We start from the raw sequence: 72,089 nt of genomic DNA, 5'->3' as shown, positions 1-72,089 counted from the left end.
ACTTTCTTTACTATCCTATCGGCAAGACTACCTCTAAGTTACTTTCTTTATCATCCCATCGACAAGACTACCTCTAAGTTACTTTCTTTACTATCCCGTCGACAAGACTACCTCCAAGTTACTTTCTTTATCATCCCATCGACAAGACTACCTCTAAGTTACTTTCTTTATCATCCCATCGACAAGACTACCTCCAAGTTACTTTCTTTATCATCCCATCGACAAGACTACCTCCAAGTTACTTTCTTTATCATCCCATCGACAAGACTACCTCTAAGATACTTTCTTTACTATCCCATCGACAAGACTACCTCTAAGTTACTTTCTTTATCATCCCATCGACAAGACTACCTCCAAGTTACTTTCTTTATCATCCCATCGACAAGACTACCTCCAAGTTACTTTCTTTATCATCCCATCGACAAGACTACCTCTAAGTTACTTTCTTTATCATCCCATCGACAAGACTACCTCCAAGTTACTTTCTTTATCATCCCATCGACAAGACTACCTCCAAGTTACTTTCTTTATCATCCCATCGACAAGACTACCTCCAAGTTACTTTCTTTACTATCCCATCGACAAGACTACCTCCAAGTTACTTTCTTTATCATCCCATCGACAAGACTACCTCCAAGTTACTTTCTTTATCATCCCATCGACAAGACTACCTCTAAGATACTTTCTTTACTATCCCATCGACAAGACTACCTCTAAGTTACTTTCTTTATCATCCCATCGACAAGACTACCTCCAAGTTACTTTCTTTATCATCCCATCGACAAGACTACCTCCAAGTTACTTTCTTTATCATCCCATCGACAAGACTACCTCTAAGTTACTTTCTTTATCATCCCATCGACAAGACTACCTCCAAGTTACTTTCTTTATCATCCCATCGACAAGACTACCTCCAAGTTACTTTCTTTATCATCCCATCGACAAGACTACCTCCAAGTTACTTTCTTTAATATCCCATCGACAAGACTACCTCCAAGTTACTTTCTTTATCATCCCATCGACAAGACTACCTCCAAGTTACTTTCTTTATCATCCCATCGACAAGACTACCTCCAAGTTACTTTCTTTATCATCCCATCGACAAGACTACCTCCAAGTTACTTTCTTTATCATCCCATCGACAAGACTACCTCCAAGTTACTTTCTTTATCATCCCATCGACAAGACTACCTCCAAGTTACTTTCTTTATCATCCCATCGACAAGACTACCTCCAAGTTACTTTCTTTATCATCCCATCGACAAGACTACCTCCAAGTTACTTTCTTTATCATCCCATCGACAAGACTACCTCCAAGTTACTTTCTTTATCATCCCATCGACAAGACTACCTCTAAGTTACTTTCTTTATCATCCCATCGACAAGACTACCTCCAAGTTACTTTCTTTATCATCCCATCGACAAGACTACCTCCAAGTTACTTTCTTTATCATCCCATCGACAAGACTACCTCTAATTTACTTTCTTTATCATCCCATCGACAAGACTACCTCTAAGTTACTTTCTTTATCATCCCATCGACAAGACTACCTCTAAGTTACTTTCTTTATCATCCCATCGACAAGACTACCTCCAAGTTACTTTCTTTATCATCCCATCGACAAGACTACCTCTAATTTACTTTCTTTATCATCCCATCGACAAGACTACCTCTAAGTTACTTTCTTTACTATCCCATCGACAAGACTACCTCTAAGTTACTTTCTTTACTATCCCATCGACAAGACTACCTCTAAGTTACTTTCTTTATCATCCTATCGACAATAGTTGTACCTTCTCCTAAAATTACTTGTACAATATACACATGTGTGTTTTACTATAGAAACTACTACTTCCGTTGGGCGCTCAGCAACTTAGGGGTGGGACGAATGGTTCGATTGCTGCCAGTTATAATGTGACTAGGTGGGGTGTCCTGCTGGATGTCTTCACTATCCAGAGTATACTTCAGTGTGGTGGCACTATAAAGTCGGCAACACTTCCGCGCCGTTACGAACACACATGTACACTGTACCACAGCCTCCCAAAACACACATGCATTCACCACACGCATGCCTCACGCAAACAGGGTAGGCCGTCATTAAATCGTTAAACATTATAAAAAAAATGTTATTTTCTCGCCCCTGTTTTCCATTTACACAACTAATTGTCTCCGTGTGTATTTAGTATCATATCTTCCAGTGCGACATGTCGTCATCAGTCATTACATTTCAATTCCATTTATTCCCCCGTTTTATATTTACCAACAATATTCACGAATTGATACGTGAAGACATTCCCGGAGTCTCATCGCATCTCTCATTACAACTGTTGTTCCTGGAGAGCACTCTGCTGATGTGATTTGTTGCGCGTGAGGTCATTCCACTACGGCCTTACCTCAAGGGATCCTGTCTCTTTTACATTATATGCATTTTCGGAAAGTCATTAAATAACTGTAAGCAATAAACAATAAAATTTCAGGCTTGGAATGCTGTGCCCGGACCATTTTATATAATTAGAATTGATCATGATGAGACGTAGTAACAGTAAAGTCACATATCGGTAATGTTTACTGTCCTTACTTGTGTAGTCCCATGTTTACTAGTGATTATCCGACATCCGCTGTTAGTCCTAATGTGAAATTACATTGTTTACCCATTACTGAATCATTAAACATTCTTTAATACATGTTTTCAAATGCTAATGGTCAGCTGTATATCATTATTCTGTATAATCCATGCCCTGGGAAGTATCATGTTGAGAAATAAGGTCACTGTAATATTGTCCGCCATGTTGGAAAAAGGTTGTCGTAATTTTAGATTTTTACATTGAGGCGATACTTGACAGTTCCGAAGGTTATACATGTTTACACTGAAATGAATAATAATACACGACAGTTCCGAAGGTTAAACGAGGTTACCATCCACTGACAGCTCAATGATTGAAACCATTCTAACAGGCAACTCTTGCTCACAGGCTATTGAAGTATAAGGTCCCTAAGTCAGACAAACCCGTGACCTTTGTCTGTATGGCAAGGTCATGCGTTATCGTGTGTTGAGGAGTCGATGGACACGTTTTAGACAGTGTCATCGTATTTCGCTCATGTCCGAGTTTCCTATGCACAGAGAATACCACAGGTCATCCACGTCCAAACACCAATTTTATCAATCTAAAGGAAATCTAGCAATGAAAACACTATTGACTAAGGCATGTCTAGTTGATGTAGTTATGTTATGCAGACGTGACGCCAGACATTTAATCGTTTACGTCACGAGCAATCTCCATAGGGATTGTGAAGGGGCTCAGGCAGAAATCCAAATTTGAATGTTATTTGGTTTTGAGTTCCATTAAAATTGTTGATCCTTGTAAGATTTTAAAGAATGTTGTCGTTTAGTACAAAAGGGACACAATCTTCAATTACATATTAGAAGCCTCCACATGACTCATATTGAGCAGCAAAAGACTCGTGATAAGGGATCTGACCCTTCACTCCAGTGATGGTTCTCGGCAAGTTCAGCTGAAGATCACCCCACTTTCAAGTGTTTAAATCCAAACAGTGTTGTATTTCCACAAGCGGAAGACAGAGTGGAATACATGTATACAAAATATGATGATCCATATATTGATTTATTACATAACGCATTACATACGAAAATTATTTTCATATCCTGCGGTTTACAAACTTGAAAATCATAATGTAGCATTTTTGAGATTTAGGGATTTTATGCAAAGTGATTTAACACGGCCGTGTCCAACTAAACAAAACCAGAAACAGTCTGTCTTCTAACTGACACGATGACAGTGCGTACACTAGTATATGCATGACAGGGTGAAATCGTACAACTTTTGAAAATATTGCAAATCCACCAAATATGAGTACATGTAGCAGAGGGACCATCAACAGGTGCTTAAAAATTAACAACATGTTATAGTAAAAGTATACATTCAAAAGACCTAAGGATTTTTAAAGGACATTAAAATGGTAATTTTAAAACAATAATGTACATTTCAAAGTGTTTTTAGCAATAGAGGAGATTCTCCAAATTTCACATTTTTAAAAGCTTTGTTTCACATTTTTGAACCAAGATCATATCTGAAGGCATTAAACAAGTATCAATGTTTGGAATCCCGAGAAATAAAAAAGCAGGAAAGCAAGAGTAGGAATTATGGCAGGATTTTGTTTGTGTCTCGTATTACAATGTCGTCTACATACCAAGTATCTCAGAAGTAGTGTATCTACTGGTGGGTAGACAGTCTCCGAGGACACACCTCACCAATGTAGCTGGTGGTGGGTAGACTGTCCCCGAGGACACACCTCACCGATGTATCTACTGGTGGGTAGACTGTCCCCGAGGACACACCTCACCAATGTATCTACTGGTGGGTAGACTGTCTCCGAGGACACACCACACAAATGTATCTACTGGTGGGTAGACAGTCCCCGAGGACACACCTCACCAATGTATCTACTGGTGGGTAGACTGTCTCCGAGGACACACCTCACCAATGTATCTACTGGTGGGTAGACTGTCCCCGAGGACACACCTCACCAATGTATCTACTGGTGGGTAGACTGTCTCCGAGGACACACCACACAAATGTATCTACTGGTGGGTAGACAGTCCCCGAGGACACACCTCACCAATGTATCTACTGGTGGGTAGACTGTCTCCGAGGACACACCTCACCAATGTATCTACTGGTGGGTAGACTGTCCCCGAGGACACACCACACCAATGTATCTACTGGTGGGTAGACTGTCTCCGAGGACACACCTCACCAATGTATCTACTGGTGGGTAGACTGTCTCCGAGGACACACCTCACCAATGTATCTACTGGTGGGTAGACTGTCCCCGAGGACACACCTCACCAATGTATCTACTGGTGGGTAGACTGTCCCCGAGGACACACCACACCAATGTATCTACTGGTGGGTAGACTGTCCCCGAGGACACACCTCACCAATGTATCTACTGGTGGGTAGACTGTCCCCGAGGACACACCTCACCAATGTATCTACTGGTGGGTAGACTGTCTCCGAGGACACACCTCACCAATGTATCTACTGGTGGGTAGACTGTCCCCGAGGACACACGTCACCAATGTATCTACTGGTGGGTAGACTGTCCCCGAGGACATACCTCACCAATGTATCTACTGGTGGGTAGACTGTCCCCGAGGACATACCTCACCAATGTATCTACTGGTGGGTAGACTGTCCCCGAGGACACACCTCACCAATGTATCTACTGGTGGGTAGACTGTCCCCGAGGACGCACCTCACCAATGTATCTACTGGTGGGTAGACTGTCCCCGAGGACGCACCTCACCAATGTATCTACTGGTGGGTAGACTGTCCCCGAGGACACACCTCACCAATGTATCTACTGGTGGGTAGACTGTCCCCGAGGACACACCTCACCAATGTATCTACTGGTGGGTAGACTGTCCCCGAGGACACACCTCACCAATGTATCTACTGGTGGGTAGACTGTCCCCGAGGACACACCTCACCAATGTATCTACTGGTGGGTACACTGTCCCCGAGGACACACCTCACCAATGTAGCTGGTGGTGTGTAGACTGTCCCCGAGGACACACCTCACCAATGTATCTACTGGTGGGTAGACTGTCCCCGAGGACACACCTCACCAATGTATCTACTGGTGGGTAGACTGTCTCCGAGGACACACCTCACCAATGTATCTACTGGTGGGTAGACTGTCCCCGAGGACACACCTCACCAATGTATCTACTGGTGGGTAGACTGTCCCCGAGGACACACCTCACCAATGTATCTACTGGTGGGTAGACTGTCCCCGAGGACACACCTCACCAATGTATCTACCGGTGGGTAGACTGTCCCCGAGGACACACCTCACCAATGTATCTACCGGTGGGTAGACTGTCCCCGAGGACACACCTCACCAATGTATCTACTGGTGGGTAGACTGTCCCCGAGGACACACCTCACCAATGTATCTACTGGTGGGTAGACTGTCTCCGAGGACACACCTCACCAATGTATCTACTGGTGGGTAGACTGTCCCCGAGGACACACCTCACCAATGTATCTACTGGTGGGTAGACTGTCCCCGAGGACACACCTTCACCAATGTATCTACTGGTGGGTAGACTGTCCCCGAGGACACACCTCACCAATGTATCTACTGGTGGGTAGACTGTCCCCGAGGACACACCTCACCAATGTATCTACTGGTGGGTAGACTGTCTCCGAGGATACACCTCACCAATGTATCTACCGGTGGGTAGACTGTCCCCGAGGACACACCTTCACCAATGTATCTACTGATGGGTAGACTGTCCCCGAGGACACACCTCACCAATGTAGCTGGTGGTGGGTAGACTGTCCCCGAGGACACACCTCACCAATGTATCTACTGGTGGGTAGACTGTCCCCGAGGACACACCTCACCAATGTATCTACTGGTGGGTAGACTGTCCCCGAGGACACACCTCACCAATGTATCTACATGGTGGTAGACTGTCCCCGAGGACACACCTCACCAATGTAGCTGGTGGTGGGTAGACTGTCCCCGAGGACACACCTCACCAATGTATCTACTGGTGGGTAGACTGTCCCCGAGGACACACCTCACCAATGTATCTACTGGTGGGTAGACTGTCCCCGAGGACACACCTCACCAATGTATCTACTGGTGGGTAGACTGTCCCCGAGGACACACCTCACCAATGTAGCTGGTGGTTGGTAGACTGTCCCCGAGGACACACCTCACCAATGTATCTACTGGTGGGTAGACTGTCCCCGAGGACACACCTCACCAATGTATCTACTGGTGGGTAGACTGTCCCCGAAGACACGCCTCACCAATGTATCTACTGGTGGGTAGACTGTCCCCGAGGACACACCTCACCAATGTATCTACTGGTGGGTAGACTGTCCCCGAGGACACATCTCACCAATGTATCTACTGGTGGGTAGACTGTCTCCGAGGACACACCTCACCAATGTATCTACTGGTGGGTAGACTGTCCCCGAGGACACACCTCACCAATGTATCTACTGGTGGGTAGACTGTCCCCGAGGACACACCTCACCAATGTATCTACTGGTGGGTAGACTGTCCCCGAGGACACACCTCACCAATGTATCTACTGGTGGGTAGACTGTCCCCGAAGACACGCCTCACCAATGTATCTACTGGTGGGTAGACTGTCCCCGAGGACACACCTCACCAATGTATCTACTGGTGGGTAGACTGTCCCCGAGGACACACCTCACCAATGTATCTACTGGTGGGTAGACTGTCCCCGAGGACACACCTCACCAATGTATCTACTGGTGGGTAGACTGTCCCCGAGGACACACCTCACCAATGTATCTACTGGTGGGTAGACTGTCCCCGAGGACACACCTCACCAATGTAGCTGGTGGTGTGTAGACTGTCCCCGAGGACACACCGCACCAATGTATCTACTGGTGGGTAGACTGTCCCCGAGGACACACCTCACCAATGTATCTACTGGTGGGTAGACTGTCCCCGAGGACACACCTCACCAATGTATCTACTGGTGGGTAGACTGTCCCTGAGGACACACCTCACCAATGTAGCTGGTGGTGGGTAGACTGTCCCCGAGGACACACCGCACCAATGTATCTACTGGTGGGTAGACTGTCCCCGAGGACACACCTCACCAATGTATCTACTGGTGGGTAGACTGTCCCCGAGGACACACCTCACCAATGTATCTACTGGTGGGTAGACTGTCCCCGAGGACACACCTCACCAATGTATCTACTGGTGGGTAGACTGTCCCCGAGGACACACCTCACCAATGTAGCTGGTGGTGTGTAGACTGTCCCCGAGGACACACCGCACCAATGTATCTACTGGTGGGTAGACTGTCCCCGAGGACACACCTCACCAATGTATCTACTGGTGGGTAGACTGTCCCCGAGGACACACCTCACCAATGTATCTACTGGTGGGTAGACTGTCCCCGAGGACACACCTCACCAATGTATCTACTGGTGGGTAGACTGTCTCCGAGGATACACCTCACCAATGTATCTACCGGTGGGTAGACTGTCCCCGAGGACACACTTCACCAATGTATCTACTGATGGGTAGACTGTCCCCGAGGACACACCTCACCAATGTAGCTGGTGGTGGGTAGACTGTCCCCGAGGACACACCTCACCAATGTATCTACTGGTGGGTAGACTGTCCCCGAGGACACACCTCACCAATGTATCTACTGGTGGGTAGACTGTCCCCGAGGACACACCTCACCAATGTATCTACAGGTGGTAGACTGTCCCCGAGGACACACCTCACCAATGTAGCTGGTGGTGGGTAGACTGTCCCCGAGGACACACCTCACCAATGTATCTACTGGTGGGTAGACTGTCCCCGAGGACACACCTCACCAATGTATCTACTGGTGGGTAGACTGTCCCCGAGGACACACCTCACCAATGTATCTACTGGTGGGTAGACTGTCCCCGAGGACACACCTCACCAATGTAGCTACTGGTGGTTGGTAGACTGTCCCCGAGGACACACCTCACCAATGTATCTACTGGTGGGTAGACTGTCCCCGAGGACACACCTCACCAATGTATCTACTGGTGGGTAGACTGTCCCCGAAGACACACCTCACCAATGTATCTACTGGTGGGTAGACTGTCCCCGAGGACACACCTCACCAATGTATCTACTGGTGGGTAGACTGTCCCCGAGGACACATCTCACCAATGTATCTACTGGTGGGTAGACTGTCTCCGAGGACACACCTCACCAATGTATCTACTGGTGGGTAGACTGTCCCCGAGGACACACCTCACCAATGTATCTACTGGTGGGTAGACTGTCCCCGAGGACACACCTCACCAATGTATCTACTGGTGGGTAGACTGTCCCCGAGGACACACCTCACCAATGTATCTACTGGTGGGTAGACTGTCCCCGAAGACACGCCTCACCAATGTATCTACTGGTGGGTAGACTGTCCCCGAGGACACACCTCACCAATGTATCTACTGGTGGGTAGACTGTCCCCGAGGACACACCTCACCAATGTATCTACTGGTGGGTAGACTGTCCCCGAGGACACACCTCACCAATGTATCTACTGGTGGGTAGACTGTCCCCGAGGACACACCTCACCAATGTATCTACTGGTGGGTAGACTGTCCCCGAGGACACACCTCACCAATGTATCTACTGGTGGTGTGACTGTCCCCGAGGACACACCGCACCAATGTATCTACTGGTGGGTAGACTGTCCCCGAGGACACACCTCACCAATGTATCTACTGGTGGGTAGACTGTCCCCGAGGACACACCTCACCAATGTATCTACTGGTGGGTAGACTGTCCCTGAGGACACACCTCACCAATGTAGCTGGTGGTGGGTAGACTGTCCCCGAGGACACACCGCACCAATGTATCTACTGGTGGGTAGACTGTCCCCGAGGACACACCTCACCAATGTATCTACTGGTGGGTAGACTGTCCCCGAGGACACACCTCACCAATGTATCTACTGGTGGGTAGACTGTCCCCGAGGACACACCTCACCAATGTATCTACTGGTGGGTAGACTGTCCCCGAGGACACACCTCACCAATGTAGCTGGTGGTGTGTAGACTGTCCCCGAGGACACACCGCACCAATGTATCTACTGGTGTGTAGACTGTCCCCGAGGACACACCTCACCAATGTATCTACTGGTGGGTAGACTGTCCCCGAGGACACACCTCACCAATGTATCTACTGGTGGGTAGACTGTCCCCGAGGACACACCTCACCAATGTATCTACTGGTGGGTAGACTGTCCCCGAGGACACACCACACCAATGTATCTACTGGTGGGTAGACAGTCCCCGAGGACACACCTCACCAATGTATCTACTGGTGGGTAGACTGTCCCCGAGGACACACCTCACCAATGTATCTACTGGTGGGTATACTGTCCCCGAGGACACACCTCACCAATGTATCTTCTGGTGGGTAGACTGTCCCCGAGGACACACCTCACCAATGTATCTACTGGTGGGTAGACTGTCCCCGAGGACACACCTCACCAATGTATCTACTGGTGGGTAGACTGTCCCCGAGGACACACCGCACCAATGTATCTACTGGTGGGTAGACTGTCCCCGAGGACACACCTCACCAATGTATCTACTGGTGGGTAGACTGTCTCCGAGGATACACCTCACCAATGTATCTACTGGTGGGTAGACTGTCCCCGAGGACACACCTCACCAATGTATCTACTGGTGGGTAGACTGTCCCCGAGGACACACCTCACCAATGTATCTACTGGTGGGTAGACAGTCCCCGAGGACACACCTCACCAATGTATCTACTGGTGGGTAGACTGTCCCCGAGGACACACCTCACCAATGTATCTACTGGTGGGTAGACAGTCCCCGAGGACACACCTCACCAATGTATCTACTGGTGGTGGGTAGACTGTCCCCGAGGACACACCTCACCAATGTATCTACTGGTGGGTAGACTGTCCCCGAGGACACACCTCACCAATGTATCTACTGGTGGGTAGACTGTCCCCGAGGACACACCTCACCAATGTATCTACTGGTGGGTAGACTGTCCCCGAGGACACACCTCACCAATGTATCTACTGGTGGGTAGACTGTCCCCGAAGACACACCTCACCAATGTATCTACTGGTGGGTAGACTGTCCCCGAGGACACACCTCACCAATGTATCTACTGGTGGGTAGACTGTCCCCGAAGACACACCTCACCAATGTATCTACTGGTGGGTAGACTGTCCCCGAGGACACATCTCACCAATGTATCTACTGGTGTGTAGACTGTCCCCGAGGACACACCACACCAATGTATCTACTGGTGGGTAGACTGTCCCCGAGGACACACCTCACCAATGTATCTACTGGTGGGTAGACTGTCCCCGAGGACACACCTCACCAATGTATCTACTGGTGGGTAGACTGTCCCCGAGGACACACCTCACCAATGTATCTACTGGTGGGTAGACTGTCCCCGAGGACACACCTCACCAATGTATCTACTGGTGGGTAGACTGTCCCCGAGGACACACCTCACCAATGTATCTACTGGTGGGTATACTGTCCCCGAGGACACACCTCACCAATGTATCTACTGGTGGGTAGACTGTCCCTGAGGACACACCTCACCAATGTAGCTGGTGGTGGGTAGACTGTCCCCGAGGACACACCGCACCAATGTATCTACTGGTGGGTAGACTGTCCCCGAGGACACACCACACCAATGTATCTACTGGTGGGTAGACTGTCCCCGAGGACACACCTCACCAATGTATCTACTGGTGGGTAGACAGTCCCCGAGGACACACCTCACCAATGTATCTACTGGTGGGTAGACTGTCCCCGAGGACACACCTCACCAATGTATCTACTGGTGGGTAGACTGTCCCCGAGGACACACCTCACCAATGTATCTACTGGTGGGTAGACTGTCCCCGAGGACACACCTCACCAATGTATCTACAGGTGGGTAGACTGTCCCCGAGGACACACCTCACCAATGTATCTACTGATGGGTAGACTGTCCCCGAGGACACACCTCACCAATGTATCTACAGGTGGGTAGACTGTCCCCGAGGACACACCTCACCAATGTAGCTGGTGGTGGGTAGACAGTCCCCGAGGACACACCTCACCAATGTATCTACTGGTGGGTAGACAGTCCCCGAGGACACACCTCACCAATGTATCTACAGGTGGGTAGACTGTCCCCGAGGACACACCTCACCAATGTATCTACTGATGGGTAGACTGTCCCCGAGGACACACCTCACCAATGTATCTACAGGTGGGTAGACTGTCCCCGAGGACACACCTCACCAATGTATCTACTGATGGGTAGACTGTCCCCGAGGACACACCTCACCAATGTATCTACTGGTGGGTAGACTGTCCCCGAGGACACACCTCACCAATGTATCTACTGGTGGGTAGACTGTCCCCGAGGACACACCTCACCAATGTAGCTGGTGGTGTGTAGACTGTCCCCGAGGACACACCTCACCAATGTATCTACTGGTGGGTAGACAGTCCCCAAGGACACATCTCACCAATGTAGCTGGTGGTGGGTAGACTGTCCCTGAGGACACACCTCACCAATGTATCTGGTGGGTAGACTGTCCCCGAGGACACACCTCACCAATGTATCTGGTGGGTAGACTGTCCCCGAGGACACACCTCACCAATGTAGCTGGTGGTGGGTAGACTGTCCCCGAGGACACACCTCACCAATGTAGCTGGTGGTTGGTAGACGGACCCCGAGGACACACCTCACCAATGTAGCTGGTGGTTGGTAGACTGTCCCTGAGGACACACCTCACCAATGTAGCTGGTGGTTGGTAGACTGTCCCCGAGGACACACCTCACCAATGTAGCTGGTGGTTGGTAGACTGTCCCCGAGGACACACCTCACCAATGTAGCTGGTGGTTGGTAGACTGACCCCGAGGACACACCTCACCAATGTAGCTGGTGGTTGGTAGACGGACCCTGAGGACACACCTAACCAATGTAGCTGGTGGTTGGTAGACGGACTCTGAGGACACACCTCACCAATGTAGCTGGTGGTTGGTAGACGGACCCTGAGGATACTCCTCACCAGTTAATTTACATCAGAGGCAGCCTATCTACTGGTGGCTAGCTGTTAAGCCCTTATGAGCTCTCTTAGAAGAATTCCATGTATGAGCTCCTTGATATTTAAAAGACTTTTTGAAGGTATTTCTATTATGAGATGGTAAGTAAAGTATCGTGTACATGAAAAATAGACTGACTGTATGACATCCTTTTGCTGAAAGGCAGCCCTCTAAGTAATTTAAACATGCCATTAGCTTGAGTTAAAAAGTCACAATTTAAAATAATTCTGACTGCTCTCTTCTGAAGGCGGTCCAATTTAACAATATTCTTTTTTGTAATGTTGCCCCAGACAGTAGCACAGTAGTCAATATGAGGATTGATGAAAACAGTTAAAACACGTAGTACAGGAGGTTTGGCTTCAAAATGGTCTTTTTCATTTGAACAATTTGACATGATATTTTTCTACATACATGTACATTTGCGAACTGGTAACCCAAGACGTACAATGACCAACTGATACTCCCAACAGCTTTTCATGTTTCACATTTTCAATATTTAAATTGTTGATGACGACAGATAGTTCCCCTTTTAATTCACATTTCCTCTGTGAGGTAGAAACAAGCATAGCTTTGGTTTTGTCAGTATTAATACGCATTTTGTTAAACATTCTGCAAATGAATGGAATATAATTTCAATATCCTTATTTATTACTTTTGACTATATATATGTTTATCAAAGCGGTGGGAAAGATGAGCATGATCCATTGGATTTACTTTCGGGGTAGGTCGGTTCTGGGAGGTCTCAACTAAAAAGACGAAACAGCTGTATGGTGTCCCTGACATCACCGTACAGTCATAGCGGGACGAAACAGCTGTATGGTGTCCCTAACATCACCGTACAGTCATAGCGGGACGAAACAGCTGTATGGCGTCCCTAACATCACCGTACAGTCATAACAGGACGAAACAGATGTATGGTGTCCCTAACATCACCGTACTGTCCTAGAGGGACGAAACAGATGTATGATGTCCCTAACATCACCGTACAGTCATAACAGGACGAACCAGATGTATGGTGTCCCTAACATCACCGTACTGTCCTAGCGGGACGAAACAGATGTATGTTGTCCCTAACATCACTGTACAGTCATAACAGGACGAACAGATGTATGGTGTCCCTAACATCACTGTTCAGTCCTAGCGGGACGAAACAGCTGTATGGTGTCCCTAACATCACTGTTCAGTCCTAGCGGGACGAAACAGATGTATGGTGTCCCTAACATCACTGTACAGTCCTAGCGGGACGAAACAGATGTATGGTGTCCCTAACATCACTGTATAGTCCTAGCGGGACGAAACAGATGTATGTTGTCCCTAACAACACTGTTCAGTCCTAACAGGACGAAGCAGCTGTATGGTGTCCCTAACATCACCGTACAGTCCTAGCGGGACGAAACAGCTGTATGGCGTCCCTAACATCACCGTACAGTCCTAGCGGGACGAAACAGCTGTATGGTGCTGTATAATTCATTTTGGCTCTACTTTATCTAATTGTCAAGTTATTTTGAGATGTGTTAATATCTTGTGTGTACTATTCTCAAAATACAGTTATCAACTCATAAAGTTAAAACTGAATATCAAACAAGTCTATTTTTGGCCATGCGGTAAACCTATCGTGTCCGTGCTTTGCAGTTGGATAATATACAATGTATCAAGTCGAACTCCGATTTATACATAGTATACAATTATAGTCTTTGGTCGATGTCGATACCTGGATTTATTAACCCAAGAAAAGATAATATTAACCGAGGACGTAGTTATTTAAGCATTGAACGGCTTTCAGTTGGCATTCATATTGACTATGAACCATGTTTTCAGCATATGTGCATGATGTTTCATGTAATGTATATGTATAAAGAGGTAAAGACTATGCTTTACATACAAATTAATTGCAGAGAACAGAACCGCACGTAACACATTATAAACTGATAGATGTGGCAAATGGAGAACACCTCCTTCTCGGTAAGGGAAACAATCATATCATAATCATTCTTATAAAAGGTGATAGAAAACAGTCGCGAAAGCCTCCCGTTAAGGGGCCAAAGGTAATTTTCATAAAAAAGTTTATGATAAAAGTCTTTCAGGAGACAGGGAGAATTATCATCAAGGACTTTATGCTAAAAAATCGTTCAAGGGACGGAGGGAATTATGATAACGGAGGTTATTATGATAACGGAGGTTATGATAAACAGTCTTTCAGGGGAACGGAAGGAATCACATTAACGGTATTAATGATAAAAAGTCTTTCATGGGACAAAATGAATCATTATAACGGAGATTATGATGAAAAGTCTTTTAGGGGACAGAAGGAATTTTTAAAACATAATTTACCTTAAAATACTTTCAGGGAGGGAGGGAATTACATGTATCATAACATAATCTACGATAAAAGCCTTCAGGGGCCAGAGGGAATTTTATAATAGATTTTACGATTGAAGCGTTGAAATTGAAGACGAATTTAATAATGATTTAGGATTTTGTGAACTATGAAATAAAATAGTGTGATATTGTTTACTGTGATTTCGATAGCATTTGTTCCTAGATTACATCAATCTACCAACGGTTTTTGCTTTACGGTTAAATAATACGGATTCTATTTTCACTTTTGGATCAGTAACCCCATAGACAGAATAATAGCTGACAGATGAATTTCAAAAAGCTAAAATATTATATGTATTCATGTGATTTAAGGTATAATGAGAGCTCTGCTTTTGACGGTATAAATATTAACTGTTTTAACAAGTAAAAGACTCTAAGCTCACCTCACATTTTAAAACACTATGTCACAAAATAGTTAAGCTTAAGACTAAAAATTGATATTATGATTAAAGTTTTTCGTTTTTGATCAATCAGAGCGAAGCTTTGTATTCACCGCATTGAAACTTGCCGATTTTGCCAATCGAAGCGAAGATAGGTCAATGGGTTATTTTGCTGTATTTCTGAATATTCATACTAGTTTTTGACGAAAATACTCACTTGACGTTAGCTTTCTCAATGCACAGATTCTCCGATAACGCTTAAATTGCGTTGATCAGTCCTTTCAAAATAGCGCCGTCAAGTTGGCGTAGAGTAACATAACAAAGAGACGACGTCATGAATATAATGTTGTTGATTCCCGCACTTTACGACACTGTAAATGTGTTTCAATGTTTTTCGGCATAGCCGTATAATATTCTTTTGGCCCCGGATATGACGCGACAGGTGGCGTTACTGGTCAAGATGAAGTATGTGATTGGTCAATGTAGCGGTAGATGCAAAATGCTGATATGCAGTTAAAAACGAAACAAAGTTAAGATTGAATGCAAGCTGAATACGTGGATGTATCTATTCAAATGACGCATTAATAAAATCATATTCCTGATTCAAATGCAGTCTTATTATCACCAAAATGATTCAAACTGATATAATTTTTTTTATCCGTGCTGAAACTGCGCATTTATTAATTAGTTCGTTAATTTATTTCAGCAGCAGTTTTACATTATAACCACTAGCATTAAAACTATGCCGTTTATCTTTTTTAAAGATATTTCTTGTTAATTTTGTTTTAATCTATACCACATAGGTGTGATTTAAAGAAGAATGTCTTGAAATATGTCAGGCTCATTGGATTATTTACTATTACTCCCCAGGAGATACTGATTTTGATGGAACAGGTCGTTATATGGCTGTCCACTTATAGGGAGAAACTTTTCTTTTGTTGCTACTGCATGTTGTTACTAGTACGTGTTGTTACTAGTACATGTTGTTACTGGTACATGTTGTTACTGGTACATGTTGTTACTGGTACATGTTGTTACTGGTACATGTGTTGTTACTGGTACATGTTGTTACTGGTACATGTTGTTACTAGTACATTTTGTTACTGGTACATGTTGTTACTAGTACATGTTGTTACTGGTACATGTTGTTACTGGTACATGTTGTTACTGGTACATGTTGTTACTGGTACATGTTGTTACTGGTACATGTTGTTACTAGTACATGTTGTTACTGGTACGTGTTGTTACTAGTACATGTTGTTACTGGTACATGTTGTTACTGGTACATGTTGTTACTGGTACATGTTGTTACTGGTACATGTTGTTACTGGTACATGTTGTTACTAGTACATGTTGTTACTGGTACATGTTGTTACTGGTACATTTTGTAACTGGTACATGTTGTTACTGGTACATGTTGTTACTAGTACATGTTGTTACTGGTACATATTGTTACTGGTACATGTTGTTACTAGTACATGTTGTTACTGGTACATTTTGTTACTAGTACATGTTGTAACTGGTACATGTTGTTACTAGTACATTTTGTTACTGGTACATGTTGTTACTAGTATATGTTGTTACTGGTACATGTTGTTACTGGTACATGTTGTTACTGGTACATGTTGTTACTAGTACATGTTGTTACTAGTACATGTTGTTACTGGTACAAGTTGTTACTGGTACATGTTGTTACTAGTACATGTTGTTAGTGGTACATGTTGTTACTGGTACATGTTGTTACTGGTACATGTTGTTACCGGTACATGTTGTTACTGGTACAAGTTGTTACTGGTACATGTTGTTACTAGTACATGTTGTTACTGGTACATGTTGTTACTGGTACATGTTGTTACTGGTACATGTTGTTACTGGTACACGCTGTTACTTGTACATTTTGTAACTGGTACATGTTGTTACTGGTACATGTTGTTACTGGTACATGTTGTTACTGGTACGTGTTGTTACTGGTACAAGTTGTTACTGCTACATGTTGTTACTGGTACATGTTGTTACTGGTACATGTTTCTGGTACATTGTTACATAATGTGTGTTACTGGTACATGTTGTTACTACATGTTGTTACTGTCAAATGTTGTTACTGGTACATGTTGTTACTGGTACATGTTGTTACCGGTACATGTTGTTACTGGTACATGTTGTTACTAGTACATGTTGTTACTCTGAAATGTTGTTACCGGTACATGTTGTTACTGGTACATGTTGTAACTGGTACATGTTGTAACTGGTACATGTTGTTACTGGTACATGTTGTTATTAGTACATGTTGTTACTGGTACATGTTGTTATTGTACATGTGTTACTGGTACATGTTGTTACTAGTACATGTTGTTACTGTACATGTTGTTACTGTACATGTTGTACTGGTACATGTTGTTACTGGTAAAATGTTGTTACTGGTACATGTTGTTACTGGTACAGTTGTACTAGTTTTACTGGTACATGTTGTTACTGGTACAAGTTGTTACTGGTACATGTTGTTACTGGTACATGTTGTTACTAGTACATGTTGTTATTGGTACATGTTGTTACTAGTACATGCTGTTACTAGTACATGTTGTAACTAGTACATGTTGTTACTAGTACATGTTGTAACTAGTACATGTTGTTACTGGTACATGTTGTTACTGGTACAAGTTGTTACTGGTACATGTTGTTACTGGTACATGTTGTTACTAGTACATGTTGTTATTGGTACATGTTGTTACTGGTACATGTTGTTACTGGTACATGTTGTTACTAGTACATGTTGTTACTGGTACATGTTGTTACTGGTACATGTTGTTACTAGTACATGCTGTTACTAGTACATGTTGTTACTGGTACATGTTGTTACTGGTACATGTTGTTACTGGTACATGTTGTTACTAGTACATGTTGTTATTGGTACATGTTGTTACTGGTACAAGTTGTTACTGGTACATGTTGTTACTGGTACATGTTGTTACTGGTACATGCTGTTACTAGTACATGCTGTTACTAGTACATGTTGTAACTAGTACATGTTGTTACTGGTACATTTTGTTACTAGTACATGTTGTAACTAGTACATGTTGTAACTAGTACATGTTGTTACTGGTACATGTTGTTACCGGTACATGTTGTTACTGGTACAAGTTGTTACTGGTACATGTTGTTACTGGTACATGTTGTTACTGGTACATGTTGTTACTGGTACATGTTGTTACTGGTACATGTTGTTACTAGTACATGTTGTTACTGGTACATGTTGTTACTGGTACATGTTGTTACTGGTACACACTGTTAATATATACGAATCATATTCGGTAGACATGAAGATCACACAGACCAAAATAAAAATGTTATTTTGACCTTATGAGATATTGAAAAAAAATCTCTTGTATGTTTTTCTATAGACTCATACACTCCTTAACCGACGTTCTTTCTATGCATGATTATAAAAGTCCTCACTTTCATGGGTGATGACTAAGTTGTAGACTAACGACAAAAAACCAAGTTGGCCCATAATGACTAATATTAGTGTAGGGTGGAGTAACCACCCCTCAAGTACAGCCTCCGGTTGATGGTAGATAATCCAATTAAAACTAACTCGTGAAACGCGCTTTAATAAATCCCAGTAATAAGTTCAAATTCTGGTATCGATAAATACTAGCATGAACATTGTGACGTAAAACAATCTAGAAATACAATATAAAGGACAATAGACTATAGTTAGGTATATTTACATACCGTAAACTACTGGTGAAATGGATTCAGAATTTATCCAGTTCGTAACAATAACAAATTTATTGGAATTTGACGTTAGTGACTGTCTATTTGGTTACACTGATTACGACTACTCAGATTGACTTTGGTGTATACGTTTCGCACCAGCAAATCTTTCATTTTCGAAATATAGTTATAACTAATTCCGTATGTAGATATGCCGTTGGCAGGTGCGCGAATGTGTTTCCCTGACTATCAAGATTTTATCTGAATCCTCACGTCAATCATCATCACTCGTTGTTGTTACGTTTGTGAAAGTTGATGTTAGAAGAAAATCGGTGATGCTGTCGAATGACAGCACATGACCCAAGTCTAATCCTCTCACACTGGACAGCTCAGAAAGACTCCATGAAAATATTCCTCTGGGAATCTGTTCCGAGACACAAAGTCTTTGTATCCCCTGGGTATCATGACTACGCGATGGATTGACCCTGTTTCATATGCCTTCCCAAATCCGCAAGAGACGCCAGGGACTGACTTTGCTTTATCGGTTCTACAATTGTAGACAATAATGCTTATTTTGCACGTCTACTGTTTTTATAGGGCACATGAGAACGCTAGAAATGGTGATGATTTTGTCAGTTTCACAGTTGCTTTTAATTCGTAAAATCTCCATTACGCGACACACAGTCCCATTCCCTTTGGCGGGTCGGGGTGACGATAAAAACTCTTTATATTTACTTAGGTTGTCAGGAAACCATGCATTGTTAAGTACGTGGATCTATGTGTTGTCATCACTCAGGAAAGTTAGCCATATGCCGGACAATGGCTCGTTTCTTTGACAACACGAGAGCATGTTCGGAAATCTTTCTGTAGGAACGTTAAAATTGTCTCCAGCTCTCGCGCAGTGCCCTTTAAACGTTTTGGTATTCCTCTCTCAGACATTAACATGAATTATATTAAATACCAAACTTTGTTATGTGAATATAAAGAAAAGTCGACAGTAGGGTAAATGGAACAGGGTGCCTCCTGTGTATAAAACGGAGTAAATTTCAAAGGAGGACCAATAGATTCATGATATATCATTTGATCAGATCAGATGGTTTCGTCTTGTAAGGCTGCCCTCCTGTGTTTAAAATTTATAATTTACATAAAAAAACCACAAATAAATTTTATAGATAATTATGAGAATTAACTCTCTTAAATGATTTTTTTAAATACCTGTACTCGAATTATTACACATTTTCATTCTATACATTAAATTTCCCCCCACTTCATCCCTCTCAATTGCCCACTCGAAGTCGATAAAGGTGACGGGTCACCAGACATATATTGTTACTGACCACGCCACGTTATTAATTTCGCCACAGACGAAATCTTTTTTTTTTTACTCATCAAACGGTGATATGACAATCCTGATTAAATATTTTGTCTGCTGTACACTAGATTTAATATTGTTTGAAATCGAATGAAAATGTCACCAATCAACTTGATACCCCCTGTAATTCCTTTTACCTGAACACAGGGTGCCGTTATTACAGGTGCGTCATATATCGGAGCACGGAGATGTCACGCGATACTCCAAGGAACACGTTACTCTCGAGGTAAACCGGCCAAAAGCAATCGGGAACAATAAATATGGCTTTGATTAGAAATGGGTTTTATATAAATCAGCGATATTAAGTGGCTCACTGGGGAGTCGCTGTCTTTCCTTCAGATAGAGGTATCATTTTCTAACCGGGTATACGAGACGGGATTGCTTTGTTCTGATAAAAAATATCAATAACGTAGATACAACAGGGAAAATATTCTGATCGCCACAGTGATATATAGTCATATAAAATGAGGATTGTCTCTTCCCGACCAGCCAGACAAATGTTTATGTTGTTTTCCCAACAGATTCGACATGACCACCAAAGCGGCGACATGGTCGTCTAGACCTTACGAAACTAAAAAAATGATACGTCTTGAAACTGGTTCTTAGAATATAAGCAAGTAAAAAGAGAAAGAGTGAAAACGGCAAATTGTGATGTCGTAGGCGTGTCAGGAATACGATTCGCGACGCCATGACAATATGAAACATACCGACGTCATTATATTTGAAATGCAAAAGCTAATCTGTTCTTGACGACGAACAAGCTGTTTCAATTAAGTAGAAAACGACTACTACAGTGTCAACCACAGTTCAATAATTCGTAGCTTGATATTTCCAGACATCACGAAAGAAGTAAAACATAATTTAAACCCGAACGAAATATCGTGTAGACACGAAACAGAATTTAAACCCGAACGAAAGATCGTGTATACACGAAACAGAGGAGAAACCCGAACGAAATATCGTGTAGAAACAAAACAGAAGAGAAACCCGAACGAAATATCGTGTAGACACAAAACAAGAGAAACCTGAACGAAATATCGTGTAGACACAAAACAGAAAAGAAACCTGAACGAAATATCGTGTATACACAAAACAGAAGAGAAACCCGAACGAAATATCGTGTAGACACAAAACAGAAAAGAAACCCGAACGAAATATTGTGTATACACAAAACAGAAGAGAAACCCGAACGAAATATCGTGTATACACAAAAGAAAGAGAAACCTGAACGAAAGATCGTGTAGACACAAAACAGAAAAGAAACCTGGACGAAAGATTGGGTATAAACAAAACAGAAGAGAAACCTGAACAAAAGCTCAAACAGTGATCTAACACTCCCTCCTGTAATGTCGAATGACTGTCAAACCTTGATCTATCACTCCCTCCTGTAAAGTCGAATGACTGTCAAACTGAGATATATCACTCCCTCGAGTAATGTCGAATGACTGTCAAACTGAGATATATCACTCCCTCCTGTAATGTCGAATGACTGTCAAACCTTGATCTACCACTCCCTCCTGTAATGTCGAATGACTGTCAAACCTTGATCTATCACTCCCTCCTGTAAAGTCGAATGACTGTCAAACTGAGATATATCACTCCCTCCTGTAATGTCGAATGACTGTCAAACTGAGATATACCACTCCCTCCTGTAAAGTCGAATGACTGTCAAACCTTGATCTACCACTCCCTCCTGTAATGTCGAATGACTGTCAAACTGAGATCTATCACTCCCTCCTGTAATGTCGAATGACTGTCAAACCTGAGATCTATCACTCCCTCCTGTAATGTCGAATGACTGTCAAACTGAGATCTATCACTCCCTCCTGTAAAGTCGAATGACTGTCAAACCTTGATCTACCACTCCCTCCTGTAATGTCGAATGACTGTCAAACTGAGATATACCACTCCCTCCTGTAATGTCGAATGACTGTCAAACTGAGATATATCACTCCCTCCTGTAATGTCGAATGACTGTCAAACCTTGATCTATCACTCCCTCCTGTAATGTCGAATGACTGTCAAACTGAGATATATCACTCCCTCCTGTAATGTCGAATGACTGTCAAACTGAGATATATCACTCCCTCCTGTAATGTCGAATGACTGTCAAACTGAGATATATCACTCCCTCCTGTAATGTCGAATGACTGTCAAACCTTGATCTACCACTCCCTCCTGTAATGTCGAATGACTGTCAAACCTTGATCTATCATTCCCTCCTGTAATGTCGAATGACTGTCAAACCTTGATCTACCACTCCCTCCTGTAAAGCCGAATGACTGTCAAACTGAGATATATCACTCCCTCCTGTAATGTCGAATGACTGTCAAACCTTGATCTATCACTCCCTCGTGTAATGTCGAATGACTGTCAAACTGAGATATATCACTCCCTCCTGTAATGTCGAATGACTGTCAAACCTTGATCTATCACTCCCTCCTGTAATGTCGAATGACTGTCAAACTGAGATCTATCCACTCCCTCCTGTAATGTCGAATGACTGTCAAACCTTGATATATCACTCCCTCCTGTAATGTCGAATGACTGTCAAACCTTGATCTATCACTCCCTCCTGTAATGTCGAATGACTGTCAAACTGTGATCTATCACTCCCTCCTGTAATGTCGAATGACTGTCAAACTGAGATATATCACTCCCTCCTGTAATGTCGAATGACTGTCAAACTGAGATCTATCACTCCCTCCTGTAAATGTCGAATGACTGTCAAACCTTGATCTACCACTCCCTCCTGTAATGTCGAATGACTGTCAAACTGAGATATATCACTCCCTCGTGTAATGTCGAATGACTGTCAAACCTCGATCTAGCACTCCCTCCTGTAAATGTCGAATGACTGTCAAACTGAGATATATCACTCCCTCCTGTAATGTCGAATGACTGTCAAACTGAGATCTATCACTCCCTCCTGTAATGTCGAATGACTGTCAAACTGAGATCTACCACTCCCTCCTGTAATGTCGAATGACTGTCAAACTGAGATATATCACTCCCTCCTATAATGTCGAATGACTGTCAAACTGAGATTTATCACTCCCTCCTGTAATGTCGAATGACTGTCAAACTGAGATATATCACTCCCTCCTGTAAAGTCGAATGACTGTCAAACCTTGATCTACCACTCCCTCCTGTAAAGTCGAATGACTGTCAAACCTCGATCTAGCACTCCCTCCTGTAATGTCGAATGACTGTCAAACTGAGATATATCACTCCCTCCTGTAATGTCGAATGACTGTCAAACTGTGATCTATCACTCCCTCCTGTAATGTCGAATGACTGTCAAACTGAGATATATCACTCCCTCCTGTAATGTCGAATGACTGTCAAACTGTGATCTAGCACTCCCTCCTGTAATGTCGAATGACTGTCAAACTGTGATCTATCACTCCCTCCTGTAATGTCGAATGACTGTCAAACTGAGATCTATCACTCCCTCCTGTAATGTCGAATGACTGTCAAACTGAGATCTACCACTCCCTCCTGTAATGTCGAATGACTGTCAAACTGAGATCTATCACTCCCTCCTGTAAAGTCGAATGACTGTCAAACCTTGATCTATCACTCCCTCCTGTAATGCCGAATGACTGTCAAACCTTGATCTATCACTCCCTCCTGTAATGCCGAATGACTGTCAAACCTTGATCTACCACTCCCTCCTGTAAAGTCGAATGACTGTCAAACCTTGATCTACCACTCCCTCCTGTAATGTCGAATGACTGTCAAACTGAGATATATCACTCCCTCCTGTAAAGTCGAATGACTGTCAAACTGAGATATATCACTCCCTCCTGTAATGTCGAATGACTGTCAAACTGAGATATATCACTCCCTCCTGTAATGTCGAATGACTGTCAAACTGAGATATATCACTCCCTCCTGTAATGTCGAATGACTGTCAAACTGAGATATATCACTCCCTCCTGTAAAGTCGAATGACTGTCAAACCTCGATCTAGCACTCCCTCCTGTAATGTCGAATGACTGTCAAACCTCGATCTAGCACTCCCTCCTGTAATGTCGAATGACTGTCAAACTGAGATCTACCACTCCCTCCTGTAATGTCGAATGACTGTCAAACCTTGATCTACCACTCCCTCCTGTAATGTCGAATGACTGTCAAACTGAGATATATCACTCCCTCCTGTAATGCCGAATGACTGTCAAACCTTGATCTACCACTCCCTCCTGTAATGTCGAATGACTGTCAAACCTTGATCTACCACTCCCTCCTGTAATGTCGAATGACTGTCAAACTGAGATATATCACTCCCTCCTATAATGTCGAATGACTGTCAAACCTTGATCTATCACTCCCTCCTGTAATGTCGAATGACTGTCAAACCTTGATCTACCACTCCCTCCTGTAAAGTCGGATGACTGTCAAACCTTGATCTACCACTCCCTCCTGTAATGTCGAATGACTGTCAAACCTTGATCTACCACTCCCTCCTGTAATGTCGAATGACTGTCAAACTGAGATCTACCACTCCCTCGTGTAATGTCGAATGACTGTCAAACCTTGATCTATCACTCCCTCGTGTAATGTCGAATGACTGTCAAACCTTGATCTAGCACTCCCTCCTGTAATGTCGAATGACTGTCAAACTGAGATCTACCACTCCCTCCTGTAATGTCGAATGACTGTCAAACCTTGATCTATCACACCCTCGTGTAATGTCGAATGACTGTCAAACCGCCATCTATCACTCCCTCCTGTATATCTAAACCTTGTGTTATTTTCCAGTCAGTAGTCGGCATTTGTCACATGAACCGTAACAATTCCTTAAATATCGAATCAACGGGACATGTAAACACTGTATGTATGGGAAGAAGGGGTGTTCCTATCTAGCAATAGAAAATTACGAAAATTTACCATTGGGAAATTGAAATCGTCCTGCTTATCAGACAGCTTACATGTACCTGGAAGCTGAACCTGTTGGCTACGTTGTAAGTAATGGTTAAGGAATCAGCTATGTTGAAGAGTTCATAGTACTTTCGATTCCAAGTCCTACCGGGTATGCCCGATCAACATGGTACGATATATCGTTAGAAGTCACTAATACAAATTGCCCAATGTATGTTTACATTGAGCTATAGTATACACACTAAGGGTGTCGTTCTTCTTAAAATGTTTATTAGGTAACTGTTGATGGAAGAAAAGAATACGATCATAAAACATCAACACAAGGTTGTACTACAATCGTTTATGTCAATTCTCTCCTATATTTGAGGATTTAAAACCTGTATTATAACTGACACAACTCTCGATATCTAACCTTAAGCTGTTTTTAAAATTGAATAACAAAAGTTACATATCGTCCTTCCGATTCGGATTGCTCACCAGGGCATTTTCTTCAAGAAAAGAAATCAATTTTCCAGCTTCAGGTACTATGTCGAAAGAACAATGAAAGCTATTTGGAAGCCGACTAGTCACGTTACAGCATATGGAAGATATCATATAACGTTTCAACTATATTTATGTTTTTTAATTTCCTATATTTTCAACGGAGAACAAAGCAAACGATGGACTATAAAATGGTTTGCGTGGCATATGAATTATTGTTTTATGTCTTCTGCTCTGATAATAAACACCGACTTATCACGGTACCACTATGACCACAGGCACGGATTTCCAACCCAGAGGTCCTTATCATAAAATACTTATAAATACACGGCCTGTGGAGTAGGATGATTTGGATGGTACAGCCGCCCCAACAGGACCAGTGATATGTACACTACTGATACATGCTGGATAAACGTATATAATTGTATTAACATTTAATTAAACGCCGATGGAACTCACAGTACCGGTATCAACGTAGGCAAGTCGGTTACATTCTGTTATTTACAATAAGTATGCAACCGATTAGCTTGTAATTAATGTTAAAATTAAATATCGTATGATTTAAAATTCATAAGTGATGTGTCTATACCCCGAGAGTTATGACATTTCTGTAAACCACTGTAATCCCTGTCATAACCAAACGTCATCCTGATTATCGTTATAGCGTATTCAAGTTATGAAGCAGATCACAAATTGAAGACTATTCCGTCATTTTAAAATCTTTTATACCCAAGAATGCTTGAATATTATTATTAAAAAGTCCTGTTGTTGGCATTTTCTTAACAGTGGTGGATTCGATGTATCTCCTCAGATCTAACCAACTTTAAGTTAGGAGACCTAATAAAAATCATCCTATTATGTTAGTTAGGAGGCCTTATAAGGGTTGTGTACTTGTAACTCCTCCAATATAGATTTTCTCTCTTGTAAGGTATGCTAAAAAGTATATAAACAGTGCAATACATACCGGAATGATAGTTTCTCGAATTTCGAATAAACCAAAATAGTTTTTATAGATTCCTTTTATGTACTGGAGCAATGCTCTTGTTTTAATTCATATAGTCAACACGTTAGTTTTCCTCGCTACACAAAACATTGGTTACAGAAGTTTTCTATTTGGAAATAGATGCTTCGAGTTATCGCCCCTTATATATTCTGTTGCACACGCGATTTTTGGATTCTTGCTGTTACAGGCAATGTTTGGTAAATATTTCAATATACCTACGTAGTTGTAACAAATGGTACTGGATAAGATCTGTTAAAAATGCTACTGATTCTAAAGTAAGTTAAAAGATCCCCGAAAACACTTGGGACTTCTAGGGCGCAATATTTCGAGACTGCATCACAATTTCTTTAGCTCTGAGAATAGCGAACGTTGTAACGCTATAACGCACCGGAACGCAGTCATTTAACATCCATAAAACTTCAAAGTCCCTGTCGGTTTCTAGAAGATGCACGAAAATGGATAAGACATTTATAGCTTTTGATATAAAAATGCTGAAGGAGTTCGGAGTCATGAGAGCGACAGGTGACTGTGTTAACACGAAATGGCTGCCACGCCATATAATCAGGCGACAGTTTAACGTTAATGTGTTTTGTTGGCAATTCATTAGATCCAGCCTGCGAGAAAGTGATCTGTGACCAGCTTATGCTTTTGAATGTTATAATTAAAAGCAGCATTTTTTTTTTATTTCATGATGATAAATAGTTACAGGGCATTATATCCGGACAAAGTACCGTGACACAGTCGTCTCCTGTTTTCGAACCCATGTATTTTGGAACGGGGGCTCCCGATTTCAAACTATATATAGGCATACATTATCAATAGAACTGCTTTATTAAAAAAAGTAAAAATGTCTCCTAAGGCGTATATAGAGAACTCTTCGTCGGCTTGAGCTCGTTCTATCTCCTCATGGGAATTGCAAGAAGTTGGCAAGTATTCTGTACAAGAGCTGTATTATGTTACCAAACTTTCCCCAGAGTTGTCCTCTCGTCTTGTTTCGAGATTGCTCCGAGAGTTATGTATACGAGTGTAAAACCTGTACGGAATGGTAGGTGGCACGCGGTATATGGTGGAAGGACGAAATGTACCAAGTAGGGGGATGTTTTCCTAAAATCTTGTTCCCGAATACTTGCAATCCTATTGTATGTTCTCGTTGCTGATGTTCTTGCAGCCTCCCAAAACACACATACACACTCGCCACACGCATGCATGTCGCACGCACGGGAGGCCGTCCTTAAATGACCTTAGCTGTTAATAGGACGTTAAACAAAATAAACCAAACCAAACCAAACCTCTCTTGTTGAATCCAATGTCGCTACAAGAGTCTTGTATTGTTAATGAATTTGTAATAGTAACTACATGTTTACTTCCAACATTAGTTTTCCATGATTCCCGGAGCCTTGGGTTCGTTTCCGTAACCTGCTGCCTAGATTGTCCTTTACTGCCAGTTTGCCAGGGTTGGGTGGTATGGTTTGCGTATGTGTCTAATTTAATCCCTTAGCGTTAGGTTTTAGTGTTTCTCTCCAGTCAATTTCGATATCCAAGGTATTGATACGTACACGACTTCTGTATGTTCGACACATTTTTTCGAAACGATTTAAATTGGGCATGTCATTTCCTTTTATCTGAACCGCTCCCTTTATTTTGTATGAAACCTGTATTTCAAGTGATATGATGATGATGATTTTTGTGCCAGTTTATCTTAGGATTTTCCACATTGCTGCCGTATGGGAGTATCTCTTAACCATAAAAAAAACAAGAGGAAATACCGTCAATATAACGAAATCACAATTCTAAGTCATAATCGGTAGTCTAGATTATCACGGAGACCCTTGAAAAGGTACGAGAGAGAATAGGACCAGGTGTTCCGGAAGAGTTTGTAAGTATCAGAGTGGCATTCACATTCATCAACGCGCAATTATTCTTTTGTTTAGTTAATTTGACCTGAAAATGTGTATTGTGTAACCTGCAAATATGTCTTAGGAAGCAATCTTGGCAGAGTGCTTTAATAGTGTATTCCACACACTGTTTATTGATCAAGCTGTCATCCAGTAAATCAAATCAATATTACATGGTTTTTTTCCATGCCTAACACAAAAGAATACTTCCAACTAAAATAATGATTTCATCTTTAAAACTTTCCAAGGGTAACCTTTCGAAACCCGTGATATAAATTGAAGCAGCAAGCATTTGAATATCTAATCAGACATGTTTGTTTGGTTTGGTTTGTTTTGTTTAACGTCCGATTAACAGCCAGGTCTTTTAAGGACGTGCCAGGTTTTGGAGGTGGAGGAAAGCCGGAGCGCCCGGGGAAAAACCACCGGCCTACGTTCAGTACCTGACAACTGCCCCACGTTGGTTTCGAACTCGTAACCCAGAGGTGGAGGGCTAGTGATAGAGTGTCGAGACACCTTAACCACTCGGCCACCGCGGACATGTAAGCACCATGAGCTAGGTACGTATACGTAGCAGGGATATCACTACGTAGAAATCGGAAATTCACTATCGGGTCTATTTAGGGTATAATAGACATCATCTATAAATCTTTTGTCATTTATAGACAACACAAACCAAACACTCTAAAGAATTTAAGAAGATATGATATATTTGGTAACGACTAGACATATTCACGCGGTATTTTCGCGTATAACGGTAAGAATGGCGTGAGGTTTAACGACACACTGATTGCCGACCGAGAAATACTATTCTTTCCTTATTTACTACCCGTACCTAAACGAATTGCTTTTGGTCTTCGAATTGTATTTTCCTGAAGTTTGTCCTCTCTCTCTCTCTCTCTCTCTCTCTCTCTCTCTCTCTCTCTCTCTCTCTCTCTCTCTCTCTCTCTCTCTCTCTCTCTCTCTCTCTCTCTCATATATATCCGACACATCCTCAAGATAAACATCACAAAGTATAAATCTTAATCTTAAATGGAAACAATACAGACGTCTCCGTCTTAGATACGGGGTTGGTTCTTCCTCAATTGTCCATCCCCAAAAGGAGGGACTTATTGACATTGCCAGGTAAGAAACGGGATGTTTCTTTTTGAACAAACGACTTTTGCGAAATGCTGTATACCAAACCATTCTGATCGTATTCGTCTCTAGAAAATGTTTTAGTCTACAAAGTTGGACAATATCTGCCTTTTCTATTACCTTATCAGAACTCTTTCTAATGACCTATCGTTAATAGCATCAACATAACTGTCGTGAGTTCAGATTAGACAGGCAAAATTTATAGGAATACTCTGGACAATATAAAATTAGACCACCTAAGTAAAGCGCATTGAAATGAAGGCTCACTGGATCAAAGATACACAGGTGTATATGTTGTTCACTTAAAATCTCTACTGGGATCGCAATTGCATTGCTTCATCAGACCTATTTTCGCCGATTTTAAAATGACACAAATATTTCACACTGTTTGGCTAATAAAACTCAAGCGTCTTTTGACGCAATCAAGGTCGCGCGGACATTTGGAAACCGATATAGCAAGACCTGAATAGAATGTTTATACGGTAAATTGAGGAGAACGATTTCCATAAAGACATAAGTAGATACTTTTTTTTAAATAAAAAAAGTCATATGAGGTAACTGTTATGTCCATTTAACATAGTGTACGGGTAGAAACGCCTCTTCGTGATTTTTGAACAACAAAATGTTTTTTTAGGCCAATAACAACCATCAAACTGGGGATCCGTGGCTTTTTTCCACAGAGGAAAGCCATCCATTAAGATGATTAAGTGTCCTATTGGCAGTACTAGTTCTACCCAGCAGAGAGTGTAACGGTATAGTTACGGAATTTGATTAAGAACATTCGAAAGTTAACCGTTTTCTATATCGATTACGTTTTGCTTTGTTATAAAATCATTTTCTTCGACAAGAAGACATTAGACTATATCGGGATAATTACATTCGTTTTAATTAGGTAATTTGATGATGTTTCAGTGTTTTAATGTGATAGGACAAATGTTACACAATGATTACACATTTTTACGAGGAAGCTTAAAATGTCCGACGAAATGACAAACAAACGATCGGAGACTGCCGTAGGAATGGTGTGTTCCTAGATCAAGCGGGCCCAGAATTCGCGTGACGAATACATGCAATATAAGGTAACGCCACAAATTAATAGAAGAAAGCGCGTTTTAATATTTCCATATATTCATCATTCTCGATCGAAGGACCGTCAAGACGTATCATTACTGTCTTCTATAGCGTGTTATTATCACATCACACGTGACAAGTTCCCCATACACTAAGGGCTTCCCGTGTTCCTCTACAAACTGGGGTACTGGATCAGGCATTGATTTTTGACCGTGATCATTCCATGGCTCGCTGGCTTAAATTAAATAGTTCGGATGAATTTCAATATAAAAATGGTATGATTGATAATGAGTTATGACAATCGAAGTCTGAGGAACACACAGGGTACACTTGTTTTGTGATTAACGATCGATGTTATGGTAATGGTAGTCGCTTTGTATGGTAGATAACACCTAATAATGCATAACTACACATTGGGAACAAAAGTAGATAGCCGATGAGATATTTTCATATGTATTTCAGCCCACCATTAGCACATATTGAGTGATTCGTCCGTGGCCAGACGTCCCTCGTTTGTCACCCGTCCGTAAACAATCATCGCTATCGTTTTTCTTGAGAATTACTGGAAGAGGTTTTCTGGAACTTCATATATAGGTCCCCCTTGATCCCTAGTTGTGTCTTTTTGATCTTGAGTCAGGTAAAAAACAAACAAACAAAATGTCTGCCCGGCGGCCATTTTTAATGTGGCAGTTTCAGTTTTCTTGTGTATACTCCCCTTGATCCCCCTGTTTAATTTTAAGCCTTATGGGCTAAACTTAATGGCAGACAAGTAGCCATCTTTGATTATGGCAGTTGATGGTTGTTATCACCATTTCTTGAGAAACACAGGAAGGACCTTTCTCAAACTTCACATATACGTTGTCCTTACTACCGAGTTTTTTCCCCAATAACTTTGGAGTCTAATCGGGAAACAAAATGGTCGATAGGCAGCCATTTTGTATTATGGCAGTTTTAGTTTGTTATCTCTTTTTTCGAGAGGTACTTGAAGGATAATTCTCAAGCTTGATATATAGTTCCAACTAGGTCCCTAGTTGTGCCAGTTCGGGTTCGAGACAGATCAGGAACACAAAATGGCCGACAGGTAGCCATCTTGGATTTTGAAATTTTAAGTTCGTCACAGATTTTTTTGAGAAGTACTTGAAAGATTTTTCTCAAACTATATATGTAGATCTTTGCAAGTCCCTTGTTATGTCCATTATAATTTGAAACCGATCACAGAGGCAAAACGACTGACAAGCGGCCATATTGGAATTTAGTGATGCTATTTATTATTTTTCAGAAAGTTCTTGATTGATTTTTTTCTCGTATTACATGATTAAGAGGAAAAGAGGAAATATGAGAAAAGTAGAGAAAACAGATTAACAGTGTTGGTGGCCAAGATTTCACTGGGATGTTTTGTCAATATATAAAAACAATACGATTGCCGGATCAACTAATAGTATGGTTATGTTAGGTTTGTTTTGTTTTACGCCCTATTAACAGCCAGGGTCAATTAAGGACGTGCCAGGTTTGGGAGGTGGAGGGAGGCTGGAGTTCCCGTAGGATCCGAAAAAGGAATTTTATATACAATATCAATCTAATTAAAATTAAACTTGTAATTTCCGCTCCTCTACGATTGCAGTGTGTCGTGGAGTATCGCCTAATTACAAACGTACAGATGACAGTGACTACACTACTTGTCGTCTGTTTGTAAACATCGGTTGACTGTAAACATGACTTCTAGGTTTGAAGACATAAGCGATGACGGTCTTTTAAATCTCATAGAGAACAGAGACCCAGCTAATACCAAGAACATCATCAAGGGTTCTGTGAGTTATCAAAATTTGAATTTCAGACTGGACTAGTGGTTTTTGTTGTGATTTATTTACCTCAATGGTCAGATAACAAAACAGTTGTTTCATGCTTCATCAGTCAACAGTCAAAACTGTTCAGAAATCAAGTGATATCCATTCCATGTGCATTTCGTTAAAGTTGATATACTGATGTATGATAGGCCAAACATGCATATTTAAGGGGTGGGAGGTGGGGGGTGGGGGGATGTGACGTATTATGTAATTACTAGTTAAATAGTGTTTAACAAAAAGGGTACTTCTCGCTGATGAGCGAAACCTTGAAATTTAAATATTACCCTTACTGAACTACACCTCATTCCTCCCGCTTATCTAGTCCAAGGGGACAAAAATGAACAATTTGAATAGTTTCCAAATCTCCATGAAATTTTCCTTTGCATATTAAACAGGATAAAAGTTAAGTCATTACCAACAGCTGAAGCCAGGGATAAACGAAGAAAACAAAGACATTTCTTTAGTCTCGACATTTTATAAAACATGTAAAAGTATATAAGTTTTCTGCCCGTGTTTCCATAGTTTTGAATAACAATGCGCACGTGTACAGTCAAAAAGTCTGAGTCCTCAGCCAATTTGTGTATATTAAGGCTTTTAAAGGATTTCTAGACATTGTCTTCAACAAAATCTATCAGTGAGCTCACGTCCCGATTGGATAGTTCTATAATTGAAAGTTATGCTAAATTTTCAAGAATAAGACAAAGCTTACACGACGAGAATAAATACAGCATATATATACCTAACATTGTAAACAAAAAGCCAAGTATCTATCTGACATGGCATCGTACGCTTTGCATTTCACGAACTTCACCAGGCATTTAAATCCAATATCCAGGCAAATGACATGTCTTTTATTTCGTTTCTTATTTTTTTCCAACAAATCACATGAACTACGGTACTTCATAAGTATGTCAAAATTGACACAAAACGGTTTCTAAAATGGTTTCGATTATTTGATGTGATACAGTGTCGCCTCACACAAAAAAGATGGAGCTTTAGTAAGCAATTCAACATTTATTTTTTATGTATAGCTCCACAACATTAGAATATTTCAAGTAAATTCTAACTGAAATGCAAATAAGAGATTTTTATTTTCTTCAACGATTTAAAAAGAAGACTTATTAGGTAGCTCGACTAGCCAATCAAAAGCAGTCCCGTCTAAACAATGACGTTAATTTTGATGTGATAAAAGTATAATATGAAATCAACAGAAATGTTAATTATGGCGAAGAGCGTGATGATTTCAATTTCACTGATGTACAGACCACACTTGCTCATTGTCAGGTAGCACACCACACCGTTCTACATTGTCGGTGACACACCACACCGTTCCGGGGCCGCGGTGGCCGAGTGGTTCAGGTGTCCCGGCACTTTATCACTAGCCCTCCACCTCTGGGTTGCGAGTTCGAAACCTACGTGGGGCAGTTGCCGGGTACTGAGCGTATAGGCCGGTGGTTTTTCTCCGGGTAATCTGGTTTTCTTCCACCTTTAAAACCTGGAACGTCCTTAAATGACCCTGGCTGTTAATAGGACGTTAAACAAAAACAAACCAAAACAAACCGAACCCCACCGTTCCACATTGTCGGATGACACACCACACCGTTCCACATTGTCGGATGACACACCACACCGTTCCACATTGTCGGATGACACACCCCACCGTTCCACATTGTCGGATGACACACCACACCGTTCCACATTGTCGGATGACACACCACACCGTTCCACATTGTCGGATGACACACCACACCGTTCTACATTGTCGGATGACACACCACACCGTTCCACATTGTCGGATGACACACCCCACCGTTCCACATTGTCGGATGACACACCACACCGTTCCACGGATGACACACCACACCGTTCCACATTGTCGGATGACACACCACACCGTTCTACATTGTCGGATGACACACCCCACCGTTCCACATTGTCGGATGACACACCACACCGTTCCACATTGTCGGATGACACACCACACCGTTCCACATTGTCGGATGACACACCACACCGTTCTACATTGTCGGATGTCAATTATTCTCATAATTAGAAATTACCTGGCCTAGACATACATGTAGCTGACGTCGTCAATGAGGCAGAATTACAAAACTAAACTGGATATCTGTCAAAAGTTTGAATGTGAAAAGACAAAACCGTTGATATTGATATGCTGATGTCAAAATTTGACACATTTATTTATGTAGAAACTTAGTTTTTCAACTGTAACCAAATAACATGTTATACATGTGACAAAAGAAAAATTTCTAATAAAAATAAAGATAAGATGCCATCACTGTATCCTAGAATTATTGTATAGATAGAATTGTAACAAAATGCTTAGTTTCGAGCAATAATAAACTTTGCTAAGAATTTGTAATGCTAATGAATGGTCCCTGTAGCCTTATAGTTAATTTTGATGGAGTATTCGACATTATAAGCCAGTATTTTGACCTGCGGAAAAAAGCAAACAAAGACCCAGATAATGTATATGTAGGGTTTCCTTGATTATTAAGCACACAAAGTGTGTTTCAGGCAGGAACTGTAACAGTGTATGCAGACAGAGATACCCTATATGTTGATGATAACACAGTGTACTGCTGTCTCAGAGTGTGGTTAGAATATCGGGGTCAATAAATACACAATAGTGTTGAGGTTTGAGTTAAGCTGTAAAACAGCTACTCTTTTTGAATAATGAACCTGATGACCGATTTGAATTATTCTGATTGATAAGGATAATACAGTACTCTAAAAACTTGATGTCATGCCATTGAATTACTTGAATATTTCAAGCAATATTTGTATTTAATCCAAACAATTTGAAAAAAGTAATATTTTTTACAAAATAGTAAATAAAAAAAAATTGGTGAACTATTCTTGTTGCTTAAATTGCTAACAAATAGCACATTTAGATATGATGAGAACTATTTCTGTCAACCTTTATGTACAATAAAACATGAAGTTAAGTTCAACAAGCCATTAAAAGATGGTATGACTATCCTAAACGAAATTGTCAAGTTTTAAAACTTGAGATAAAAATGTATGTTCTATTGTATATGTGTAAATTATGTTATAATCTGATACGTGAAAAATATCCGACACAACTTCCCGCGATTATGTCAAGAAAGCAGGAAAGGGAGTTTTACCATCATTCACCGGTCATCGTTGTAAAATGTCCTTAACTAAATTTTATGAGTTCCGATTGGAAATACATTATATATGAGACAGGTGCGCCAACATTGTATATGGGACAGGTGCGCCAACATTGTATATGAGACAGGTGCGCCAACATTGTATATGAGACAAGTGCGCCAACATTGTATATGAGACAGGTGCGCCAACATTGTATATGAGACAGGTGCGCCAACATTGTATATGAGACAGGTACGCTAACATTGTATATGAGACAGGTGCGCTAACATTGTATATGGGATAGGTGCGCCAACATTGTATATGGGACAGGTGCGCCAACATTGTATGTGAGACAGGTGCACCAACATTGTATATGGGACAGGTGCACCAACATTGTATATGGGACAGGTGCGCTAACATTGTATATGGGACAGGTGCGCCAACATTGTATATGAGACAGGTGCGCCCACATTGTATATGAGACAGGTGCGCCAACATTGTATATGAGACAGGTGCGCCCACATTGTATATGAGACAGGTGCGCCAACATTGTATATGAGACAGGTGCGCCAACATTGTATATGAGACAGGTGCGCCCACATTGTATATGAGACAGGTGCGCCAACATTGTATATGAGACAGGTGCGCCCACATTGTATATGAGACCGGTGCGCCAACATTGTATATGGGACAGGTGCGCCCACATTGTATATGAGACAGGTGCGCTAACATTGTATATGAGACAGGTGCGCCCACATTGTATATGAGACAGGTGCGCCCACATTGTATATGAGACAGGTACGCTAACATTGTATATGAGACAGGTGCGCCCACAGGAAAAGGATCTAACCTTCTAGGCCTAAAAATCACTTACCTATGAGCACATTGTGGCAACCCATCAGGTCCCTGTGCTAGCACAGTTATTAAAGATAGTCACGTGAATGTATGTAGATGGTGATTATTAATAAATCCTAAATATAGAAAATGAAATAAAGGATTTGATCAGCTGTTTAAACAGTAGATGTTCACGTACCTTGATAATTTTGTTTCGTTGTCTGCTAATTCACGTTCATGTTACTAGCAGTAATTGCGTAACATGTGGCAATGATATCCCAAACATGGCGAAAGAGAAAGCACGAACAGTATTTTTATTAGAGAAAAAACAGATGAATGAATCATTATTGTTGTTTTTTGTTTAAGACGGAGAGCTGTTACACTGACAAAAACGAAATATTGCACTTTTCTAGTCCTGTAGCGGTCCAAATGACGCATGTTGTGTATTTCAACACGTTTGACAATTGGACAATCGTCCATAATTCAAATAGATGGTTCTTGATCAATAAATAATCGTTGCAAATTAACACGAAGAGATTAGGCGTGATAAACAGTGTTTTGCTGTGGCAGTCACCCGAGTTGTTCCCATTAAATGAATGATGTGTATCTGTAGGAACAGTTTCCCGAAATATGATTACGACAGCAGACTTTCCGATATGACAAAGTACAGTACGACGGAGTGTTGTAAGATAGTGTCCTGTTACTAAACCCAGACCAACACAAACTCATCCCGTCCCCGGTTGATCACGGAAACTTCCAGTCTCCAGCACGCGGTCAATCAAAGGAAATTCAATCATCTGTCTAGATGATTTGAAGTATGCAGCTTCAACTTCCCTCTACAATGTACCCCTGACTGACTAGTCTTTGGTGTGTACCCCTTACTGACTAGTCTCTGGTGTGTAACACTGACTGGCTAGTCTCTGGTGTGTATCCCTATCTGGCTAGTCTTTGGTGTGTACCCCTAACTGGCTAGTCTCTCGTGTGTACCCCTAACTGGCTAGTCTCTCGTGTGTACCCCTAACTGGCTAGTCTCTCGTGTGTACCCCTAACTGGCTAGTCTCATCGTGTGTACCCCTAACGGATTAGTCTCTGGTGTGTACCCCTAACTGACTAGTCTCTGGTGTGTACCCCTAACTGACTAGTCTCTCGTGTGTACCCCTGACTGGCAAGTCTCTGGTGTGTACCCCTAACTGACTAGTCTCTGGTGTGTACCCCTGACTGACAAGTCTCTGGTGTGTACCCCTGACTGGCAAGTCCCTGGTGTGTACCCCTAACTGACTAGTCTCTGGTGTGTACCCCTGACTGACAAGTCTCTGGTGTGTACCGCTGACTGGCTAGTCTATGGTGTGTATCCCTATCTGGCTAGTCTTTGGTGTGTACCCCTAACTGGCTAGTCTTTGGTGTGTACCCCTAACTGGCTAGTCTCTCGTGTGTACCCCTAACTGGCTAGTCTCTCGTGTGTACCCCTAACTGGCTAGTCTCTCGTGTGTACCCCTAACGGATTAGTCTCTGGTGTGTACCCCTAACTGACTAGTCTCTGGTGTGTACCCCTGACTGACAAGTCTCTGGTGTGTACACCCTGACTGGCAAGTCTCTGGTGTGTACCCCTAACTGACTAGTCTCTGGTGTGTACCCCTGACTGACAAGTCTCTGGTGTGTACCACTGACTGGCTAGTCTCTGGTGTGTATCCCTATCTGGCTAGTCTTTGGTGTGTACCCCTAACTGGCTAGTCTTTGGTGTGTACCCCTAACTGGCTAGTCTCTCGTGTGTACCCCTAACTGGCTAGCCTCTCGTGTGTACCCCTAACTGGCTAGTCTCTCGTGTGTACCCCTAACTGGCTAGTCTCTCGTGTGTACCCTAACGGATTAGTCTCTGGTGTGTACCCCTAACTGACTAGTCTCTGGTGTGTACCCCTAACTGACTAGTCTCTCGTGTGTACCCCTGACTGGCAAGTCTCTGGTGTGTACCCCTAACTGACTAGTCTCTGGTGTGTACCCCTGACTGACAAGTCTCTGGTGTGTACCCCTGACTGGCAAGTCTCTGGTGTGTACCCCTAACTGACTAGTCTCTGGTGTGTACCCCTGACTGACAAGGCTCTGGTGTGTACCCCTGACTGACAAGTCTCTGGTGTGTACCCCTGACTGGCAAGTCTCTGGTGTGTACCCCTAACTGACTAGTCTCTGGTGTGTACCCCTGACTGACAAGTCTCTGGTGTGTACCCCTAACTGACTAGTCTCTGGTGTGTACCCCTAACTGACTAGTCTCTCGTGTGTACCCCTGACTGACTAGTCTCTCGTGTGTACACCTGACTGACTAGTCTATCGTGTGTACCCCTGACTGATTAGTGTATCGTGTGTACCCCTGACTGACTAGTCTCTCGTGTGTATCCCTGACTGACTAGTCTCTGGTGTGTACCCCTGACTGACTAGTCTCTCGTGTGTACACCTGACTGACTAGTCTATCATGTGTACCCCTGACTGACTAGTCTCTCGTGTGTATCCCTGACTGACTAGTCTCTGGTGTGTACCCCTAACTGGTTAGTCTCTCGTGTGTACCCCTGACTGACTAGTCTCTGGTGTGTACCCCGAACTGACTACTCTCTGGTGTGTACCCCTAACTGTCTAGTCTCTGGTGTGAACCCCTAACTGACTAGTCTCTGGTGTGTACCCACGACTGACAAGTCTCTGGTGTGTACCCCTGACTGACAAGTCTCTGGTGTGTACCCCTAACTGATTAGTCTCTGGTGTGTACCCCTAACTGACTAGTCTATGGTGTGTACCCCTATCTGGCTAGTCTTTGGTGCGTACCCCTAACTGGTTAGTCTCTCATGTGTACCCCTGACTGGCTAGTATCTGGTGTGTACCCCTGACTGGCTAGTCTCTGGTGTGTACCCCTAACTGGCTAGTCTCTCGTGTGTACCCCTTACTGACTAGTCTCTCGTGTGTATCCCTAACTGATTTGTCTATCGTGTGTACCCCTAACTGACCAGTCTCTGGTGTGTGTCCCTATCTGGCTAGTCTTTGGTGTGTACCCCTGACTGACAAGTCTCTGGTGTGTACCCCGAACTGACTAGTCTCTCGTGTGTACCCCTGACTGACTAGTATCTGGTGTGTACCCCTAACTGATTAGTCTCTGGTGTGTACCCCTGACTGGCTAGTCTCTCGTGTGTACCCCCTGACTGGCTAGTCTCTCGTGTGTACCCCTAACTGACTAATCTCTCGTGTGTACCCTTAACTGACTAGTCTCTGGTGTGTACCCCTAACTGACTAATCTCTCGTGTGTACCCCTAACTGACTAGTCTCTGGTGTGTACCCCTAACTGACTAGTCTCTGGTGTGTACCCCTAACTGATTAGTGTATCGTGTGTACCCCTGACTGATTAGTGTATCGTGTGTACCCCTGACTGACAAGTCTCTGGTGTGTACCCCTATCTGGCTAGTCTCTCGTGTGTACCCCTAACTGATTAGTGTATCGTGTGTACCCCTTACTGGCTAGTCTCTCGTGTGTACCCCTGACTGACTAGTCTCTGGTGTGTACCCCTGACTGGCTAGTCTCTCGTGTGTACCCCTAACTAGCTAGTCTCTCGTGTGTACCCCTTACTGACTAGTCTCTCGTGTGTACCCCTAACTGATTAGTCTATCGTGTGTACCCCTGACTGACAAGTCTCTGGTGTGTACCCCTAACTGAATAGTCTCTGGTGTGTACCCCTGACTGACTAGTCTCTCGTATGTACCCCTGACTGACTAGTCTCTCGTGTATACCCCTAACTGGCTAGTCTCTCGTGTGTACCCCTGACTGGCTAGTCTCTGGTGTGTACCCCTAACTGATTAGTGTATCGTGTGTACCCCTGACTGATTAGTGTATCGTGTGTACCCCTGACTGGCTAGTCTCTCGTGTGTACCCCTGACTGACTAGTCTCTCGTGTGTACCCCTAACTGGCTAGTCTCTCGTGTGTACCCCTGACTGACTAGTCTCTCGTGTGTACCCCTAACTGATTAGTGTATCGTGTGTACCCCTGACTGATTAGTGTATCGTGTGTACCCCTGACTGGCTAGTCTCTCGTGTGTACCCCTGACTGTCTAGTCTCTCGTGTGTACCCCTGACTGATTAGTGTATCGTGTGTACCCCTGACTGACTAGTCTCTGGTGTGTACCCCTGACTGACTAGTCTCTCGTGTGTACACCTGACTGACTAGTCTATCATGTGTACCCCTGACTGACTAGTCTCTCGTGTGTATCCCTGACTGACTAGTCTCTGGTGTGTACCCCTAACTGGTTAGTCTCTCGTGTGTACCCCTGACTGACTAGTCTCTGGTGTGTACCCCGAACTGACTACTCTCTGGTGTGTACCCCTAACTGTCTAGTCTCTGGTGTGAACCCCTAACTGATTAGTCTCTGGTGTGTACCCCTAACTGACTAGTCTATGGTGTGTACCCCTATCTGGCTAGTCTTTGGTGCGTACCCCTAACTGGTTAGTCTCTCATGTGTACCCCTGACTGGCTAGTATCTGGTGTGTACCCCTGACTGGCTAGTCTCTGGTGTGTACCCCTAACTGGCTAGTCTCTCGTGTGTACCCCTTACTGACTAGTCTCTCGTGTGTACCCCTAACTGATTTGTCTATCGTGTGTACCCCTAACTGACCAGTCTCTGGTGTGTGTCCCTATCTGGCTAGTCTTTGGTGTGTACCCCTGACTGACAAGTCTCTGGTGTGTACCCCGAACTGACTAGTCTCTGGTGTGTACCCCTAACTGATTAGTCTCTGGTGTGTACCCCTGACTGGCTAGTCTCTCGTGTGTACCCCTAACTGACTAGTCTCTCGTGTGTACCCCTAACTGACTAGTCTCTCGTGTGTACCCCTAACTGACTAGTCTCTGGTGTGTACCCCTAACTGATTAGTGTATCGTGTGTACCCCTGACTGATTAGTCTCTGGTGTGTACCGCTAACTGATTAGTCTATCGTGTGTACCCCTGACTGACAAGTCTCTGGTGTGTACCCCTGACTAGCTAGTCTCTCGTGTGTACCCCTAACTGACTAGTCTCTCGTATGTACCCCTAACTGACTAGTCTCTCGTGTGTACCCCTAACTGGCTAGTCTCTCGTATGTACCCCTAACTGACTAGTCTATGGTGTGTACCCCTATCTGATTTGTCTATCGTGTGTACCCCTGACTGACAAGTCTCTGGTGTGTACCCCTATCTGGCTAGTCTCTCGTGTGTACCCCTAACTGATTAGTGTATCGTGTGTACCCCTTACTGGCTAGTCTCTCGTGTGTACCCCTGACTGACTAGTCTCTGGTGTGTACCCCTGACTGGCTAGTCTCTCGTGTGTACCCCTAACTAGCTAGTCTCTCGTGTGTACCCCTTACTGACTAGTCTCTCGTGTGTACCCCTAACTGATTAGTCTATCGTGTGTACCCCTGACTGACAAGTCTCTGGTGTGTACCCCTAACTGACTAGTCTCTGGTGTGTACCCCTGACTGACTAGTCTCTCGTATGTACCCCTGACTGACTAGTCTCTCGTGTATACCCCTAACTGGCTAGTCTCTCGTGTGTACCCCTGACTGGCTAGTCTCTGGTGTGTACCCCTAACTGGCTAGTCTCTGGTGTGTACCCCTGACTGGCTAGTCTCTCGTGTGTACCCCTGACTGGCAAGTCTCTCGTGTGTACCCCTGACTGGCTAGTCTCTCGTGTGTATCCCTGACAGGCTAGTCTCTCGTGTGTACCCATACTGCTAACCGAGCTAACCATAGGAAATGTTCGCTGACAACTGCAAACATAATACCGTATACGCAGTCAAAGAAACAACTCAACATTTTTGTTTAATAGATTTTACGTTTTTAAGTACTTGATATATATTTAGAATCCACGATTGCGTCTCAGATTAACTATGTTGTCAAGCACAGCGTGTATTGACACAGATTTGGTAGTGGCGTGGTCAAATGTTCTCTAGGAACTGTACGCTTCATGGATAAGTTAAATATGCACCTGTTTCCGCAATATTCAGCTTAGTTTTTGACAAAATACTCACTCGACGTCAGCTTTTTATGTAGATAGCATCGGGTGACAGGAGAAATTTGCGTCGATCAACCCTTTGAAAATGGCGCCGTCTAGTTGATGTTCCGGTAACGTCATAAAGAAACGACGTCATGATTATGTTACCGATTCCCGCGCTTATCAATCCAGCTGAACCTTTTTTTCACCACGTTATCGCAGGTAAGGTAGAGATGGCCGTCCGGATGTTTCGGTGACAATACCAAAGGACCTGTCAAAAGTTTCGTCCAAAAATCCGTCCAGGGGATATATATGGTAAATCATATTGTTTAAAGCTCTGCTGATAGTCCTTCCTGCTGTTATTGAGCGGATATGTTTTTTTTCGAAATGTAGAATAAAACGTACAGAAATGTATATGTCTATATAACCCGCCCCAACCCGCTATCAACATCACAATCTGCAATGAACACAACACAAGTGGTCTGAGTAGGTAGAGAGCTGGGGTGTTTGTGTTCGGAGGGTGTTTGTGTTGGGTGGGTGTTTGTGTTTGGAGGGTGTTTGTGTTCGGAGGGTGTTTGTATTGGGTGGGTGTTTGTGTTGGGTGGGTGTTTGTGTTTTGAGGGTGTTTGTGTTGGAGGGTGTTTGTGTTGGGTGGGTGTTTGTGTTGGGTGGGTGTTTGTGTTTGTGTTTGGTGGGTGTTTGTGTTTGAGGGTGTTTGTGTTGGGAGGGTGTTTGTGTTGGGTGGGTGTTTGTGTTTTGAGGGTGTTTGTGTTCGGAGGGTGTTTGTGTTGGGTGGGTGTTTGTGTTGGGTGGGTGTTTGTGTTTGGAGGGTGTTTGTGTGGTGGGGGTGTTGTGTTTGAGGGGGTTTGTGTCGGGGTGTGGGGTGTTGTGGTGGGGGTGTTTGTGTTGGGTGGGTGTTTGTGTTGGGAGGGTGTTTTATGTTTTGAGGGTGTTTGTGTTGGGTGGGTGTTTGTGTTTTGAGGGTGTTTGTGTTGGGTGGGTGTTTGTGTTTTGATGGTGTTTGTGTTGGGTGGGTGTTTGTGTTGGGTGGGTGTTTGTGTTGGGTGGTTGTTTGTGTTTTGAGGGTGTTTATGTTCGGAGGGTGTTTGTGTTGGGTGGGTGTTTGTGTTGGTTGGGTGTTTGTGTTTTGAGGGTGTTTGTGTTCGGAGGGTGTTCGTGGTCGGAGGGTGTTTGTGTTGGAGGGTGTTTGTGTTTTGAGGGTGTTTGTGTTCGGTGGGTGTTTGTGTTGGGTGGGTGTTTGTGTTTTGAGGGTGTTTGTGTTGGGTGGGTGTTTGTGCTTGGAGGGTGTTTGTGTTTGGAGGGTGTTTGTGTTTTGAGGGTGTTTGTGTTGGGTGGGTGTTTGTGTTGGGTGGGTGTTTGTGTTGGGTGGGTGTTTCTGTTGGGTGGGTGTTTGTGTTGGGTGGGTGTTTGTGTTGGGAGGATGTTTGTGTTTTGAGAGTGTTTGTGTTCGGTGGGTGTTTGTGTTCGGTGGGTGTTTGTGTTTGAGAGTGTTTGTATTGGGTGGGTGTTTGTGTTGGGTGGGTATTTGTGTTTGGGGGGTGTTTATGTTCGGAGGGTGTTTGTGTTTTGAGGGTGTTTGTGTTTTGAGGGTGTTTGTGTTTTGAGGGTGTTTGTGTTTTGAGGGTGTTTGTGTTTGAGGGTGTTTGTGTTTTGAGGGTGTTTGTGTTTGGAGGGTGTTTGTGTTTTGAGGGTGTTTGTGTTTTGAGGGTGTTTGTGTTCGGTGGGTATTTGTGTTCGGTGGGTGTTTGTATTGGGTGGGTGTTTGTGTTTGGAGGGTGTTTGTGTTGGGTGGGTGTTTGTGTTTGGAGGGTGTTTGTGTTTTGAGGGTGTTTGTGTTTTGAGGGTGGGTGTGGTGGGTATTTGTGTTGGGTGGGTGTTTGTTTGTTTGGTGTTGTGTTGGGGGGTTTTGTTAGGGGTTTGTGTTGGGTGGGTGTTTGTGTTGGGTGGGTGTTTGTGTTTGGTGGTGTGTGGTTTGGTTTTGTGGGTGTTTGTGTTGGGGGGTTGAGGGTGTTTGGTTGGTGGTTTTTGTGTTTGGGGTGGTGTCGTTGTGTCTGGGGTTTGTGTTTGGAGGGTTTGTGGGTTGGGGGTGTTTGTGTTGGGGTGTTTGTGTTGGGTGGGTGTTTGTGTTTTGAGGGTGTTTGTGTTGGAGGGTGTTTGTGTTGGGTGGGTGTTTGTGTTGGGTGGGTGTTTGTGTTGGGTGGGTGTTTGTGTTGGGTGGGTGTTTGTGTTGGGTGGGTGTACGTGTTCGGTGGATGTTTGTGTTGGAGGGTGTTTGTGTTGGGTGGGTGTTTGTGTTGGGTGGGTGTTTGTGTTGGGTTGGGTGTTTGTGTTGGATGGGTGTTTGTGTTGGGTGGGTGTTTGTGTTGGAGGGTGTTTGTGTTGGGTGGGTGTTTGTGTTGGGTGGGTGTACGTGTTCGGTGGATGTTTGTGTTTTGAGGGTGTTTGTGTTGGGTGGGTGTTTGTGTTGGGTTGGTGTACGTGTTCGGTGGATGTTTGTGTTTTGAGGGTGTTTGTGTTGGGTGGGTGTTTGTGTTGGGTTGGTGTACGTGTTCGGTGGATGTTTGTGTTTTGAGGGTGTTTGTGTTCGGTTGGTGTCTGTGTTCGGTGGGTGATTGCTGGGGGTTCTTACTGTGCGCAGTGCGTGTATTATGGTTACGCTTTCTTTCTCCGAGTAATTTCATAAATGGACAGTTTGGTAATCATATTTAATCTTAACCCAGAATATTTTCGCGATAATTAGTTTTTAGATTTTAATGCCATTTTCTCCTTGATTACATGTTTAATATTAGTAATCGTTTTCATTGGTTTGCATTGTTTATTGCATGCGACAATTAGATCAGAATTGAACTCGAATTGATTGAAAACTTGAACTCGAGGGAGAGGGTAGTGGGGCTTAGGGGAGGGGTTCGTGGTGGGCTTGGTGTATACACATGTACCAGGCCACATACTTTAAGGTCATTAAGTCTGAATACAGGGTTTTTGGAGTCCTGTACACTAATTTCTAAGACAGATGTCACAAAGTATTACCATTGGGATTTTTTGTGCAGACATGTACTAATGTACCTATGCGAAATGGTCTAGCGGCCTGTATCTAGAGAGGTTGGAGGGGGCGTGTTGACGACTACCTAGCGGCCTGTATCTAGAGAGGTTGGAGGGGGCGTGTACATAGCGGCCTGTATCTAAAGAGGTTGGAGGGGGCGTGTAGACGAGTACCTAGCGGCCTGTATGTAGAGAGGTTGGAGGGGGCGTGTGGACGAGTACCTAGCGGCCTGTATCTAGAGAGGTTTGAGGAGCGTGTAGACGAGTACCTAGCGGCCTGTATCTAGAGAGGTTTGAGGAGCGTGTAGACGAGTACCTAGCGGCCTGTATCTAGAGAGGTTTGAGGAGCGTGTGGACGACTACCTAGCGACCTGTATCTAGAGAGGTTGGACGGGGCGTGTAGACGAGTACCTAGCGGCATGTATCTAAAGAGGTTGGAGGGGGCGTGTGGACGAGTACCTAGCGGCCTGTATCTAGAGAGGTTTAAGGGGGAGTGTGGACGGGTACCTAGCGGCCTGTATCTAGAGAGGTTGGACGGGGCGTGTAGACGAGTACCTAGCGGCATATATCAAAAGAGGTTGGAGGGGGCGTGTGGACGAGTACCTAGCGGCCTGTATCTAGAGAGGTTGGAGGGTGCGTGTGGACGACTACCTAGCGCCTTTGTCTAGAGAGGTTGGAGGGGGCGTGTGGACGAGTTGCTGTGGGAGAGACCATACAAAGTCTGTAACACGGACTACAAATCACTGTTACCACTTTTTGACTTGACAGTCAGTCGTCAAATTACCGGCCTGTGTTTATTATGAAATCCTGACAAAATGTCCGTGTGTAATGTCGCTGCAACATGCAACTCGGCAATGACTTGCGACTTCCAGGAGTATCCTGGGTATTGGCGGCTACACATCAATGACGATTTTGCTTTCCGCCACACCAAACCTCCATTACCAAATTGTTACTGTAGATGGTAGATAAGTTATCAGTTTTGAAACTTTATGATAGTTTGCAGTGATAGAATGTTGATGAGCTACCGCCATTATATGATATGACGGACATACTTAAACCCGCCAGTGATATTTGCCAATGATTGTTTAGTAATGATTGTCAAATTCTCAACTGAAATCTGTTGATGCAAGAGTTCGCTGCTAGACGTTTTTAGTGAATATAACAGTTGACACATCTAGCGTGATAGCGCGAGGGATTTGCATCTTTTGATCCGCTTTATGAGCACGGATATGACGATGACGGGTACAGTATATAAATCTGGTGACAAGGATATATATAATCATAACAGTCTCGTGTTTACAACCCGTCCTTCATTCTAACACGGTAGTAAATTCATTCTGTAAATGGATTATATTTCTTTATAAACGAATTCGATTTTCCAACGGATTCTCAATAACAGTCGTATATCAATATATACCCCATCACTGTCGTTGATACGTGATGGACATTCATTGGTTACGGTCGTTGTACGATGTCTTTAGCTGTAGGCTTCCATTCAATGTCGCGTGTCATTATAATGGCAGTGCCGTGGTGGACATCTGTCTAAATCACTCTAAGATGTCTGATTCTAATTAACTTGCATTTTTCTTCATCTGTATGTTTGATGCTTTCAGATAATAGACATCCATGTTAAAATGGGAAACTGAGAAACGAAGTAAACTATTGAATAATGGACAGGGAAGTCGGATATGGTAGTAATTTGTCAGAAACACACGACGAAGTGTTACGTGGTAATAAGAAAACCACGCAGCTCTGCCGAATAACACGAAAACAAAACGAGTCCCCATCCATTGTTACCAATATAAAACGAGTTACCATCCATTGTTACCAATATAAAACGAGTCACCATCCATTGTTACCAATATATAACGAGTCACCATCCATTGTTACCAATATAAAACGAGTCACCATCCATTGTTACCAATATAAAACGAGTCACCATCCATTGTTACCAATATAAAACGAGTCACCATCCATTGTTACCAATATAAAACGAGTCACAACCCGTCGGTAGCAACATACAACGAGCCACGATCCATCGATGGCAACACAAATCGAGTCATAACACATCGATAGCAACACAACACGAGCCACAACCTATCGATAGCAACGCAAAACGAGCCACAACCTACGTGTATACTATGGATAGCAACACAACACGAGCCACAACCTATCGATAGCAACGCAAAACGAGCTACAACCTATCGATAGCAACGCAAAACGAGCCACAACCTACGTGTATACTATGGATAGCAACGCAAAACGAGCCACAACCTATCGATAACAACAGAAAACGAGCCACAACCAATCGATAGCAACGCAAAACGAGCCACAACCTATACTATCGATAGCAACGCAAAACGAGCCACAACATATCGATAGCAACGCAAAACGAGCCACAACCTATCGATAGCAACGCAAAACGTGGTTATCCAATAAGCTTAAAACAAAAACACATAACCTGGATTGAAAGTTAAACTCTGAAGTCAGCAGTAAGATCATTTTGCTGGAAAACAATAATGTTAGGTGTTGTATCACTAGGACATTTCTATTGAGAAAGAATCTACATATACGTATTTGTATTTAATATAAACTCTTCCACGCAATCGAGCAATATGTGTAGAGGTATTTCATACTAGACTAGACAGGAAGGTCACAAATGGACAGCTAGTCAATACACCATCACAATGGCCTCCTAGAACGATAACGCTTGCTGTTTGATGGAATGTATCTCTCCGCGTACGGACGGCTCCACTACAAATAGGAAGTCTGTGAAGGGCGTTCGTGCATTAAACATTTCTGATTAATTTAAAATAAATTCTTGAATGGAATTTCCTTCGGTATGTGAAGCATACTAATTGTCCAATTGTGTTAATTCTGACCAAATTTGCAACGTTATGAGCGACATGACTATAAATCGCTTCAGTGATAGATCAATAGGGTCGCTTAGGATGTGTTTTCTGATGTCGGATAATGTACCACAACCGCGCACGTCTTACATACAAAGTCTTCTCACGCATGGGCAAGATTTCCACCACAAATCCTGTCATTATATTTTTGAAGTGAGCAATGAGATGTATTTATGTTTGCACCCATTAAGAAATGGACCATAATATTGAGAAGCCACGTGCACGACACGTACATACCGTAGACAGCAATGGAGTACTCTTTCGCTTCAGTACAGGGACAAAGCATTTTCGATATTTGCCGAAGCTTTCAGCCTCTGAAGTAGTCACAGTGTTCCTGATGTATGTCTAAGTGTCTGGGGACCTCTGTCGAGCTATAAAACCAGCCGATACATTAGCTTTCTGCACAGATTTAAACTTTTTGACGGGTTTTCAAAGACATGTATTCCACACCGACTAGATCCATTTTGCTTTAGATGATTAATTTGTCAGCGTCATACATGTAAGACGACTCCAAAAAATATTCCGCGGAAAGATCCAGAGTATGGCTTCATGTCGGTATTCCCTAGGTCTGTCACGAATTTCCATTTTGGCAATGGCTATATTTTAAACAGCCAGACATTAAGTTTTTATTGTTGAAATAATATTTTCGATTAAAATATAGCTACAAATGTATGCTGATGTTGTAGCGCTTTGTTGTAATGTATATTGAACAAATAATGCAGGACTTTATATAAAGACAATTACCATACCCTTGGATAAACCTAGTCACTGATAGATCTGGTAGTATTAGATTGGTAGAGTTATAGTCTAAATCGGTAAAAAGTAGTAGATTATGCAAGCAGATGTTTTAGATGTATTTATAATTCTGAGGTACTGGGTTTCAATCCACACTTTCTGACATTCATAATAGAGTTACATGTATGGGAGGGGTGTGTGTGTGTGTGTGTGTGTGTTGTGTGTGCGTGTGTGTGTGTGTGTGTGTGTGGGGGGCGGGGGGGGGGGGGGGGGGGGGGGGGAGAGGTTAAAACATCATCCACGAGTCAACGTGAAAAAGTTGAGTTAAACGTGAAAGGCCACCATGGATTGGCGATGAAACTTATCGGCATTTGATAAACAAATCCGTGTATTTGTTTATTATCGGTTAATACAAACACAAAAACAGCGGTATAAGAAAACATACAGAACAGCTCCCTTTACACTCTATGGTAAGGAACTAGAAATCCAAGTCGCGTTTTCCTAGTTTGGAGTCCTTTGTAACTACAATGGAATGTTTGTAAATACTATTTAAAAACTTTGTGAACAGACTAAACATCTTTATATTCTGTTTGAAACAAAATATAAGTATGGCGTGAGCCAAGTTTGAGGAAAAGCACTGCTTCTTGTATAGTTTATGACGAAACTTGGAGATTTCAGCCGGTTATTGATATACAAATCAGAATAATTGCTTTTTAGTAGACTTATTACTGGTAGAAGAAAACGATATGGAATATTGTAGGGCTTGATATACACGCTACACGCAAACACTATTGTAGAATTTAAAAGGTTGAATTGTTATTTTCATCATTATTAATGGTTTTAGCGTCCGCCAATACGGGTTTTAACTTGAGGAGAAGGATATACTTTGGCGTGATGGGTAAGGCAAAGGCGTACAGGGTAGAGAGGGACAGTCGTATGCTGTATCTAACCTACAATATAGATTTAATTTTATCCAAATAGTTGTCTTATCCTGACTCTGAGTGCTTGGTTGTTGCAAATTTCCATTTTGAATAAATCTGGTGTAGACTGTGTATGGTAAATCAAAATACGTATATACCAAGCTTAACAGTGTAAAAAGCTTCTCTATGGGAGTTTACAAGATCAAATTATACAACAATAGTTTCATTCTAATTGTTTAGTCATCAAGGGAGCGGAGATGTTTACTTTCTGTTCAAGATAAATCGCAGTTAAAATAGAGGTTACATAACGAGCGGTTGTTGCAAATGATATTTTTTTCACTCGAGTTATTTATTTTTCAAAAGTTACAAATATGAGCTTTAACGTGTGTTTTTTGTAACTTTTGAAAAATAACTAACGAGAGTGAAAGAAATACTATATACAGCAACCACAAGTTGGTGTGACTTGTTTCTACCACAATAGAAAAGCTATTCTGAGGATGAATTGACCTGATTTATGTCAAAGTTCAAATGGTTACTTACTTTATCTTATGTGAATAATCTAAGTACTAGTATTTTCCTTGATTATGGCTTTAAGGACTGTTCAGTGATACTATACATGTGTATATTTGCGGAATAGTGACACCCAACTGTGAATTCTCGTGGCCTCTTGTTTCACACGTTTATACATAAATCGAAATCTTGAGTCTTGGAATCTAGGTATCCTGTCTCAGTACGCCCCCCCCCCCCCCCCCCCCCCCCCCCCCGCGCGCTTTGGGGCCAACGAAAATGATTAATGTAGGTTAATATACCTTGTTTTACAACTGTAAAAAAATGTATAGAAATCACATTTCGACATGTCAGATTGATTATATTGAACGATTTTAATAATTTGACATTCTATATGACGGCCAGTATCTTACACAGTACTTAGTATAGTTTATACGGGTATACAGCACAGCTAATCCGTATTCATATATAGCTCATTTCCGCTTTGGTTAATTCTTTTTGGAAAACAAAATATATTAAAATATCTTCAACAAACGTTACTAACTGAACTCGATCTCATACTCATTGCATGTGCTTAAAGACATAAAAAGAAAGTGCAAATGTTTACGATGGTCCCGCATGTTTTTAGTTTTAAACAAGAACAAATTAAACAAAGTAAAGTATTCCCTTCCTCCAGAATCCCGCGCCATATACTAAACATACGTAGTTGAACATGCAGGCTGTCATTATTTGCTGTGACAGTTCTACACTGTTGTATCTGGTGTATAAGCGCCATCTACATTGCATTTGACGGGTATTAATGAGACCTCCATGCAATTCAGTGTATTGGAACGAGAAAAAAACCGTTGTCTCGATAATACGACGCACAGACACGTAAATCACGAGCGCTTCCATATACAAAGCCTGCGCGTGACGAATCCATTTGGGAACTTAATGGGCACAACCAAGAAATTGAAAAAGGGTTTATTTCGAAACTATCTAGATTAAGATATATTGTAGATCTAAGTTTTGCCGACTGATTTCTTTTACAAATATGCAAATGACATGAGATTTTAAAACAAAAGCCAACATAAAAACGCATATCCATTGTTTAGATTGATCCCATGATGAAGAGGAAATGTTTCCATAGTAGTGATATTCTAAAAGATCAATTAACTTAAGTATTATTCTGAGAGGAATTTTACGTTACATTATTTCCGAAGAAATATGAATCAATATATAACGGTACCGCTATAAGAACCAGAAAACTATGTGGACACTACACCAATAAAATATATTTAACTCAAACTACGCCATGAGCGTGAGATGGAATCATCTTGGGGTGCTGTGTACCAGTGATGACTTGAAAGCGTGTTTCAGTAAATGTAATACTTGGACCAGAAACGAATGAAAGGTGTTAATCTTCCAAAAAAGGTAACTTGGACTAGCGACGTGCTTCTGAAACCTTAACCAAGCAACACCACAACATACTGGATCAGAAATGGGTGCATTACATGAAAGTCCACTGATGGGGGATTCAGGCGTGCTAATCACAACACGATATATAATAAACACAACATATTAAGTACATTTCTACTGTAAACTTACATGCAGTAACGTATAGAATGCTAGCTGAATCTTAGGAATATAAAATTGCACCACACACTTGGTCCGGCCAAAGGTGAGGAATAAAGCAGGAAAGTTACGAAATTCATAAACAATCACAATATAAAAGTGAAGGTGAACTTGTTCATTAATCAATTTGACAAATGTTAAGCATTTGATAATTTCAAAATAAAATAAAAATGATATAGTCAACAAGGAACCTCAGGGCCAGAAACAAAATAGCTTACCGAACAACCATTTCAGGGGATCAACAAGGAACCCAAGGGTCTGAATCAGAAGAGCTTATCGTACGACTATCTCAAGGGATCGTACAAAAAGGCTTCATTGTAAACGAGTATTATTGACAAAGGAAAACTTTATATTGTAGTCAAATACCAGTCATCGGTAGGGGAAAGGGGCGTGCAACAATGCTACTTACAAGGGAAGCGAGAGCCACGTGCCATTTAGCTAAGTGACATTGTGAAAAGATTTGTATAAGTAAAAACTTGGAACACACAAGTGACAGGTAACAAGACGTGGGGGGAGTTCGGGGGAGTAGCAAGGCTATTAACCGTACAGTGGAATGTAGGGCACAATATTGGGTATAAGGTTCAGACCTGGGAACGGAGACTGATGGACCCTACCGACATCCACTTCCGAGCGGGCTTTTGACCTGAACTATGACGACACAGTCGGTATTACAGTGATAATAACCGCTTCATGCAGGAGATATTCCACAGAAAAAAATATAATTATAATTCCAATAGTTATACGATATCAATCTCGAGCCACCTCCGGAAACACAAACCCACGCATTCTACATCGTCGTTTGAGGGTTAATTAATAACTTGACTATCCAGGAAATCTTTATTTCACATAGTATTATGAATAATTATGTTTTGGCATCAATTTTGTTTTATTTATTTGATAACACATCATCATTCATCTTGACCGGAGGACAAATTACCGGGGAAAACATCTGTCGTCTGAAGTTATGTTTGTCATAAAACCGTACTCCCGGGAATATCTATAGCTTATGAAGCTATATAACCGCACTCCCGGGAATCCATCTCCATAGCTTATCTAGTAACATCACCACAAGTCATCAAACTAGAACGTGTTGTATCGTTTTATGTAGTTCGTCTACCGAACCTACACAGTTCGTCCAAGTTACATAAGAAACCATCAGTCACCGAGAAGCAATGTCGTATGTAAACAAAATGGAATTCCGCGTGATTTGTCTGTGCCAGCCATCTACAGATTCATAAAGCTGATTCCGACTATCTCAATACAATTACTCTGTGTATTTCTTTCAATGATATAAAACCTGATTTAGGAAGCCGTAAACTGGCATGGCCTTGATGTAACAAATTTAAAATCGCCATATTTCTTTCATACACTCTCACAAGGTCATGTAAACAAAAAATCCATATGAAAACGGACCTCATAAGGCTGCAGTGGGGGTACTGTATTCCACAATGGTTATGAGGAATGCCATTGTATATATAATTAGGTCTATACATAACTGAAAAATACAGTTGGTGCAGTATCAAAACCAAATCTCATGGACTGGTAAATCATTTTATAGAAACGCGTAACAATGGCAGGGGGAGTGACATACATGTAGATAATCCAATTGGTCTGCAGTGTCTGGTTGTAAGTGACGACGAATTGTATAGTTGGTCTGCAGTGTCTGGTTGTAAGTGACGACGAATTGTAAAGTTGGTCTGTAGTGTCTGGTTGTAAGTGACGACGAATTGTATAGTTGGTCTGCAGTGTCTCGTTGAAACTATCGCCAAATTGTTTGTTTGGTCTGCAGTGTCACGTTGAAACTGACGGAAAATTGTAAAAGTTGGTCTGCAGTGTCTCGATGTTATTGTCGCCAAATTGTATAGATAGTCTGCAGTGTCTCGTTGTAAATATCGCCAAATTGTAAAGTTAGTCTGCAATATCTCATTGTAACTGTCGCCAAATTGGATAGTTGGTCTGCAGTGTTACGTTATAATTGACGTCAAATGTTATATTTAGTTTGCAGTGTTACAATATAACTGTCGTCTTTGGTATTTGGTCTGCAGTGTTACTTTATAGCTGCTGTTAAATGATATATTTGGTTTGCAGTGTTACGTTGTGACTGTCTTCAAATGTTATAGTTGGTTTGCAGTTTCACGTTTTTAACTGTTAGCAGTACTTTTTGCCAACAGGAAGCAGTGAAAGTTCAAATTGAATCAAACGACATCATGGTTTCTGAAATTTTATCAAAACATACGTCAATCTAACAGTGCCATCCATTAGCTTCTTATGGTTAGTTACTAAACACAATGTTCTAATCTGAAGGATTGCTGAAAACATGAAACACAGGAATTGGTTTCATGAACGGACGTGTAACGTATGTAGACAACGCTAAATGACGTCATCATATTGCCATGGGAGCTGGTAACTTAGATACCACCCAGACTAACACTGAGAGAATGGGAGACCAGAAGACAAAATGTTATATTTTGAAATAATCTTACAAACGTGAGATTAATGTGAAGCAGTACCGTTACAGTGACGTTTGACATTCTGCCACCCACTTCCAATGACACTATTGGAGAGTGATATGTTACTCAGGTACTGTAGCTATAATATTTAAGCTGCAGTCGACCAGTTATATTATCCATACTTATTGTCAGCTCAATCCATTGCTTAGGTTGTTTCCCACGGACTTTATCTCAAAGTCTCGATCACAAGGAAAAACATGTGCAAAGTGTCACGCCGTAAGGGTATGACAGATTATAGCACTCACCTTAAGGGCGATGTCACAATACGTGAATGACATAAGTGAAAAGCGCGTGATTTTCTTACGTTCTAAAACATAACTTAATTGATACTTATACTATCTATTGACTTTTCAAGTAATCATGCATGTAGAAAACAATACCAAATCTGAACGGAAAACATCCTAAATTACAAACAGCTGTCAATTATCTGAGACATTCTCATGCCTAATACTTTAGCAAAATTTTTTTTGAAGAATGCAATGAACTACATTGACAGGTGGTGTGTATTTACTTACAATATGTAGGAACGTGAAGTAATAGACGGGAGAAGATTAATAAAATGGAAGTAAAGCAGGATATTCTTCACACTAAAGTAGGTCAACAAGTCAGCGAAAATAAAACAGAAACAGAATGTTCGTCACAGTAGAGGTACAGTTGAAACAAGAATGCCATTCATAATTGCAATGATTGAAAGACAAAGCTTGTTGATGGTCACATAATTGATTAGGGGTTGAAATTAAAATGTAAAAAATAGCTGTTTTCAAATAATGTTTTCAGACAATATGATTTGACCATCGTTTTGTATTTTGTTATTGCGGCAACATTTACATACTGTTTATAGGTGGTATGGAGCAGAAACAAGAAGTAAGGAGTTTGTTCACAGATGATAAAGGAGGGATTAGAAGATTACTTAAAACGGAGACACTGAGCAATCAGTAATACATAACCTTAGTATCCAAACCTTAGAAAACACAGTTGGAGGTACCATCGCTGTCGCAAAGATTGTATTACCGTTTGAATATTTAATGGTAGAATTTATGTAAAAATGGAATATCTCGCATAAGCTGAATGTGTGGTTATAAACATTTTTTGGATGTGAGCGAGACACTAAGATCGATGATTCTGTCATTTACACTTGAAGCAATGCAAAATGGTGAAGACAAACCTATTCTGTTTTAGGTTGATTCTTCCCCTGGTATTGTGTTTTTTTGGGAAATAAGTATACTTAACGCGCACTTGTTTATGTGTCGCCCGTACATTTCACGTCAAAATGGACGTCCGTTTTCACGACACGCCACCATCAAATCCCCGGCTTTGTATTGATTACCGTCTCCACCACAGCAGTAACAATAATGCTTGCTTGCCTTTTTAATGGTCTCTCTTGGAATAATATCGGGATTTCCTCCGAAATGTAACAAAACGCGATTTTAAACTGATAAAACATGAAATAAAGCATTAGTAAACTGAAAAAAACATTGACTGTTTCAAATTTATGAATCGCGATAACGTCCTCTACCATTCGTGTCTTTGTTTAACAAAGCAACTCAGATGGGTCACATTTCTTATTTATTTATCTAAACTGTAATAAAATCCGTCGTTTTTTTTAAATATAAAAGGATAATATTCCGACACAGTTCTAAATGCAGACAGTCGTTTCGATGTACAATTGCTCAGAAAGAGAATTGATATATCGAAGAATATTGTTCATTTTTCTGCGTTTACGATTTTAAACGATACACCTATCATCTGAAAAAAAGACTGTATCTATCATCTGAAATAAAACTGTAGCTATCGCTATATTTACTGCTACTGTCATTGAGTCCCCAAAGGACACGCAAGGTATCTGCCACGCACAAAAGGAGCCGTCAAAGAACTGGAGACTTATACACTTTTTATTTGAGCTATTAACAGCATATTAGCTGTTTTATCGTTAGGAACATTGACACAGGAGTTGAAGTAATCAGCCTGTGGGCTGGTGAACTCATCCTTTGGATGCTGTTGGCAAGTGATGAGCAGCTGTTTAGAGCTGTCACCTGTTCGACTGTGAGGAACCTCGAGGTGACATTTGAGAACACGCGCTGATAGAGTCCTCTTCCCGTGGACACTATATTCATTTTCATCAGCGCATTGATCGACCTATAAAGCCCCTGGTGAGGAAGAAGACAAGAAAGAGAAAACAATGATGATGATGGATAAAATGTAGTATCTCTTTTTATTTCCATTCCATGTGACATTCAAATGACATTGGTTCAGCAAGCTTTTAGGGGCATGAAATACATTTGTGCATTGCATACATATCTATATAATATATCATACCTATACTCCTATCCTTGTGTTCATGTAATACAGAATTTATTGAATTCGTTTATAGATTTAATAATTCGATCAATGATTTGATTATTGCATGAAACTACTGCGATGGCTCTGACAAAAGTAATATTTTTAAATCCATAAAATTGCCATGATAATTATGTCGTAGTTTTCGTCGTCATTGTTGTCTTCATATAAACTTCGACACCGGTAAGGTAATTATAGAGATGACATGGGAATGTTTTGTTCCTCTACCTTTACTACCTGTCATTATATTTTCTGAAATTGTGTGTCTTGATACCACCACATCACTATCAGGAGTAGATGACGAAGTAATTAATGCTATCACCCAATAAGAAATGATTATGAGGTTTTGAATTCATCTCATCGCGATCGTCTTTTATATCAACACCATCCTCTGATCCACTACAGTCCTCGCATCTCCTGTCAGCAGCCATGCCATCAAACATCATTAACTCTACAAGTACGGCCAAGACGTCAGCTTTCGTGACCCAGTGCTCGACTCAAACACCCATTTGTCAATTATGGGCTTTGCAGCGTGGTGGGCATGTCGTAATATCAGCCAACAGCGGCTATAGTGTTCTTCTGTAATGAGAAAGCTCGTCAAACAATTGTAATATATAGTAGCTTACTGGATTTGTCTGGAAATGCTGCTCAATCTTGATATGTTTGATTGGATTCTTATATTTATTTTTAATTTGCTTTCTGCTTATAAAGTTACTCAATAAAACATGATGTATGAGAAATAGTCGCATGGTCAGCAGGTTAAAACTTAAGATTATTAGAATCCATTTAAATAGCCAAATTGTTTTGTAGTAGCATTCATGTGAAAAAGATAGATGCACACCGCTAGGAGTATTAGAAACCAACAATAACCCTTCCAACATGCGGGGTGAGGTACTGCGTATAGGATCAATTGTGTTTTTTATTCCCTCATTGCATATTCATTACATAAAATCGGATGCTTTTGTTTTAATTAACTGGAGGAGAAGTCGTGATCTGCTATCGTAAATCCGGTCCGGGCAGGCTAGTATAACATTGTCGCACATTCACGTTCATTTTTATCGTCACTGCACTCGGTCTGATTCAGATGAATATCAAATATGTTTGTACCATCATTGGGTGAACCGTTGAGACACGTTTGTGTACTATCATCCTATGTGAATTGAATAGGGTCGTAACAGCAACCCAATAAGAGATATCTGGACAGAGTACGGTGATCGAGAATCTTATTGACAAAGCACGCTGGTAAGAAAGGATCAAACAGAGATTATGGATGTTTAAATAAACAAAGTAATTAAAACAAAGGGGGAAAAGTACCAACACTTTGTTATAATACAAGCATATCACTGAACGTTCAGATAGGCTCAGAAGGGGAAAAGATTCTCAGCAGTGCACGCGAACAAAACGAGGTTCATCGCGGTAAAAAAAGGTTGTTGACAGAGCACGCTGGTGAAACGAGGTTATAGACAGAGAACGCTGGTAAAACGAGGTTATTGACAGTGCATGCTGGTAAAACGAGGTTATTGACAGAGAACGCTGGTTAAACGAGGTTATTGACAGTGCATGCTGGTAAAACGAGGTTATTGACAGAGAACGCTGGTAAAACGAGGTTATTGACAAAGAACGCTGCTAAAACAAGGTAATTGACAAAGCACGCTGGTAAAACGAGGTTTTTTTGACAGTGCATGCTGGTAAAATGGGTTATTGACAGTGCATGCTGGAAAAACGAGGTAATTGACAGAGAACGCTGATAAAACGAGGCTATTGACAGAGCAAGCTGATAAAACGAGGTTATTGACAGAGCTTGCTAGTAAAACGAGGTTATTGACAGAGACCGCTAATAAAACGGGTTGACCGTATACCACTGGTAAAACGAGGTTCTTCAACACGCGGGAAAATGACAGAGCACTCTGATCAAATGAGCTAGGTTTTTAACAGAGCACTTTGTTAAAACGAGGTAGAACAATGTAGAATATGATACAAAAAATTGATTGGCAAAAAAGGCGTTGAAGAAATCTTTCTCGTATAAACGCTAACTAGAAATATTTATTATCGTACTGATTTCCTTGTCTGACGAGTTCCGTTTGGATTACAGGATATCGGGGCAGACAGAATCAAGATACTACTTCCTTGGATGTCATATACAAATCGCTTCTAGCGGATAATCAAGAAATATGATTTTAATTTTCATAAATAAAACCTTCCGAAACTGTCAAAAGAGATGGAATACAGATGCTCATTCAATGTGAGTTGCTTTAATTGGGTATGATTGCAAACATAATTTTCATAGCTTTCTTTACAAGCATTGATTATGATGTTATTTTATGTCAAATGATAATCAACGAGCAAAAAATGAAGTTTGAGAATGCAATCTTTAATTTAAAGGAAATTGTCAGTTGAATAAACATTGATCGTCAGCTAGAGCACATATAGACACAAAGACTAACCTGTTTTTGGCGTTTGATACCTGCCACAGCTATGGGAGTGAGTATCTATATGAAGAGGTGTGTTACTCAGACTCTGAATTCTCTTGCAATTTATAAACATTTTGTAAGTTAAATCCAATTATCTAATCATGGCAATTAATGTATATTTGATATCCTGATAATTTATACACATTATCATCAAGTAAGAATAAATACATTATCTAATCCTGGTAATAATTTATAGACATTCTCCTTGCGTACTATTTTATACAAATTCCCCTAATCTTGTAATTCATACACATTCTTCTTGCTTATTATCTAATACACTTTCTCCTATTATTATTATTATTTATACACATTCTTCTTGCCTATATTTTTTTCATACACTTTCTTCTATTCTTATAATTCATACACGTTCTTTTTGCTTATATTTTATGCACATTCTTCTTATCTTATAATTTATATAATTCTCCTTGCACATTATTTTATACACATTTCTCTAATCTAATGATTTATACACATTCTTATTGTCTATATTTTATACACATTCTCTTAATCTCATAAATCATACACATTCTCCTTGCCTTTTATTTTATACAAATTCTCCTGTTCTTATGATTTATATACATCACATTTTCCTTATGATTTAACACTTTCTCCTAATGATATTTCATATTATCCTACCCTAAGGAAATATACACATTATCCTATCCTAACATTTCATACACATTCTCCAACTCGAATTATTTATACAGCTTATCCTACCCTAATAATATATACAGATACCCTTTATCCTACCCTTATAATCTGTACTCATTCACTAATCTTATGATTTATACCATTCTGACTACCTTATAATCTATACACATTCTCCTACCCTTATAATTTATACACATTCTCCTACCCTTATAATTTATACACATTATCCTACCCTTTTAATCTATACACATTCTCCTACCCCAATAATCTATACACAATCTCCTCTATTTGTATATTATGCAAAATGAGTTTATCTTCTGTGGGCATGCTAAAATAGCATTGTAGCATGTTCAATTAGAATGTTAGCATGTTAGAATAGCAGGTCAGCATGTTGAAACAGCATGTTAACATCTTCAGATAACACGTACGCACCATGGTTAAAACAGTGTGCAAGTATGTCAAAAAGCATAAAAGCATGGGAAAAAAATCATGTTAGCATGTTGAAATAGCATATTAGCTTGTTAAAACGCCATGTTATGTCAAAAAGCACTTTAGCATGTTAGAATAGCATGTTAGCATTTTAATTAGCTTGTCAGCGTGTTAAGAAAAACTTACCCGACAAGCCATGTAAACATTCTACCGGCATGCCAAAACTCGAAAATGTCATGGAAACTAACCCGGCGAGCCACATAAATACACTACCAGCAAGGCAAAAGACAATAACGTCGTTTTTTTCTCGATGTGTATTTATTTAGTAATACACTCGACATAACAGAGATGGTAGACGTTGCCATTGAAGTATGGTGGCTGATTTCTGCCATTTCGTTGTTTCGTTCTGGCGCCCCGACAGAACGATAATCTTCGTCTTTTCGCCCCCGATAATTAGCGTTATGGCGCCGCGCCATAACGAAAAGACGCCACAACTCAACGCGAAATAACGAAAACGTGAAGCCGCTTATCAGCGGGGCGAGTTAATTCGCCCCGCTAATCAGCGTCTTTTCGCCCCGCCATAACGCTGTTTATCGTTATGGCGCCCCGATAAACAGCGTCTTTTCGCCCCGACAAGACGATAATTATCGTCTTTTCGCCCCGCTGTTTATCGTTATGGCGCCCCGCTAAACATCGTCTTTTCGTCCCGCCATAACGCTGTTTATCGTTATGGCGCCCCGCTAAACATCGTCTTTTCGCCCCGCCATAACGCTGTTTATCGTTATGGCGCCCCGCTAATCATCGTCTTTTCGCCCCGCCATAACGCTGTTTATCGTTATGGCGCCCCGCTAATCATCGTCTTTTCGCCCCGCCATAACGCTGTTTATCGTTATGGCGCCCCGCTAATCATCGTCTTTTCGCCCCGCCATAACGCTGTTTATCGTTATGGCGCCTTCCGGCTAATCATCGTCTTTTCGCCCCGCCATAACGCTGTTTATCGTTATGGCGCCCCGCTAATCATCGTCTTTTCGCCTTCCGGTATGCATGATATGCCCATGCTTGCTGTGGTATATTAAACATGTTACGAGATATGAAGGGAAAGGTACGTATCATAGTTTTGTGTTTTTATAGCATACATCATACATTAAATTGTTTGTTGTTATGGCATACATTTCATTGTGTATGTTTTGTGTAGACTTATTAGTTTATAAATGGTGTAGATAAGATACCAATGGGTGATAAATAGAAGTGAGTCACATCAAATCTCTACAAGAAAACACAGGTACTCAGTAATTAATTTGTCTTCTATTCTTTATTCAAATTGATATATATGCATATCAAAGAGGAACGCATAACCCAATGTTTATCAGAAACGCCCCCATTCAATTTCAAATAAGTAACACCGACAGCACAAGGAAAACATAATTCAAACTTAAAATCGATGAAACAAGGACAATATATTAACAATTTAAATATAGATTTGCAAGGAGACACATGAAAAAAATATCAGGAGAATAGAACCATTTATTTAGGAGCCATGGTGGCCAAGTAGTTAAGGTGTCTCGACCAACTATCCCTCCAACTCTTGGTCATTAATTCGAGAACCATGTGGGACCGTTATAAGGTACATGTCGCAGGCTGGAGATTTTTGGCGGGTACTCCGACTTTCCTACACTTCAAAATCAGGAAACATAATTAAATAACCCTGGCTGTTAACAGGACGTAAAGCAAAATAAAACCAAACCAAGTGAAACCATTGGGTTGTTTGACCCAAGCTAGTCTACAAAAAATACACTGTATATGCATGTCGCGTGTCCTGTCCATGAGCAGGATCATTTAACTTCACAGATTTTTTTTTTTTTTTTTTTTTTATTTATTGCTACTAGTCATGAAATACCATTCCTTTAAATCGTTGCTAGTCATAAAGTATCGAATGGATTTGAAGCAATGCTCGGATAGGAGAAAATATTTTCCATAAATGATGACCCGTAATTTAATGCAAAATGAGTAAAATGCAAATAAGATTGTGTCATTTGCCTATTTCCCCGTCCTAGATAGAACAAGCAGGGACAGAAGAACACTACCGACAAGCTCTTAGTGATATCTCGGACTGGTGCTGTGACCGCGGGCTTTCCACCTTGCCATACAGAAATATAGCGGACAGGGAAAGGCTTATACAAGCTTTATTGAAGAATGAAACAATATTAAGATATAATCATTATTGTAGATACCAAAAATTAGTATTGTATAACATGAACTCTTCTTTGGTACTTTCTTCCATGGTTTGGAGCTTATTTTGAAATTAGTACAGAAATGCATGGTTAACATTGAAACTATTAATATTGCTTACACCAAATGTATTTATTCTTATATCCATTGTTCCACAGCAACCACGACTACAACGAACATTTTTACACAACGTACATTTTTTGTTATACAGGATTACATTTTTAACTAAGCAAGTTAGTTGAGTCATCTGATATTATCTAATAATATGTTTCACCCACTCATTTGACTGAAAGTCCACATATTAGAACATTTCTTTTTAAATTTCATGTACTTTAAGCCACTGCAAATATCACTCTTGGAAACTTTCGTCAAAGGTAACATTTATCAAAAATGTATCATAAAAATAAGATATACCCATCATAACGAAAACACTTTTTGTTTTCTGTATTAGTCAATCAAAATCGACGCACAAACGTCGTCGTCATTTTTATACCATGTATATGGCATGACAGCATAGATTTTAAGCCGATTCAAATTCTTGTTTCAGTTATAAATAAATAATAATGTACGTATACAGAGATTGACCAATTCCGAAAGGGACTCATCAGAGTCGGGAGGTTGCTTGATGCAGTCATGCTCGCACCGGATGATTTCAAGACTCTTTTCTGTAAACTTGGGAACAAACCACTATCATTTAGAAACCTCAAGCAAAATGTACAAGGTTCAGTTTAGTTTTGAGGGCTCAAACAAACGGATCCTTGATAACCAGGCAATGTACTGTCTTGAAGCATTTCTGGCTGACTGTGAAGGTATTATATTTAAGAACGTGCTACAGGGTTTAGAAATCCATAAATAATATACTCCATCAATAACTTTACAAACTTATAGAAACCGGACAACTAGACAACACGACATTATGAACACGCTAAATAGCGGGCATAGAGTATTATATTGTCGGGGTAAAATCCTCATATTGTCTAGTTGTCGGGTTGCTTACTTGGCATTATGTACTATTGAAAAATGCGTGTATTCATAACTATATCATATCTGAAAAATTACTGTCGGGATTAATACAATATCATACTGCATTGTAAAATATTTTGTCAATAGTGAGCTTTCAAAGAAGTGTTAACTTGCATTATTTCGTATGCATAGTCACCAGCAGTTGAATGTATTCATTGTGTTTATTATATAGGAGGGGCCACTGGCGTTAGGTTGGAGGACGTACTGGCCTTTTGGACTGGGGCCTCCACTGTACCGCCTTATGATTCCCTAACAAGCTAGAAATAAGCTTCGAAAGTACTCAACAGTTCCCCACCGCATACACATGTGGTCTAGTGTTGTGCATTTGGTGGGGGTACTCGGATCAAGATGTCTTTTGCAATGACATGGTGAAAGCTATTCAGTGGTGTTGCGGTTTCCATCTTGCGTAGACTTTGAGATCAAAAGATGATGTTTGTGCAGTGACTTTTCTGAAAAAATCATGATATTATTAAGCTTACAAAACAAATAGTAATTTTGATTTTAAAATGTGATGGTTCGGTTTGGTTGGCTATTCAACTCGCCATTCGTCCGTGACCGGTGGCTCGTCCGTCCTTCCGTAAACAATTCTTGTTATCAATAATTGTCAACCTTGCAACCTCCGCACGGATTATGATTTGCATGATTATGTTCTTGTGTTTAAAATGTTTGTGTTCCATCGGCATTATAAGAAAGAGCAAATACATGATTGTCATTTAAAATGATATGCCAGTACCTGTTTGATTTTACGGCTTAAAAATCGCTTATACTTTATAGTTTTATGATTTACCAAATTGTGAAATATGAGGGAAGACTAGGACTTCTCCATTCGCCTGTCCGTCCCATTTATAGTGTTCCTTAGTCCTATAGATAATAACACGGATGTAGCATGCGTTATCTTAAATTGCAAATGAATTGTCAGCCATTTGACAATTTTGCAATACATATGAGACATGTTTGAAAAGTGAATTTGTTTGCAAGCTATTTCAATCCTAAATTGTAATATCCTTTTAAATTCTTTTAAAATTATCATATTTTCCCTTTGTTATCAAATTTCATATTATCATATATTAGTCCAATTTTATTGTATGGTCCCTCCCCTATACAGTCTTTGACCAAACTATTGCTTTAAACTCCAAATGTTCATTGCTTTAAATGTTGCAGTACTTGCTTTCATTGCATTAATGATAAGTAATGATTTATGATAGTAACAACCCAACGAGTGAGTATTCATTTCTTAAATGTCACTGGAAAATGGTACGTATTTCATGTGCAATAATCACCAGTATAATTCATATATATAAGAACATTTGTTACAAGATAGAACAATCGCAGAAAAAAAAGATAATAAAAATGGTTCAGAAATTATTAACAAATTCTTTTGAGCTTGTCAATGGTTACGATTATCGGAAAAACATACTTTAAATTTGACAATTTACATTAGGTTCAGTCGTTAACACCCTTTTTTGACGATAATGTTATTCATGTAGTACTGTACTCGATTACATTTTTTTGAAACTTAACATAGCTAAAGTGAATAATTGAAACTGTACAATTGTACAAAAAAGGTTATCTGATAATATTATAAGGAATCTTCCTTTCGAACTACCTATTTTCCAACATATGTGCAAACTATAATAGCTTTCGATCAATCAAAATAGTATAAATTCAGCTATCATTTCGTAACAGACTGAAACTATTTTTTCTTTGTACACTTTTAAATGTAAACGCCGTACTCCATACCCTAAAGTACGTGACGAGAAATAACAATAACAATGAATTAAGGGCAGACTATGAGTGATGGCTACTATGAGCAACATGTCCTTTTATTGACTAAACCAATTGTGAAGAAATAAGAACGGCTGTTGAAGCTGAATGTTTGTCGTACACAACCATGGTTCATGTTTTTCGCATCAATGTAAAACTGCGAAGAACCGAATTTAATTCATCAAATTCTAACAGCTCACTCCATTTTACTTTGAATATGGTACCTCATTACAGAATAAACTCACCTTTCGCACAAATAGTGCGAACGAAATGTTCAATATATAAATGGACATACCACAAACGAACAATGCTTTAACAATCCTACTAGTTGTTAGATATGATGACACCAGGCTTAACTGGTTTTTATCGCAATAATAACTCGGACTTTCCTTAAAATTGCCCGAAGAATTTTATCACCCAAATATTTTCAAAATTGATATTTTATGGTTCCTGAGCATTTATGTTTGTGGTAATAATGACATTTTTTCAATCATTTGCATGATGCCAGGTAGGTTATAATTACTTTGCAACATTTTTATTACTTTTTTTTGCATGTGAAATACGGATGGGATATCAGTGTTTTATAAATACATGTATTTCCAAAAATCAAAATCAATAATTATCAATACATCTGTTAATGCGGGAATATATATCGTAAACAAAATACATCAAGTGGAACTAGATTTTTCCCAGCAAGGTAATGCATGTTGCTTTAATTACCAAAGTTACATTGGATATACAAATGTATACATTACGATATTTTTCTTAAAGAAGTGTAGTTGCATGTAAAATACAAGAAATGTTGGTATACATATGAGTTCAGGCTAACTATAAGAATTTCGAACTGAAATTCACCTTTGCCTTCAAAACCTATTTGTATTTCTCTTCAAATATTTTGATTACTGTAAATATTATCCTTTATACGCTGTCTGTACGTAGATCTGATAGTGAGACAGAAAAAAGCACACTCAAATTTTGCTCTACTATGCCATTGTGTAGGCTATCTGTAGATTGTCTTAGTACCAGTAGTGAACTAGTTCTCCGCAGTTCCAGAGCTTCCCTATATGTGGATGGCTTTCTAAGCCTCTTCTCACCCATATCCTGTTATAATACAGTGACTACTTCAGAATTAACTTGAACAGAAGTACAGAGTTCTTTCACTCCTTCGATGTCTTCATTACCCACCAGTATCTTGTAATCAACTGTGCCTACAACAATCAAAGCGACAAATAAATATGTACAGTTCATTAAGTTATACATGTTCATGACTTATTTGATTTGTAAAAATTGGTTTCGTCTGGCGCCTCCTATATGTTTGCAATAAGAAACAAGTTGTGTGTTGCAGTTTATTTTACCATATGGCTTGACTGTATTCAATTCTCAATTCTCAACCATGAAGATTCTTTTGGTCTTTGGTGTCCTTCATGAATCTCACAAAACATTATTTTATCTCATAAATGACCTGCTCTGTCATGTCATTATATTATAATTAATATCATAAAGCAAATATGTACAAGGTATTATTTACGTCACAGAATTCTTTGCGATGCGTTGGGGGTAAATCAAACGTAGCAAGGATTTCTCATTAGAACCATCGCGTAATTTTCATTTTGGCGCTTTGTCTACCATCACCACGGCGATTCTTTGAAATATGGCTGTGTCAGTTTGAATGCAAATCAATCACAGGAGGTTAATGGATTTTATGTTTGCCGTTTTTTAATGAACATAGACTAGGGGAATGGCTGAGCATTAACTACGGATTTAGAAAAAGGAAAACTTTACGTGTGTTAATGTAACATTATATTTCCTTGTCACTCGGATTGCATTCACCTTGACTATAAATACAATCTACCAATCATTTAATTGTTAAATAACATGGTGACATTAAAACACTTTGTGCATACCGTCAAAACACGTGTGATGTCGCTTGAATGTCGTTGTAAACAGACACGACTATTTCGAAAAAAGAAACGAAATTGGAAGTTTGTACCTATAATTTCATTAATACTTACATATGTGAAGCTGATATGAAAGAAAACTAGACTTTTTCCCAATATTGTTTTAATCAAGAAACTTAATCTACCGCTACGTACAATGTATATTGACCTCGACCTCATAATAATATCGCACATATTCCATACCTATTTACATACTGTACTTCAGATAGAAATGAAAAATAAGCGTTGATGTGAAAAAAATACCCGCATATTGCACGGTGAATGGCAAAACCAAATCGTTTCAGTTTGTCATAGCCATCGACATGTATAAGGTAATTCGGTCCTTCGGTGCATCTGTCTGCTACGAACACCGTCCGGGTCCAGTTCGCGCTGAAGAGTCAACATATTGCTCCTGAAGTGAAAAAAGCAAGCCAACTCAACATTTAGTCAAGTAGTGTTCAATGTTAATCATGTATTTCATCGAATTAAACATCTCTATTGTACATGAAATGTCTGATATATTTAACATGTTATTTCATTTGCAATCTCTCTCTCAGCATGATTCAACTAAGGTATAATGCAGAATTTCAAGGTCAAGATGGCGACGATATAGCACTTGGATAATGGCATTTTGATCCATTTGATCCGTTTCAGTGCCTTTATGTTTTTCATATATTTCAAGGTCACTGTGTAGTGTTAAAAATGTAAATTTTCACTCCAAAGTTAGGGATGTTTCAGCTCCTTTAATATTTCACAAACATACTTGATATTTAACATCAATTGCGGTATTGTATAATAACTACCAAATGTATATCTGTGCATTGACCTTGGTCTTAATTCAAGTGCACATGCTTCGAAGCATTTATATAACTTTCCCTATAACCAAAAGGCACAAACACTTCATATTGGGATCGATACTGGTAAATAAAGTTTTAGTCACTTTATTACAATTTATAGACAACGTCAATCGAAATGAAACAGGGATATCGCGTATGAGTATTAACTATACATTTTTAAATGACGAGTACACGTATACCGGGTACACATGTCACCTACATACACGTATACCGGATACACATGTCACCTACATACACGTATACCGGGTACACATGTCACCTACATACACGTATATCGGGTACACATGTCACCTACATACACGTATACCGGGTACACATGTCACCTACATATATGTATAACGGGTACACCTGTCACATACATACATGTATACCGGGTACACATGTCACCTGCACGTATACTGGGTACACATGTCACCTACACGTATACCGGATAGTGCGGGTACACATGTCACCTACATATATATATAACGGATACACATGTCACATACATACATGTATACCGGGTACACATGTCACCTACACGTATACTGGGTACACATGTCACCTACACATATACCGGGTACACATGTCACCTACATATATGTATACCGGGTACACATGTCACATACATACATGTATACCGGGTACACATGTCACCTACATGTATACCTGGTGTACATATCACACACATGTATACTAGACGTGTCACTTTTAGGTAAACCGGGTACACGTGCCACCCACATGTACATTGTATACTGGGTAAATGTGTCATATGCACGTATACCGGATAAACTCAAAATGTGAGTAAGTGCAGGAAACGAAGGTAAATGAACAAAAGCGAACATCATTTCGAGAGCATATCTTTGTTCATGTTCAGAAATGGAAATGCCGTAAATGATCTCAAAGTTTGATTTATTTCATTCTGTTTTTAAATGCAAATATTGATACTTGTTTTACTTTTCATGTCATTGTGTTAACGAATAATGTGGTTTGTTTTGATTTGTTTGTTTGTGGGTTTTTTTCTGACGAACATAATCTTAGCTTGCAACTACCATTCCATGCCTTGTCAAAAGACGATACGTCATACTTCTATAACCAAGCGATGATCCACTGCATTGTATGTCTTGCTGTATTGTGCAATGTACAAAGATGACGAAAATCATAATTACAATTAAGATACCAGTTTATTCAATACATTCTTATTTTTTGTTAGTTTCGTACTATTAAACATAGGTTATTTTACCTTATTATGTCATTTAACCTATTTTTTCATCTCTTTTCATATAATATGTAATAATATGTATACCATTGCTGACCCTTTTCATGGATATATGTGTGTGTACATAGTTTTAAGTGATGCATATATCCATACTGTGAAGCTTTGTTTGCTTATTTTTTTTAAATAGAAACTCGATCAACAATACATACGACATATGCGAATGGCGGAAAATTGGTTGCTCATCACAAATGGCCGCAATTATTGTTTTTTTCATTAACGAATATGCGACAAATGCGATAACAATTATAAATGCATCTGCGTTTTATATATTCCTATCAGGGCCTCATTATAAATCATACTGGAATAACTTATCCGAAGTGAGTATATGAGCTGAACAAAATGACACTTTTCACCAGGTATGTATTTTACCAAATAAGGAGGATACACTTACCTGTATAGCTTGAACTACTTCATCCGTTACCGCATGCTGACGACGAAGACCTAGTGATCTGAATATCCGATGTAGTTGTGTCTACAGCTGAAATAACAGCTTATAATTAATATTACATAAATATAAACGTGGCTTTGTAAACTCACTATATATAACATGCAATGCTTTTTCTCGCAAACATGTCTTCTCAACTTTCATTCAAAATACATTAAAGATATAACATCCTCATACAGAGGGAAACAATGATGTGGTAAAAAAAACTAATATTTAAAGCGTTGTCCAAATAGTCTGAAAAACAAACATACAAACCTTATAGACACGTGATGTCGGTAGAAAAGAATAAGAATAATCTCGGAGTACGTGTAGCCAGCAAAATGATATTCTCTAATTAGATCCTGTTCTGACAATGTTTAAGGAAAATTATCAGAAATTGTATTTAACAACACGTTACACATTTTTACTGAATATAAATTATGATTTCAAAATGTAAAATTGAAAAAAGCAACTTAACCGTATATTCGAACATATAGATAACAGCACAAGTGAACATAAGCGGTACAATGTGTACCAAACCATTTTAAAACTCACCTAAAAGGTTATTAAAGCTAAATAAAAAGGATACTAGTGGTATTGTCTCCGTTCAAAAGGCTGGTGTAACTGCTTTGCTCCGCCATCTTCTATGAAAGATTGCTCAGCGCATGACTAGCCGGAAGGCGCCATAACGATAAGTATCGTCTTGTCGGGGCGAAAAGACGATGTTTAGCGGGGCGCCATAACGATAAACAGCGTTATGGCGGGGCGAAAAGACGATGATTAGCGGGGCGCCATAACGATAAACAGCGTTATGGCGGGGCGAAAAGACGATGTTTAGCGGGGCGCCATAACGATAAACAGCGTTATGGCGGGGCGAAAAGACGATTATTAGCGGGGCGCCATAACGATAAACAGCGTTATGGCGGGGCGAAAAGACGATGATTAGCGGGGCGCCATAACGATAAACAACGTTATGGCGGGGCGAAAAGACGATGTTTAGCGGGGCAGCCATAACGATAAACAGCGTTATGGCGGGACGAAAAGACGATGTTTAGCGGGGCGCCATAACGATAAACAGCGTTATGGCGGGGCGAAAAGACGATGTTTAGCGGGGCGCCATAACGATAAACAGCGGGGCGAAAAGACGATAATTATCGTCTTGTCGGGGCGAAAAGACGCTGTTTATCGGGGCGCCATAACGATAAACAGCGTTATGGCGGGGCGAAAAGACGCTGATTAGCGGGGCGAATTAACTCGCCCCGCTGATTAGCGGCTTCACGTTTTCGTTATTTCGCGTTGAGTTGTGGCGTCTTTTCGTTATGGCGCGGCGCCATAACGCTAATTATCGGGGGCGAAAAGACGAAGATTATCGTTCTGTCGGGGCGCCAGAACGAAACAACGAAATGGCAGAAATCAGCCACCATATTGAAGGGTAGCCATCTTAGGTGATGCATCATGGAACAAAAACTCTCTAGGAATCTTATTTATTCCATAGGTCGACGTGACTGTTGATAAGATATCTTCTCTATAACAAATCCTCTCCAGTCTATAGGTCGATGTGACTGTTTATAACAAATCCTTTTCAATCCATAGTTCGATGGGAAAGGTTAAATTAACTTGCCATGTTTATAAACTTTGTATATTCTATAATGACACAATACTGCC

General features: G+C 41.1%; 1 protein-coding gene and 1 long non-coding RNA gene across 2 annotated transcripts; both read right to left on the bottom strand.

Annotated features, from left to right (window-relative positions):
• Positions 1 to 33,885: 33,885 nt before the first annotated feature.
• LOC117333228 (proline-rich extensin-like protein EPR1) lies at positions 33,886 to 45,491 on the bottom strand. The gene is made up of 4 exons (XM_033892458.1): positions 43,228 to 45,491; positions 42,438 to 42,565; positions 34,395 to 34,852; positions 33,886 to 33,900 (listed from the first exon to the last, which is right to left on the bottom strand). The coding sequence occupies exons 1-4, from the start codon at positions 45,489 to 45,491 to the stop codon at positions 33,886 to 33,888; spliced, it is 2,865 nt and encodes a 954-aa protein (XP_033748349.1).
• A 20,470-nt stretch (positions 45,492 to 65,961) lies between these two features.
• On the bottom strand, positions 65,962 to 70,601 carry LOC117327274. Its single transcript, XR_004532605.1, has 3 exons — positions 70,392 to 70,601; positions 68,150 to 68,297; positions 65,962 to 67,156 (listed from the first exon to the last, which is right to left on the bottom strand). It is a non-coding gene; the product is annotated as an uncharacterized LOC117327274 (long non-coding RNA).
• Positions 70,602 to 72,089: the final 1,488 nt, after the last annotated feature.

The sequence above is a fragment of the Pecten maximus genome, chromosome 1, assembly GCF_902652985.1.
Source record: "Pecten maximus chromosome 1, xPecMax1.1, whole genome shotgun sequence".
In the NCBI taxonomy this organism is placed as follows: Eukaryota; Metazoa; Mollusca; class Bivalvia; order Pectinida; family Pectinidae; genus Pecten; species Pecten maximus.
This window is presented reverse-complemented; position numbering and strand designations above follow the sequence as displayed.

What these genes read in the sequence shown, in the direction of transcription:
- LOC117333228 (XM_033892458.1), bottom strand. Translation starts at nt 45,491, where the DNA reads ATGAAATTACTCGGAGAAAGAAAGCGTAACCATAATACACGCACTGCG. An exon ending in GATTGTGATGTTGATAGCGG is followed by an intron (nt 42,566 to 43,227) that starts GTTGGGGCGGGT and finishes TTATGTTTGCAG; the next exon opens with TTGTCAGCGAACATTTCCTA. An exon ending in GAGAGACTTGCCAGTCAGGG is followed by an intron (nt 34,853 to 42,437) that starts GTACACACGAGA and finishes CCGACAATGTAG; the next exon opens with AACGGTGTGGTGTGTCATCC.